Source organism: Mandrillus leucophaeus, unplaced genomic scaffold (assembly GCF_000951045.1).
Source record: "Mandrillus leucophaeus isolate KB7577 unplaced genomic scaffold, Mleu.le_1.0 Scaffold375, whole genome shotgun sequence".
Classification (NCBI taxonomy): Eukaryota; Metazoa; Chordata; class Mammalia; order Primates; family Cercopithecidae; genus Mandrillus; species Mandrillus leucophaeus.
The window spans coordinates 1,744,255-1,810,946 of NW_012103976.1; the positions used below are offsets into that span (position 1 = coordinate 1,744,255).

A 66,692-nucleotide genomic window follows, 5' to 3' on the forward strand; every position below is an offset into this window, starting at 1 on the left:
TTTTTCCTGAGCCAGAGTCTTGCTCTGTCACCAGGCTGGAGTGCAGTGGCGCAATCTCAGCTCACTGCAACCTCTGCCTCCCAGGTTTGAGAGATTCTCCTCAGCCTCCCGAGTAGCTGAGACTACAGGTGTGCACCACCACGCCCAGCTAATTTTTGTATTCTTTGTATTTTTAGTAGAGAGGGGGTTTCACCATGTTGGCCAGGATGGTCTCGATCTCCTGACCTCATGATTTGCCTGTCTTGGGCTCCCAAAATGCTGGGATTACAGGTGTGAGTCACTGCTCCTGGCCAGAATTTTTTTTTTTTTTTGCAACCTAAGAATATTTACTTATTAAAACTATATTAATACTTTAATAAACTATATAAAAAAGGTAATGAGGCAAACATGTGCATTTATGGAACTGCAAGTCAATCAGGCTAGTTCCCTGCAGAGGGAATTCCTAGCAGGACCTAGTTCATCTGTGAGGACACAGAGCAGTCCTTGTTTAGACACAGACATTCATCTACTGCTCCAACATGGCCAGCCTTCCACTTCTTGACGGTTTCCTTCGCTATGAATGCGCATGTCCAGTTGTCTGCTTCTTAGAGTGGACGTTTACCTTCCTCATCCACCAGCCACTGGAGGAGGACTGGGGCCATGCAGATGATTGATTCTACCCATTCTTTGAGGAGGGTTTCCCGGCGGCCCTCTTCCATCATTGTATCTGGAATCAGATGAGTTTCCATAGCTTCTTTTTTTCACATCTTGCTGAAGCAGAGTTTTGAAAAACAAAACCTCAAACTCGGCTATTCCCCAGAAGAAATCTGTTATCAAAGATAATCTCCATGGAGACTGACTCTGGCTGTCCAACACTTGTCCGTTTGAGATGTAAACCATCTTGCCCCACTTCCCTGCTTCGGAGTGGTGTAGAATTGTTAAGAATTCAGGAGCTAGCAAGCAAAGACACACTCAAAGCGTTTCTCTTTGCTTCCTTGCCCTCTGAACTGTTCAATAAATAGTGAAGAACACAAAGCTAACTTCGGTATTTATCTGGGATCTGCTGTTGCTCTCCAATTTAAAAGCAAGACAGGAACATTAAATTTGTCACAGTTTAAATTGGTAAAGGTAGACCTCTATCAGATACAGGTGCTTCCTTACTTACGATGCATTTATTGGGAAGGGAAAACATCCTAAGTCCTTTTAATACACCTAACCTACTGAACATCAGAGCTTAGCCTAGCCTACCTTAAACACACTCAGAACACTTACATCAGCCTGCAGTTGGGCAAAGTCATCTAATACAAATCCTGTTTTATTAGAAAGTGTTGAATAGCTCATGTAATTTATGGGAACAACATTCTGAACAGGAAAAACAGAATAGTTGTATGGAGACTTGAAGTACGGTTTCTACTGAATGTGCATCACCTTTGGAACTATTATAATGTTGAAAACTTTTAAGTCAAAGCATCGTAAGCCCCCGACTGTCTGTATATGAAACGCTCCCTAAGGGGCACTATGTCAGATACCATGCCTAAGTTTTTTCTAACTTTCTGTACTACATTCAAAAGGAGCATCTTCATAAAGATGTTACTGAAATCGTGGAAAATATTAGTCCTTCCTTTCTTTTGCAGCTAACAGGATTTTTGAAAGAAGCTCTAAACCACAAGCATATTCTAGCAACTGTTTGTTCTTCCAAGTATGAGCTACTTCCTTCCTCTGCCACCATCGCTCATATTCTAGTTTGAGGAAATATTAAGAAGCACAGTAAATCAGTCTGTTTTCAGAAACTGCTTAGTCCTTGAATTAATGTATCTTCTAAAGCTCCTTAAGATTTGGTCACTTAGAATAAAGTCCGTTCAATTTGTAGCCAATTTGCATACATGTATAAATGCATGAATTTTAAAAGCACCTTTAGGATTAAGAGAGATTTGTTGTCTGTATTTACATAATTTAAACCTGATTACTTAAGCAAGTTTTACAGCAATTTTAAGAATAGTAATGAGACAAGAATCTTAAGATAATACATTCTTGCCAGGCACTGTGGCTGATGCCTGCAATCTCAGGACTTTGGGAGGCCAAGACGGGCGTTATCACTTGAGGTTAGGAGTTCGAGACCAGCCTGGCCAACATGGTGAAACCCTGTCTGTACGAAAAATATAGAAATTAGCTGGGCGTGGGGGCGGGTGCCTGTAATCCCAGCTACTTGAGAGGCTGAGGCAGAAGAATCGCCGGAACCCAGGAGGCAGAGGTTGCAGTGAGCTGAGATTGCAGACTACACTCCAGCGTGGGCCACAGAGTGAGACTCCTTCTTGCAAAAAAAAAAAAAAGATAATACATTCTTTAGAACCAAGAATCTAAGGCCAATGCATTCTTTAGAACCAAATGTGTAAATGGTCAAACAAAGGATGTTTTTAACAATATGGTCCCAACTGTGGCGGTATCATCATCTTTCAAAGCTATCTGCAAAAAAGGGACAATGTCATCATTGGCTAGTGAAAATTAGAAAAATTTAAGGAATTCTCAGCAAATGTCGTATCTTTTAAAATACCAATGACCATCCCCTAACAGGGTAAATGCACCTGTCTTTTCTAAAAATAAAGCAAAACCAAAACAAAATTCTACAGAAAGATATTATAAAATCAAGGATTAAATTTAGATTGATTAATAAGTGATTGAGGTTACAAGTAATACTACCTCCAGGATTTTAATTTTTATTTATTTCTCTCTCACTCTGTTGCCCAGGTTGGAGTGCAGTGGTGTGATCTCAGCTCACTGCAACCTCCACCTACCGAGTTCAAGTGCTTCTCCTGCCTCACCCTCTCGAGTAGCTGGGACTACAGATGCCTGCCCTCATGCCCAGCTAATTTTCGTATTTTTACTAGAGACAGAGTTTCACTATGTTGGCCAGGCTGATCTCGAACTCCTGGCCTCAAGTGATCTGCCTGCCTTGGCCTCCCAAAGTGCTGGGATTACAGGCATGAGCCACCGCGGCTGGCCTACCTCCAGGATTTTTAATTTCTCAGCAGGGATAATATGACATTAAAAACAAGCTTATATTTTATTAATAAGGAGAAGATAGGCCGGGCGCGGTGGCTCAAGCCTGTAATCCCAGCACTTTGGGAGGCCGAGACGGGCGGATCACGAAGTCAGGAGATCCAGACCATCCTGGCTAACCCGGTGAAACCCCGTCTCTACTAAAAATATACAAAAAACTAGCCGGGCGAGGTGGCGGGCGCCTGTAGTCCCAGCTACTCGGGAGGCTGAGGCAGGAGAATGGTGTAAACCCGGGAGGCGGAGCTTGCAGTGAGCTGAGATCCGGTCACTGCACTCCAGCCTGGGCGACAGGTGAGATTTTTTCTCAAAAAAAAAAAAAAAAAGGAGAAGATTTATTCACAACTAATTTCTGATTCAAAACACTTCCAAGCATACAACAAATGCTATTCTTAAAGGAGGGATTCCCTATTTGATTGTCTCAGTTTATTAGAATATGGATGGTCTTTTCATTCTAGATAACATGCCCTTTGTTTGCTTGTTTTTGTATAGGAGTTATCTTGGAATCTGATAATTCTGAGACTCTACTGATGGCTAAGCACTACATATCTTCATTATGTGCCCATTTCCATTCATTCCTTAAAATATTATGAAACACTGTTACATACAAAATATGTATAATGTATAATATGCATAACATATATTGTAGTATAATTATATTCATCATATAATAACATAACAGCATGATGAAATGACCACCTGCAAAACTGTCATTCAACTTGAGAAACAGAATCATAGTACTATTGAAGCTCCTGTGTGTCCCTCCTCAATCACCGTGTTATATTGATCATTCCTGTGCTTTTCTTTATAGTTTTATCACATTTATAGCTAAGAAAGTGTATTCATAATTTGGCTTTTGAATTTTATAAAATACTATTATATTGCATGCATTCTGCTGCAACTTACTTTTTCACTCAGCATTGTTTCTGAAATTCATGTATGATGATGTGTATAGCTCTATTTCGATCATTTTCACTTCCATATAGTGTTCCATTGCATGGATAAACAACAAACTATTATCAGTTCTCCAGGTCTTGGGCACATTCTCCCTTGATTTGTACTGTTTTGATCATTTCTGTACTTGCTTCCCAGCCATTATCTGCAAGAGGTTTTTTTTGGGGGTATGTTCTCCAGGAACAGGATTGATTGTTCATAAATTATGTAATTACACATATATATATAAATATATAATACATACACATAATTATATATATTCATATACTTGTTTAATATGAATATGAAATAAATGTTATATAATTATATATTATATAGAACATATACTATAAATGTAACTGTGTAATTCCAAAAAGGGGTTGCCAATTTACACTACCACCAACAGTGTAAAAGTGATATCACCTAACTTAATTTTTTGACCATCTAAGGGGTATACAAATGGTTTCAATATGGTTTTAATTTGCATTTCCCTGAGCATTCTTTTATATCTTTATTAGCCACTGATATTTTTTCTTCTATGAAATGTATGAAATGCTATGGAATTTGCCCACTATGTTTTTGGGTTGTTTGTCTTCTACTCTCTTTTTTTGTTTGTTTCTTGAGACTGAGTTTTGTTCTTGTCACCTCAGCCTCCCAAAGTGCTGGGATTACAGGCGTGAGCCACCACGCCCAGCCCTTCTACTTGATTTTTAGGAGTTTGTTTGTTTTGGACCAAAGCTTTTTAATGCACTATTTTTTTCTCCAGGCAAAGGACCTTCAGAAAAGATCCATCCATAGATTTATAAATGGTACTTTTTTTGAGATTCATTCTCCCTCTGTTGCCCAGGCTGGAGTGCAGTGGTGTGATCTTGGCTCACTGCAACCTCCACCTCCCAGGTTCAAGTGATTCTCCTGCCTCAGCCTCCTGAATAACCGGGATTACAGATGCACGACACCATGCCTGGCTAATTTTCTGTATTTTTAGTAGAGACAGGGTTTCACCATGTTGGCTAGGCTGGTCTTGAACTCCTGACCTCAAATGATCCACCCACCTCGGCCTCCCAAAGTGCTGGGATTACAGGTATGAGCCACTGCACCCAGCCTGCTTCAACCATTTTAAATTTTCTCATTTAAATCATAAATCCAAAGAACTGGATTTTTTTGTATGTATGGTATGAAGCAGAGAATCCATTTTCCCCCTCCATGTGGATAACCAATTTTCTTTGCACCATTTATTGAATAGCCACCCTTTTCCCATTGATCTACAATGCCAACTATCTTAGTCCATTTTCCGTTGCTTGTAACAGAATACCTGAAACTGGGTAATTTATAAAGAAAAGGAATTTATTTCTTAGTTATGGAAGCTGAGATGTCAAGGTCAAGGAGCCATGTCTGGTGAGAGCCTTCTTGCTGGTGGGGACTCTACAAAGTTCTGAAGTAGCTGAGCATGCTCACATGCTATGCTAAAGATTCTCCCTCTTATAAAGCCACTGGTGCCCTCCCATGATAGCCCATTAATCCATTAATCCATGAGTGGATTAATCCATTGAGGGCAGAGCCCTCATGATTCTATCAACTCTTAAAGGCCCCACCTCTCAATGCTGCCACATTGGGGATGAAGGGTCAACATGAGTTTTGGAGGGCATATTCAAACCTGATATGGTCTGGCTGTGTCCCCATCTAAATCTCACCTTGAATGGTAGCTCCCATTATCTCCACATGTCATGTGAGGGACCCAGTGGAAGGTAACTGAATCAAGGGGGTGGGATTTTCCCATGCTATTCTTTTTTTTTTTTTTTGAGACGGAGTCTGGCTCTGTCGCCCGGGCTGGAGTGCAGTGGCCGGATCTCAGCTCACTGCAAGCTCCGCCCCCCGGGTTTACGCCATTCTCCTGCCTCAGCCTCCTGAGTAGCTGGGACTACAGGCGCCCGCCGCCTCGCCCGGCTAGTTTTTTGTATTTTTTTAGTAGAGACGGGGTTTCACCGTGCTCGCCAGGATGGTCTCGATCTCCTGACCTCGTGATCCGCCCGTCTCGGCCTCCCAAAGTGCTGGGATTACAGGGTTGAGCCACCGTGCCCAGCCTCCCATGCTATTCTTGTGATAGTGAATAAGACTTACGAGATCTGATGGTTTTATAAAGGGCAGTTCCCTACGCACGCTCTCTTGCCTGCTACCATGTAAGATGTGCCTTTGCTTCTCCTTTGCCTTCCACCATGATTGTGAGGCCTCCCCAGCCATGTGGAACTGTGAGTCCATTAAACCTCTTTTTCTTTATAAATTACCCAGTCTCGGATATTTCTTCATAGCAGTATGAAAAGGGACTAATACAAAACCATAGGACTGATTTTGTCACATGTCAAATTTCCATATACTAATGTTCTATTTCTGTGTTCTCTATTCTGTTCCATCAGTCCATTTAACTATCTGTGTGTATTGTGTCTAATTATTATAGCTTTATAATAAGTCTTGATAGCTTACAAGTTAGGGCAACTCCCTCACCTTGTCTTCTTTTTTCAAGAGTATTTTGGCTCTTCTTGGTTCTTTGCTTCTCCCTATGATGATTTTATAATACATTTATGAAGTTCCATGACAAATCCTATTGGGGCTGGGTATGGTGGCTCACGCCTGTAATCCCAGGACTTTGGGAAGTCAAGGAGGATGGATCACCTGAGATCAGGAGTTCAAGACCAGCCTGACCAACATGGTGAAACCCTGCCTCTACTAAAAGTACAAAATTAGCCAGGCATGGTGGCATGTGTCTCTAATCCCAGCTACTTGGGAGGCTGAGGCAGGAGAATCACTTCAACTCAGGAGGCGTAGGTTGCAGTGAGACGAGCTCGTGCTACTGCACTCCAGCCTGGGCAACAAGAGCAAAACGCCATCTCAAAAAAGAAAAAAACATCCTGTGAAATTTTGTATGGAACTGCATTAAATCTAGAGATTAATATGGAAAGAAGTAATATCTTCATGATATTGAGCCTGTACTCTAGAACTTATCTACCCAATTAAATCTCTTTTGAGATAGAGTCTTCCTGTCACCCAGGCTGCAGCGCAGTGGCATAATCTCAGCTCACTGCAACCTCAACCTCCCAGGTTCATGTGATCCTCCCACCTCAGCCTCTCAAGTAGCTGGGACTACAGGCGTGTGCCACCACACCCAACTAACTTTTGTATTTTTAGTAGAGATGGGATTTTGCCATGTTAACCAGTCTGGCCTTTAACTCCTGACCTCAGGTGATCTGCTGGCCTTGGCTTCCCAAAGTGCTGGGATTACAGGCATGAGTCACCGTGCCCAGCCTAATCTCATTATTTTTATTACTAACCTATGTTTCATTAAAGTTTTAAAACTTCTTCACAATGTTCTTGTGTGTATATATACACACACATATATATACACACACATATATATACATATACATACACACACACACACACACACATCTTTTTTTTTAGACAGAGTCTTGCTCTGTCGCCAGGCTGGAGTGCAGTGGCGCCATCTTGGCTCACTGCAACCTGTGTCTCCTGGGTTCAAGCGATTCCCCTGCCTCAGCCTTCCGTGTAGCTGGGACTACAGGCACATGTCACCATCCCTGTCTAATTTTTTGTATTTTAGTAGAGACAGGGTTTCACCATGTTGGCCAGGATAGTCTCAATCTCTTGCCCTGATGATCCACCCACCTCAGCCTCCCAAAGTGCTGGGATTACAGGTGTGAGCCACTGCACCCAGCCTGTTCTTACATATATTTTATTAAGATTTTATTTATTTATATTTTTGATGCTACTGTAAATGTTAACTTTTTATAAATTGTATTTTTACCTGTTTGTTGCTGGCATATAGAAATGCAACTGTAGAAGTGCCAAATAAATGGTTAATTCTTATGAGTTAGTCATAGATACTCTTTTGTTTTCTATGTAATCTAGTCTCTAATCAGGTTTGTCTCTTCCTTTATTAGCTATCTACTGGTGCATAATGAATTACCTCACACTTAGTGGCTTAAAACATGTACTTACTATCTCATAGTTTCTGTTGGTCTCCTGCTCAGGGTCTCACAAGGCTGTAATCAAGGTGACAGCCAGTCTGTGGTCCTTTTTAAAACTTAGTGTCCTCTTCTAAGTTCAGATGGTTGTTGGCAGGATTCAGCTGAGGCTGTAGGATGGAGTCCCTGTCTTGTTCTGACTGTCAGCTGGGGGTTTCCATCAGCTCCTAGTGGTCCCCAAGGTTTCTTGCCAGGTGGCTCATTCACAGGCCTTCTTACAACATGATAGTGCACTCTGGTCCGCTAACAAGGAATCTTCTGTAACATCACATAATCGCAAGAGTAATTATTCCGTTACTTTTGCCATATAACATGAACCAGTCAAAGCAGTGACTATCCCCATCGCCTTAGCCATATTCTGTCGTTGGAAGCAAGTCTCAGGTCTCATCCACACTCAAAGAGAGGTTGTGATTTACTTGGCATTACTATAGGGTGGATTTCCAATCCTAATCACTTTTTTTCCTGCTACTCTGCATACGCTAGGCCCCCAGCACAATGTTGAAATCATGATAGTGATTATCTCGCTCTTGTTTATAATCTTAAAGGAAATCATTTAGTAATTCAGCATAAAGTAAGATACGTGCTGTAGGCTTTTTGTAAATGTCACTTATTAAGTTAAAAGAGTTCTCTACTCCAAGCTTTCTAAAATTTATTTTAAAAAAAATTACAAATGGCTGCCAAGGTTTACCAAACCTTTTTTCCTGCATCTTTTGAGATGTGATCTTTTTCCTCCATTGTTAAACCACCCTGACATTCTGGAACAAACTCAGCTTGATAATGATTTCTAGTTATTGCTGAATTTGCTTTACTATCTTGCTTTGGATTTTTCAAATTTGTCTTCATGATTGAGATTAATTGGGGAGTGCTTCCTCTTTTCCTATGTTCTGGAATAATTTACATAAAATTAGAATTATTTTTTTCCTGAATGTTCAGTAGAATGTTCCTGAAAACCTCTCTGGGTTTAGTGTTTGTATTCTGGGAAGATTTTAAAATATCAATCAAATTTCTTTAATGATTATTCCATTTTTCCTTTAAAATTATTTTGATAACATAGTTTTGAGTAATTTGTCCATGAAATTTTGAAATTTGTTGCCATGAAATTATTCATAATAGCTTCTTGAAAAATAAATATCTTAATTTTTACAACATGAATAGTTTAAAAATATATATTTCTTCAGCTATGGGGTCTTGCTCTGTCACTCAGGATGGAGTACAGTGGCACGATCATAGCTCACGCAGCCTCCAACTCCTGGGCTTAGTTAGGCGATCCTCCCATTTCCCTCCCAAGTCACAGCGATTACAGATGTGAGGAACTGCACCCAGCTTTTTAAAAAAATAAATCTGGACAGAAATGTATTCTTTTTTAAAAAATGAATCCGTGTTTGACTTTATGGATCCTATTCTACTAATTATACTATTTCTATTAACTTCTGCCTTTACCTTATACATTTCATTCTATTTCCCTTTAAGATTTATTCTTATTAAATCTCCTAATCACCCCATCTCCATTTTCTCTATTTACATTGTGTTAATATTCCAGTTGTAATGTGAAGCTAGTAGGATGTTCCTTTTTGGAGGGTAATGGGGGTTCATCTTGGCATCATAAAAGTGTAAAAATCAAAACCAAATAAGCATATGTTTCATGTAGGCCAGGCATGGTGGCTCACACCTGTAATCCCAACACTTTGTGGGGCTGAGCAGGAGGATAGCTTGAACCCAGGAGTTCAAGGCCAGCCTGGACAACATGGTGAGACCCTGTCTCTACAAATGAAAACATTAGCTACGCATGGTGGTGTGAGCCAGTGGTCCCAGCTACATGGGAGGCTGCAGTGGGAGGATCACTTGAGCCCAGGTCAAGGCGGCAGTGAGCCATGTGCCGCACTCCAGCCTGGGCGAGACTCTGTCTCAAACAACAACAACAACAACAACAACAAAACAGATAGAAAAAAAAAAACCACTTGTTCCTTTTCTCGTATCTTAAGATTATAACCTTACTTCACTGATTTTCATTCTTTTTTTTTTTTGGAGATGGAGTCTCATTCTGTTGCCCGGGCTGGAGTGCAGTGGCACGATCTTGGCTCACTGCAACCTCCACCTCCGAGGTTGAAGTCATTGTCCTGCCTCAGCCTCCCAAGTAGCTGGGACTACAGGCATGCGCCACCACGCCCGGGTAATTTTGTATTTTTTAGTACAGACAAAGTTTCACCATGTTGGCCAGGCTGGTCTTGAACTCCTGACTTCAGGTGATCTGCCTGCCTCAGCCTCCCAAAGTACTGGGATTACAGGCATGAGCCACTGTGCCTGGCCTGAATATTTTTTTCATTAGCCTATGAGTAAGTTAAAAGGGTTTCAAAATTTCTGAACATATGGAGTTTTCCTGGTTAGCATTCAGTTACTGGTCTCTAACTTAATTGCAATGTAGTTAGGAAACATGTTCTACATTCCATTGAAATGTGTTTAGATGTGCTTTATGGCTAAGTTTATGATTGATTTATAAATGTATGTGCTTGAAATAAATGTATTTGCAGCTATTTAGATCACTGTGTAATGATCTAAAAATTTCCATTAGGTCAAGATAATTAGGTATAGCAAAGCTTCTGTTTGCTGAGTTCATCAATTATTACGTTAAAATATTTCGTCATAATAGTAGATTTGTATTTCTATCAGCTTTTGCCTTGTATATTTTGAGTCCATGTTATTAGGTACATACAACTTTGTATTGTTCTGATAAATAGAATTTTTTTAAGTCTCTAATGTCTTTTCAGACTGTTTTTTTTCTGATATTAATATAGCTATACCAGCTTTCTTTAAACATTTGTCTGGTATATTTTTTCCTTTTTCCTTTCAACCTTTCTGTATTCTTGCTTTATATGTACCTCTAGTAAATAGTGTTATCACTTGACATTTACAAAAATCCGGCCAGGCGCAGTGGCTCACGCCTGTAATCCCAGCACTTTGGGAGGCGGAGGTGGGTGGATTACTGGAGGTCAGGAGTTCATGATTAACCTGGCCAACATGGTGAAACCCCATCTCTACTAAAAACAAAAAATTAGCCAGGCGTGGTGGCGTGTGCCTGTAATCCCAGCTACTTGGGAGGCTGAGGCAGATTTGTTTGAACCCAGGAGGCAGAGGTTGTGGCGAGCCAAGATCACACCACTGCACTCTGGCCTGGGCAAAAAGAGCGGAAGCTGTCTCAAAAACTGACTAACTAACTAACTAAATAATCTACTTGGACATATCCTACTGTCATATATTTTAATTAATCCCATACGGTATGACTGTTTTATTAGTGCTTAGAATTAACATATATATTCACTACTTTTTTTTTTTTTCTTAATAGCAGACAGCTTATTCAAGGGCAATAGAGAGCAGAGAGTTTATAGAGAAGACATTACACTCTGAACAATGAGACAGAGGAGGCTGCTGAAAGAGAGCGAGCCAGCAGCGTATTCACTACTTTATTCATCCACCATTTCTTCTTGCATCTCAGGCCTTAAATTTAAAATCACTTCTCTTCTGCCTGAGGTGCAACTTTAGGAGTCTTTTAACGAGAGTCTGCTGGTAGCCAACTGTTTTTGTTTGACAAATGCATTTAGCCCTCATTTCTGAAAGACATTCCAAACATATCAATAACTGTGATAAATATAAACAAACTAAACACCCAAATAAAAATAAAATAAAAAATTTTCAGTGTCCCATATGTACTGGAAAAAAAAAGTATTGGGAGCAGTTTCTATACATGACCAACAGATTGTTGGGTTTTTTTCCTTTTCTTTTTGAGACAGAGTCTCACTCTGTCACCCAGGCTGGAGTGCAGTGGGGCGATCTTGGCTCACTGCAACCTCCGCCTCCTGGGTTCAAGCAATTCTCATGCCTCAGCCTCCCAAGTAGCTGGGATTACAGGCATGTACCGCCACGCTCGGCTAATTTTTATATTTTTAGTAGACATGAGGTTGCAACATGTTGGTCAGGCTGGTCTCAAATTCCTGGCCTCAAGTGATCTGCCCACCTTTGCCTCCCAAAACGCTGGGATTACAGGCATGAGCCACCACACCTGGCCAAGGGATTGTTGATTAACTGTGAATTAATATCTTTCATGAATTGTAAAAAATTCTCACCCATTAACTATTTAGAGGCTGGGTGCAGTGGCTCACGCCTGTAATCCTAGCAGTTTGGGAGGCTGAGGTTGGTGGATCACCTGAGGTCAGTTCAAGACCAGCCTGGCCAACATGGCAAAACCCCATCTCTACTAAAAAATACAAAAATTAGCCAGGTATGGTGGCACATGCCTGTAATCCCAGCTACTAGGGGTGCTGAGGCAAGAGGATCGCTTGAACCTGGGAGGTGGAGGTTGCAGTGAGCTGAGATCGTGCCACTGCACTCCAGCCTGGGCAACAGAGCGAGACTCCGTCTCAATAAAAAAAAAAAAAAGAAAAAACTATTTAGAGTTAGCCTCTGACCTATTTTCTCTTTTCTTTCCTACTGGCAATATGATTGTACAAATGTTACTCTTTTACTTCCCTTTCCTATTTCTTTCCTCTTTGCTTCTCTCTGCTGCATATGGATACTTCTTTACTACTGTTTAACTCCACTAATTTTTTTTTTTTCATCCTCTCAACCCAGCTTTTCTCAACTTTCGGAAGAACTGGGAAGAGAAGGGCAAATATTTTAATGTTTTTCAAATCTGCTTGGTCACTTTCAAAGCATCCTGCTCAGTATTCATTCTATCTTACACATATTTTATATTCTGACTCTGATAAGCCCAATATTCAGAGGCTTTATGAGTCTGAATCTGTTCTCGTTTCTCTTGGTACACATTCATGGTTCTGCTTCCTTGTGTGCTTTGTCATTTGAAGCCTGTGGTTATGGTGGATTCCTTCACATGGTTCCTGTTGACCTGGAACACTATTAGCTTGGGACTGCTGTCAACTAAATCTTGTTTTGAGGTTTTTTAGAATGCTTAAACCTTAAAAAAAATTTAGGCCAGGCACCGTGGCTCACATCTGTAATCCTAGCACTTGAGCAGGCAGATCACTTGAGGTCAGGAGTTCAAAACCAGCCTGGCCAACATGGTGAAACCCCATCTCTACTGAAAATACAAAAAAATTAGCTAGGCGTGGTGGTGGGCACCTGTAATACCAGCTACTTGGGAGGCTGAGGCAGGAAAATTGCTTGAACCCTGGAGGTGAAGGTTGCAGTGAGCCGAGATCACACTGCTACACTCCAGCCTGGGTAACAGAGTATGACTCTGCCTCAAAAAAAAAAAAAAAAAAAAATTTTTAAATTTAAAAAACAGTTTCTTGAGACAGAGTCTTGCTCTATCACTCAGGCTAGACTGCAGTGGTGCAATCAGGCTCACTGAAGCCTTAACACCCTAGGCTCAGGGGATCCTCCCACCTCAGGCCCCTGAACAGCTGTGACTACAGATGCATGCTACCACGCCTGGCTAATTTTTAAATTTTTTGTAGAGACAGGGTCTCCTCTCCCTATGTTGCCCAGGCTGGTCTCAAACTTGTGGGTTTAAGTGATCTTCCTGCCTCAGCCTCTCAAAGTGCTGGGATTATACGCATGAGCCACTGTGCCCGGCCCTCAATCCTTTGAATTGTATGAAAGTTGAGTCACACTGCTCAGCAGCATACTGGAAAAGAAATAATTCTAACTTTGGCATGAAGACCTAAAGTACTGGAATGGATTAGAATAAGCCCTTTATTTCTACAAGATTAATTTCTCTATAGTGACCCAGACTTAGGTGAGGGTAGTTAATATAGTGTAAAATATAAGTATGTACAAATGTAAACAAATAAAAATATGTACATACATATCTGTCTATAAATCATCTCAACTGTTATAACATAGTACTGTGATATCATCCAGTAATTCTACTGTATTTCAAAGAAGTACGGTCACTGAGTGAAAAGAAAAAGGTCAGGAGGAGTTGTCTTAAATGCATTGCTAATTCTCAGATATTCTTTTGAACCTATGAATACTGATGATTTTTCTCCATGCAAGAATATTTTTCGGTTACCAACATATTTTTTAAAACAATGTAACATTTATACCAGCCAAATCAAATGTAATAATCAACATAACATATACAAACTCTAGTAAAATTATTTTATTTAGTTGTAATATCCATCTCTAATTGTTTGAAATAAAAATTTCCATGGTCTTAATTGAACTGTATGTTACTTTCTTGCAGAATGTCCTTTTTTTCATTAAAGTAATTTCTAAACCACTCTATGTGCTCAACCTTCTGTTTAACACTAAGATACGGGTTTTTGGAAAGGCCACAAGTCACCAGCTCCATGAAGTGGCGAATTGGTCCTTGTTTTGGAAAGCTCTCCAGGTGTTTCTCCAGAAATATATGTTCATGAAATTCTGAACCATCATCATCAAAACCTAGGAAATGAGACAAAATACATTACATTATAATTTTAAATATAAAACCTACATCATAAAAATAATATTAATGAGGTAATATAATATTACGGTTTAAGGCATGAACTTTGGAGTTAGAACCTAGATTGTATTTTTTTTTTGAGATGTAGTCTTGCTCTGTTGCCCAGGATGAAGTGGAGTGGCGTGATCTCAGCTCACTGCAACCTCTGCCTTCTGGGTTTCATATGATTCTCCTGCCTCAGCCTCCCGAGTAGCTGGGACTACAAGCATGTACCACCACGCCCAGCTAATTTTTTAATTTTTAGTAGAGATAGTGTTTCACCATGTTGGCCAGGTTGGTCTCAAACTCCTGACCTCAAGTTATCTGCCTGCCTCGGCCTCTCAAAATGCTGGGATTACAGGCGTGAGCCACAGCGCCTGGCCTGGAGTTAGACCTAGCTTTGCCCACCAATTTAACAACAGTGACTTTGGACCAATTAATTAACTTCTCTTAGCAGCAGATTCCTCAGGCACAATACTGAGAACTAAAACAGCACCTTGCTGGCATTTTTGTAAAGATCAAATAGACACAAACTATATATAAAGTTCATTTATAATGCCTAGCATGCCATAAATGTTAAAAATGTGGTGGCAAGACTAGACGTGGTGGCTCACGCCTATAATCCCAGCACTTCAGGAGGCCAAGGCAGGCGGCTCACTCGAGGTCAGGAGTTCAAGACAAGCTTGGCCAACATGGTGAAACCCTGCCTCCACTAAAAACACCAAAAATATTAGCCAGGCGTGATGGCATGTGCCTGTAATCCCAACTACTTGGGAGGCTGAGGTATGAGAATTGTTTGAACCTGAGAGGCAAAGGTTGTAGGGAGCCAAGATTGAGCCACTACATTCCAGCCTGAACAACAGAGTAACACTCTGTCTCAAAAAACAAACAAACAAACAAATAAATAAATAAATAGGATAGGAATTATTTCTAACGATTATTTTTTTCTTTTGAGATGGAGCTTCGCTCTTGTTGCCCAGGCTGAAGTGTAGTGGCACAATCTCGGCTCACTGCAACCTCCACCTCCTGGGTTCAAGTGATCCTCCTGCCTCAGCCTCCCCAGTAGCTGGGATTACAGGCGCCCGCCACAATGTCCAGCTAATTTTTTTTTTTTTTTTAATTTTTAGTAGAGATAGTGTTTCACCATGTTGGCCAGGTTGGTCTCAAACTCCTGACCTCAAGTTATCTGCCTGCCTCGGCCTCTCAAAATGCTGGGATTACAGGCGTGAGCCACAGCGCCTGGCCTGGAGTTAGACCTAGCTTTGCCCACCAATTTAACAACAGTGACTTTGGACCAATTAATTAACTTCTCTTAGCAGCAGATTCCTCAGGCACAATACTGAGAACTAAAACAGCACCTTGCTGGCATTTTTGTAAAGATCAAATAGACACAAACTATATATAAAGTTCATTTATAATGCCTAGCATGCCATAAATGTTAAAAATGTGGTGGCAAGACTAGACGTGGTGGCTCACGCCTATAATCCCAGCACTTCAGGAGGCCAAGGCAGGCGGCTCACTCGAGGTCAGGAGTTCAAGACAAGCTTGGCCAACATGGTGAAACCCTGCCTCCACTAAAAACACCAAAAATATTAGCCAGGCGTGATGGCATGTGCCTGTAATCCCAGCTACTTGGGAGGCTGAGGTGGGAGGATCCCTTGAGCCTGAGAGGTCAAGGCTATAGTGAGCCGTGATTGTGCCACTGCACTCCAGCCTGGACAAGAAAGTGAGACTCTGTCTAAAAAAGAAAAAAGAAAGAAAGAAAAAGACAAGACAGAGGAACGAGAAATAGAGAAAACGAACAGAAAATAATACTTTAAATGTAAATAATCTAAGTATATGAATTAAGACAGAGATTGGCACAGTGGATATAAAAACATAAACCAATTATATGTTGTTCATAAGAAATTCACCTTACACACCACATAGGTAGATTGAAAGTAAAAAGGATGGTTAATGTTATCTTGGTAACATTAATTTTTTTCAAAAGTATGATTGGCTATATGAATAGAAGATAACGTAGATCAACAGTCTTTTTAACTTAGAATGCTCCAGGAGGGCAGAATGAATAGATCCTTCCTGAATGAATCAATGAATGAATGACAGTCAAATGGTACTAGCACATATAATGCAAAGGAAAAAAAAGAGCAATAAAGTGGGTATACTATATACAAAAATAAGTTCTAGATAAATAGAAAAAGGCTCCAGAGCTATATACAAACTAAATCTCTATTCACTAAAGACATTCTAAACATTCTAAATTATCTTACTAAAGATAAGCAGCAAGGTCAGCCACAGTGGCTCATGCCTGTAATTCCAGCACTTTGGGAGACCAAGGCAGGTAGACTGCTTGAGCCCAGGAGCTCGAGACTAGCCTGGGCAACCTGACGAAACTCCACCTCTGCCAAAAATACAAAAAAATTAACCAGGCATGGTGGCATGTGCCTGTCACCCCAGCTGTCATACTTTTTTTTTTTCTGAGACAGAGTTTCACCTCTTCACCCAGGCTGGAGTACAGTGGCAAGATCTCTGCTCACTGCAACCTCCGCCTTCTGATTTCAAGCGATTCTCCTGCCTCAGCCTCCAGAGTAGCTGGGATTACAGGCACCTACCACCAGGTCCAGTTACTTTTCGTATTTTTAGTAGAGACAGGGTTTTACCATGTTGGCCAGGCTGGTCTCAAACTCCTGACCCTCGTGACCCGCCCCCCCTCGGCTGGGATTACAGATATGAGCCACTGTGCCCCACCCCAGCTATCATACTTAAGAGACTGAGGTGGGAGGATCACCTAAGCCCAGAGGTCAAGGCTGCAGTGAGCTGTGATTGCGTGACTGCACTCCACCCTGGGCGACAGTGTTGAGAGACTGTCTCAAAAACAAAAAAACAAAATACACACACACACACACACACACACACACACACACACACACACACACAAAAGATAAGCAGCAAGGACGTAAACTGTGGCAAACTGAACCCATGCTTAAATCTCTGCTCCCTTGTGACACCTACCAAATGGCCATAAAAAGAGTAAAAAGTACAAAAGCACAAAGACGAAAAGAAAAAGAAACAATAATAGACAAGAGATGGCAGTAAAACTGTAGAAGATGCAAAGTGTACACATTAGTAACTGACTTAGCAGAGGAGAAGATACCAAAACTATCTGTAAAAGAGGAAGACAAGAAGCAAAAACACTTCAAAAAGACTTCAAGAACAGAGGAATCGGGTACCACTGAAGTTATGAGTAGGGATAAGGAACAAAAACCAGGAAGATTAATTGAAAATGGGTTTAGGGAACAATTAGATTTCCAGTGTCCCATCTCCCACATGCACCTCTAGCGGCGTATCCTCCTCCACTCCTGAAGAAGATGAGCAGTTTACTTTTTGAGAAATTAAAATGGAAAGAGAATATAAGTTGTTGGACTGATAAGAGCAGAATTAAGTGAAAGTCTGAATCCTGAATGGTGAGACACTCCCCTCATCCCCAATCCTTTTCCCCCACCCAAAGGAAAAAAGAGCAATAAAGAGCATACATTATATACAAAAATAAGTTCAAGATAAATAGAAAAAGGCTACAGAGCTATGTACAAATTAAATCTCTATTCGCTAAAGACATTCTAAACATTCTAAATTATCTCACAGCCAACGCCTATAGCCTCAAGTCAAGTGGTTGGAAGATTTCTCATTGGAGAAACTCAGTGAGAAGAATTATAAATATGGAGTTACAAAAGTCCTTAAATGAAGAGGTTCCTTCCCAATTCCTCTCAAATGAAGCCACCAGTTAACTAGTCCCATCCATTCACACGCATCTAACAAACAGCTTTTCACGGCTTCCTTTCAAGTATAAAAAAACATTCAAAGAACAGTAGACATTTTAAGAAAGTGTCTAACATAAGTGACAGACACCTTGGCAGGAACGGATACCTATCTTTCAAATCCATTCTGGCTTTTTATCTTGGTAAAAGAACTAAACATGTGCATGGGCAGGGGATGGTGACTCATGTCTGTCATCTCAGCACTTTGGGAGGCCGAGGCAGGAGGACACCTTGAAGTCAGGAGTTTAAGACCAGCCTGAGCAACAAAGTGAGACCCCATCTCTACAGAACATTTAAAAATTAGCCAGGCGTGGTGGTGCGCACCTGTAGTCCTAGTACCTGGAACGCTGGGGACAGGAGGATCAATCACTTGAGTCTAGGAGTTTGAGGCTGCAGTAAGCTGTGATCACACTGCTGCACTCCAGAAGAGTGACAGGGTGACACTACACCTCTTAAAAGAAAGAAAAAAACCTGTACATGGCTGTTCGGCAACATTACATTTCCCAGCCCCTTCTGGGTTAGGCACAGGCATATGTTTAAATTATTACCAGCAGAACCTAAACAGAAGTGATGTGTGACATTTACAGCCCAGAGCCTTCAAGAGAATGAAACTGGGTCAGGCACAGTGGCTCATGCCTGTAATCTCAACACTTTTGGGGAAAAAAATCTAATACTAAAAAGAAGAACAACAATGCATTTAGTTTTTTTTTTTTTTTTTTGAGAGGGAGTTTCACTCTTGTTACCCAGGCTGGAGTACAATGGTGCGATCTCAGCTCACTGCAACCTCTGCCTCCTGGGTTCAAGCGGTTCTCCTGCCTCAGCCTCCTGAGTAGCTGGGATTACAGGTACTCACCATCATGCCCAGCTAATTTTTGTATTTTTAGTAGAGATGGGTTTTCGTCATGTTGGCCAGGCTGGTCTCGAACTCCTGACCTCAGGTGATCCGCCTGCTTCGGCCTCCCAAAGTGCTGGGATTACAGGTGTGAGCCACCACATCCAGCCCAATGAAACATTTGGAAGTTAAAAATATGGCATCAGAAACAAAAATCCAATGGAGAGATTGCAAGATAACAGTTAAGGAATGTCCCCAAAGCATAGAACAAAAGGAGAAAAAGAAAAATATTGGGAGGCTGAAATTATCAAATAAAACAAGAAAATTTACCCAGAATTGAAAAACAAAGTTACTGGATTAAAATTATCTAATAATGTCTAGAACAATGATTGTAAACAAATATAATCCCTTTCCAAGGATAACCGTCCTGAAACTTATGACTATTATGAAGAGAAGATGCTAAAAGTTACCCAAAAAATAAATAAAAGAGATCACATACAATGAATCTAGGAGAAGAATGGAAAAAATGGCAAAAGCATTCTCAACAACATAAGACGGTGGAGTGGCCGGGCACGTGGATCATGGCTGTAATCCCAGCACTCTGGGAGGATGAGGCGAGTGGACTGCTTATTAAGTCCAGCAGTTCAAGACCAGCCTGGGCAACATAGTGAAACCCTGTCCCTAATAAAAATATAAAAAACTAGCCAGGCATGGTGGTGAGCGCCTGTACAGGAGGCTGAGGTGGGAAATAACCTGAGCCTGGGAGGTCAAGACTTCAGTGAGCCAAGAACGCACCACTGCACTCCAGCCTGGCAACAGAGAGTGAAACTATCTCTCAGAAAAAAAAAAAAAAAAAAAAGCCAGGAGTAGTGGCTCATGTCTGTAATCCCAGCTACTCGGGAGGCTGAGGCAGGAGAATCACTTGAACCTGAGAGGTGGAGGTTGTAGTAAGCTAAGATCGCGCCACTGCACTCCAGCCTGGGTGACAGAGCAAGAAAGACAATGGAGCAAAGGTTTATTGTGAAATAAAACTATTTCCAATCTTTAATTTCATCCTCAAGTAAACAATTTAAAAAGCACCAAGATAGAGGAAAGGCATTTTATAGATCAAGTGTCTCAAAGCATGCGCTTCAACAAAATGAGACAGAGAAGAAAACATGTGGTCCAAAAAGAAAGGGTATCCAACATAGAAGAGACAGGAGCCCCAGGAGGAGGGCAAAATGATAGGAAGACAGCTGTGCCAGAAGACCTAGGTATAGATGACAGCTACAGACAAAGAGCTCCAGGTACCCATGGACAAAAACCAAAATTAACAGGAAATCCAATATTTTTGTGCATGTGAATTTGAGAGGCTGTATGAAATGTAGAAAAACCTAGCTAGAGACTCAAGGAAAAACAAAGCAAATACAAAGAAAAATAAAGCGATTGTTAACTTTGGGTGGGAACAGGAAAAAAAACATAGTACATTTTTTGTCTTACCATTAAACGGTTTTCCAGGCTGGGAACAGTGGCTCACACCTGTAATCCCAGCACTTTGGGAGGCCAAGGCAGGAGGATCACTTCAGCCCAGGAGTTTGAGGCCAGCCTGGGCAACATAGTGAGACCTCATCTTTAGAAAAAAAAAAATTATCCAGGCATAGTGGTGTGCCTGTGGTCCTCCTTACTAGAAAGGCTGAGATGGGAGGATCACTTGAGCCCAGGAATGCGAGGCTGCAGTGAGCCATGATCCTATCACTGCACTCCAGCCTGGGTGACAGAGTGAGACCCTGTCTCAAAAAACCCCAGATAACAAAACAACACCCCACACAACTGTCCATAGTCATATTAGTGTAAACAATGAATTCAGGTCTTACAAAAAATTGTAATATGTCTACACTGGAAACAAAAGGAGAAGATACATACACTAGATGACATCTAGATAGAAGTAAGCATATAACTTAGAAATATAAAAAATAAAACACAGCTAAAAGATTAAAAACTGTTGGCTCTGAGAACAGGCCTAATAGATGATAAAAAGAACTGTTTTATAAGACTTGTGCTTTATATTATTACCTTTTATATTAAACTAAATGCTTACTATGATTTTTAAAGTCAAATTATTTTAAAAGAAGGCAAAGAGACAAACTGGGAAACATATTTCCAACACATGTAAGAGTTTAAGAATTAAAGTCCGTAATATATTGAGTTCCTACAAATGCTATTAACAAAGAGCCCAACAGAAACAGTCAAAGGATATAAAAACGTAAGTCACAGAGGAAGTACAAATAGCCAATAAACATATGAAAAGATGTGTAATCTGGTTATCAATCAGGGAAATGCAAATAAAAACACCAGTGATATCATTTTGTATCCAGAACATTTGAAAGATTAACAATATCCAGTATTAGGTTGCGGAGAAATAGGATTTTTACATAGTTGGTTGACTGGCTATCATTTCAGAAGAGACTTTGTAAGTATTTATTGCCTTTTAAAATATACCTATTCTGAATTGAAAGTACTCAAACATGTACACAAGAACATGTGTAAAAGGATTTACTATAGCTCCACCATTCAAAAGGAAAATGGCAAAAGAAATTATAGTCTGCATTCATAACAACTGGACATATAGAACTATAAAATGAATAAGGTCTATATGTACTGACAAGGAAATGCTTTCAAGACATACTGCTAATAAAAAAAATACACACACACACACACACACACTATATATGTACGGTATGTTCCCATATAAGTCAAAAAAACCAGCAGATAAATGTGTAACTGCCATTTAATGTTGATTGAGAGGACACATATCAAACTATTGACAATGGTAATTTCAGGAAAAGAAGAAGAGAACCGAGGGGTAAAGTACATATTCTTTCACACGATTTGACTTTTTTGCAAGTAAACTTTCATTATTATTTATGTAATTTAAAATATTTTTAATAAACCAAAGTAGCACAATAAAGACAACATAAGAGACAGTGAAACATTAAACATAAGGAAATCCTATATGATGCACAATCAAGGTGACAGGTTAATTATGTCTAATTCTGCTTTAAATATTGAATACACTTTTAAAATATGATACAACAAATAAAGGGTGAATTCCAGTTAATAGCAATGACCAATTATTTTTGAGAAGGCCATAGTAGAGCACTGAACCAAACTCAGTCATTTTCACTTTGAATTGTTGTTTCCACCTCTATGTATTATCAAAACTATTATTTATTTTCCTGTCAGTACTTTAAGGCTCCTGTTCACAGGCCATAATCTCATCTAAAACAACAAACAGATCCTGCTACCTTTCAGTTAGCACATACCTAATAATCTTTACACTTCCCCTAATTTTCTCCACACTATACTTGCCCAAATAACAGAGCCCTTCTTTAGAGCTTTATGGTAATTAGAACTTTTCTCACTGTTCTTGTTGGATCATATTACAGCACATATTCCAGATACCCTAGAGGACACATAAGAAGTGAAAAAGTTTAAACCAACTAAAGAATAGAAACCAAAGTGTGATTAACTTTCATCCTGACCTTCTTTGCCCACTGAAGTCTCTAAATTGAGAATTACTCTAGGAAAGCATATCAAAAATTAGCCTTAGACTAGCCATATGCAGAAGACTGAAACTGGACCCCTCACCTTTGACCATATACAAAAATCAACTCAAGATGGATTAAAGGCTTAAATGTGAAATCTAAAAGTATAAAAACCCTACAAGAAGACCTAGGAAATACCATTCTAGACAACAGCCCAGGCAAGGACTTCATGACTAAGTCAAAAAGCAACTGTAGACCCGGCACAGTGACTCACTACTGTAATCACAGCACTTTGGGAAGCTGAGGCGGGCAGATCACCTGAGGTCAGGAGTTCAAGACCAGCCTGGCCAACATGGTGAAACCCTGACTCTACTAAAATACAGAAAGAATTAGCTGGGCATGGTGGCAGACGCCTCTAACCCCAGCTAATTGGAAGGCTGAGGCAGGAGAATCACTTGAACCCAGGAAGCAGAGGTTGCAGTGAGCTGAATCGCGCCAATGCACTCCAGCCTGGGCAACAAGAGCGAAAACTCTGTCTCAAAAAAAAAAAAAAAAAGCAACTGTAACACAAACAAAAATTGAGAAGTGGGACCTAATTAAAGAGCTTCTGCACAGCAAAAAAAAATTCAATAAACAGAAAACCTACAGAATGACAGAAAATATCTGCAAACCATGCATCCGACAAAGGTCTAATATCCAGAATCTATAAGGAACTCAAACAATTGAAGAAGCAAAAAACAATCAACCCTATTAAAAAATGGGCAAAGGACATGAACAGACACTTCTCAAAAGAAGACATATACATGGCCAGCAAACATATGAAAAATGCTCATTATCACGGATCATCCAGGCAATGCAAATCAAAACCCAACGAGATACCATCTCACACCAGTCTGAATGGCTATTAAAATGTTGCAAACAACAGATGCTCGTAAGGTTGCAGAGGAAAGGGAACGCTTATACACTGTTGGTGGGAATGTAAATTAGTTTAGCCACTGTGGAAAGCAGTCTGGAGATTTCTCAAAGAACTTAAAACAGAACTACCATTCAACTTAGCAATCCGATTACTGGGAATATGCCCAAAGGAATATACATTATTCTCTCATAAAGACACATGCATATGTATGTTCACTGCAGCACTATTCACAATAGCAAAGACATGGAATCAACCTAGGTGCCCATGAATGGTGGACTGGATAAAGAAAATGGGGTACATACACACCATGGGATACTATGCAGCTATAAAAATAATGAGGTCATGGCCTTTGCTGCAACATGGATGGAGCTGGGGGCCATTGTCCTAAGTGAATTAATGAAGAAACAGAAAACCAAATACTGCATGTCCTCACTTATAAGTGGAAGCTAAATACTGAGTACATATGATACAAAGAAGGGAACAACAGACACTGGGGCCTATTCGAGGGTGGAGAGTGGGAGGAGAATGAAGATTGGGAAACCACCTTTCAGGTATTATGCTGATTACTTGGGTGACAAAATTATCTGTACAACAAACCCCCCTGATACTCCATTTACCCACGTAACAAACTTGCACGTGTACCCCTGAACCTAAAAGCTGGAAATAAAAAAATAGGAAGAAAACACAAATTAGAGACACAAATAAATGAGAGTTTTAAAAACGAGACATAAATTAAAAAGGAGACATAAATCAAATAGCTAAAGATTTAGCTATTTGAAAAAAATAACTTACAATTCCCTAACAACATACGATGTTTCCTTTTCTTTTGAGACGGAGTCTCACTCTGTCGCCCAGGCTGGAGTGCAGGGGCGTGATCTCAGCTCACTGCAAGCTCCGCCTCCCGGGTTCACGCGGTTCTCCTGCCTCAGGACTGCAGGCGCCCCCCACCACGCCTGGCTAATTTTTTGTATTTTTTAGTAGAGACAGGGTTTCACTGTGTTAGCCAGGATGGTCTCGATCTCCTGACCTCGTGATCCGCCCGCCTTGGCCTCCTAAAGTGCTGGGATTACAGGCGTGAGCCACCATGCCTGGCTCATATGATGTTTTCATATGCCATCCTTATATGTTCTTTGGTAAGGTGAACAGATATTTTGCCATTTTATTTTTATTTATTTATTTATTTATTCATTTATTTTTGATAGAGTCGTGCTCTGTCACCCAGGCTGGAGTGCAGTGGTGCGATCTCCGCCTCCCAGGTTCGAGCAATGTATGTTCATTGCAGCACTGTTCACAACAGCAAAGCAATTAGCATGCCTCAGCCTCCCAAGTAGCTGGGATTACAGGCCCCGCCATCACGCCTGGCTAATTATTGCATTTTCAGTAGAGGCCAGGTTTCGCCATTTTGGCCAGGCTGGTCTCAAACTCCTTATCTGAGGTGATCTGCCCACCTCGGCCTCCCAAAGTGCTGGGATTTCAGGCATGAGCCACCGCACCCAGCCCATTTTATTTTTATTTATTTATTTTTGAGATGGAGTCTTGCTCTGTTACCTAGACTGGAGTGCAGTGGCGAGATCGCAGCTCACTGCAACCTCCCTGTCCTGAGTTCAAGAGATTCTCATGCCTCAGCCTCCTGAGTAGTTCGGATTACAGGCGTGCACCACCAAGCCTGGCTAACTTTTGTATTTTTAGAGGAGATTTTTAGAGGACATGGGGTTTCACCATGTTGGCCAGTCTGTTCTCAAACTCCTAACCTCAAGTGATCCACCTACCTCGGCCTCCTAAAGTGCTGGGATTACAGGCATGAGCCACTGCACCCGGCCATATTTTGCATTTTATTTTATTTTATTTTTATCTTATTTTATTTTATTTGAGACGGAGTTTCACTCTTGTTGCCCAGGCTGGAGTACAATGGTGCAATCTCAGCTCACCACAGCCTCCGCCTCCCGGCTTCAAGTGATTCTCCTGCTTCAGCCTCCCGAGTAGCTGGAATTACAGGCATGCGCCACCACACCCGGCTAATTTTGTATTTTTAGTAGAGATAGGGTTTCACCATGTTGGCCAGGCTGGTCTTGAACTCGTGACCTCAGGTGATACACCTGCCTCGGCCTCCCAAAGTTCTGGGATTACAGGTGTGAGCCACCGTACCCAGCCAAGAATTTTTAAAATGTATTTTGTATACCTGTCTTTTATCACAGATACGTGTTTTGCAAATATTTTCTCCTACTGTGTGGCTTGTCTTTTTATATTTTAACAGTGTCTTTCACAGTGCAAACGTCTTATTTTTAATATAGTTCAACTTATCACTTTCTTCTTTCATGGATCATGCTTTTATGTTGTATGAAAGAACAATCCCCTCAACAAATCCCCTCTCCCCCATAAAAACTAGCCTTAGAAACACTCTGTTACTAGGTAAGCATAAATGTGATTAAATTTAGTTAAAATCAAAGTAGAGGCTAAAATAAAAACGGATCATTAACAATCCAACATATAAACTAGTACCAAGTCTAAGTGAGAACAATTCCATCTAATAGCGCTTGTAAATCTCCATGAAGGCAAAGCACAAAGGACTAACAAGCTCTTAAAACAGAAACAGAAAAAAAAGCTATTCTCAATTGGAAAAATAATTTATATGCATTAAGTGGCAAAACAACAAACCTTAATTCTTTATATAATGGAAAAACACCACACTGCGAACTAAACTGTAAACACATGACATGCCACTTTGTCATTTTCAAGATTATGTTCCAACACTACTAAAAACAAAACAAAACATCCTTCCACAAAGGAATCCAAATAAATCTTCATAAAGCTAATTATTAGTAGGGAAAGAAAGGTATTTCATTCATTTCAACATTTAAGTATAAGAAATATAAAAGAAAGTTATTGAATTGTTGAGATGTCAGGTTACAACGCCAGTTTCTCAAAGTACAAGTTTCTAAGTGTGCACCCAGGGCAGTGATCAAAGTGAGAGTTTCCATAGTCCTTTCCTGTTTTTACTTCAGATAACAGTGCCTTAAGGAGCTGAAAATGAGTTACCTACCACCTCCTTTTCCAGCCCTGAAATATCAATAGTATGAAGTGTCATGTGGATAGTTGTCACATTTATCTCCCCAACATGACCAAAAAAAACATGTTTCTCTCCTTTTTTAGAAATTAAATTTTCTCAGAAACCAGGTCAAATTTAAGATAAATTCTGTTGGAGTTTGATCACATTTTGATGCACTTAAGTGTTTCACTGCTGATGACAATATACTATGAGTTCGTGCTTTCCTAACACCCTACTCGGTGGTTCCCAGATAATACATACTATCCTTATTAATATTTTAAGATTTAAAATGTTCCAGTATAAAGTAAAATTTTGAAAAATAAAATGTTACAGTATACAATGGAAAACAGTTACAGAAGCAAACCCCCTCACAATATTGTTGCTGTAGAAACAGGGGTGATGATGATGATGATGCTTTACTTGTTTAACCTCACTTACTCCTCACACCAATCTTGTATAATGAGTCCTATTATTATTCCCATCATTTTAGAGATGAAGGAAGTGAGGCTTGGGGAGATCAAGTCTGTAACTTACTCTGGATCTTGACCTTCTAAAACCACTATGCTTCACTGACTCTCCTGAATAAAGTCACATTATTATACCTCAATACTGTTTTTTTTAATTCTTTCTTTCTTTCTTTCTTTCTTTCTTTTGAGACAGAGTTTCGCTCTGTCACCCAGGCTGGAGTACCGCGGCACAATCTTGGCTCACTGCAACCTCTACCTCCTGGGTTCAAGTGATTCTCCTGCCTCAGCCTCCCAAGTGGCTATGATTACAGGCATGAGCCACTGTGCCCGGCCTAATACTGGGTTTTTAAATCAGGTTTTTAACCATGAGGACTTGGAACACCCAAGTTTCTTCAAATAATGAAATCTAAACATGTTGTAAGAGTAAACCAAATCTTTCATTAAATCAGATAATATTTTACAGAAGAGGATACTGAGGCTCAGGAGCTTAAATAATTTCCTCAAAGGCAAATGGCTAAAATGGACAGAGCTGGTACTCAGGTTTGCACAACTAAAAAGGCGTTGGTGTTTTTACCTTACCCTGATACTTTTCAGAACACAGAAACCATACTTTAAGCAACACACAGGTTATGTAATACATGAAACACAGTATTCTATATTATTGCAGGTATAATATGAATATACAGGCCAGGTGCGGTGGCTCACGCCTGTAATCCCAGCACTTTGGGAGACCAAGGTGGGCAGATCACCTGAGGTCAGGAGTTTGAGACCAGCCTGGCTAACACTGCAAAACCCTGTCTCTACTAAAAAATACAAAAATTAGCTGGGTGTGGTGGTGCATGCCTCTAATCCCAGCTACTCGGGAGGCTGAGGCATGAGAACTGCTTGAACCCGGGAGGTGGAGGTTGCAGTGAGCTGAGATAGCGCCACTGCACTCCAGTCTGGGCGACAAAGAGAGATTCTGTCTCAAAAAGCAAAAACAATATGAATATACAAAATATTAAGAATTTGCTAAAAGAATCTGTAAGTCTCTAAAGTTTTCCTATAAAAAGTAACACTTTGTTAATTATTTACATATAAGACTAAATATCTCTGATACTTAAGCTTCCATTCCACCTATTAATCCAACAAATAAAAGATTATCAAAAATTAAGATATTACAATGATACCATAACATTATGAAAGTTAAAATACGGACTACATTTTCCTAAGACTTATTTAGGCTTTTCCAACTTCTAGCTAATCTTAGCCTAAAAGCAAACGAATCTTTTCTCTTTTTTTTTGCTTTTTGAGATGAAGTTTCACTCTTGTTGCCCAGGCTGGAGTGCAATAGCACAATCTTGGCTCACTGCAACCTCCGCCTCCCAGGTTCAAACAATTCTCCTGCCTCAATCTCCTGAGTAGCTGGGATTACAGGCATGTGCCATTACCCCCAGCTGATTTTGCAGTTTTAGTAGAGATGGGGTTTCACCATGGTGGTCAGGCTGATCTCGATCTCCTGATCTCAGGTGATCCACCGGCCTCAGCCTCCCCAAAGTGCTGGGAATATAGGCGTGAGCTGCGCCCAGCCATGAATCTTTTCCAATTCAAAATACGTCTATAAACTCAATTAAAATGTTTAACTGATGACAACATGGGTATCATGAAAAATAAATAGCATAGTAATACTGTTTTTCTTTTGCTTTAGGAAGAGGTAACATCTCCAAAAAATACCCAGTAAAGTAGATGATATTCTGTTGCCAGTTCAAAGCGTCTGTATTATGTGGGCAAAGACTTCCAAAGCCTACTAAGGTTTTTGCTTTGAGTGGCTCATACAAGTTCCTTGTAGCTCATTAATGCAATGGTTTTATGACTAAAGGACACCAGCGTGAGACTTTAAGAGTTGTAATGTTCTCCAAATTTTAAGTATAATCTCATACGCCTTATGTAATTTCTTGAAGATTCACCAAGTAATATCCTGTGTAGCAATTAGAAAACTGGTATCATTCGTAGTTCTCAGTCCTTTTATGTCATAGAAATTCATGCTGGATTTTTGCCATATAGTTTTACTTCTTCATTTTCCTTATCGAATATCTAAAAATAAGTGAAATTCTAACAACTTTTTTAAAAAACCTTGTCACATTTATTTTAGTACACCATGAAGATATCCACAAAAGGTTTTAAAATTCATGTATCTACACTCCAAAAGTAAGTATCTGGCAGAAATAAACTCAATACATTTTATAACCCCCTGAAATTAACATATACCTGCTTCATTGTTAATTGGGAACTCCCACAGTTTCCCCTCTTTTGTCCACTGGATCAGCTCTTCAAACCCATTCTGAAGGAGTTGTCCATCTACTGTGGCTAACTGCTTAGCAAATTCCACATCCCACAGTGAAGGTGATGCGTCTGTACAACAAAGACATTTTAAATAAGAACAAGTCAATGTAAGTGTCTTTTTTAAAAAGTTACAACCAATCTTGAATTGATCATGTATTTTTCAGACCCTGACACTCATAATTAAATAGTATATAATAAAAAGTTACTGAGAGATAACTGCAAAAATTATATTAAAAATTGTAACTACAATAATGGCAAGCTTAGCTTTTGTTTTACAATGCCAGGTAATCACTGCCCCCTCTACTGGAAAGAAAAAATAAATTTGTGTTTTGTTTAAGGGTATTTTTATGAATGTGAATGTTTTTTGTAGAATATGTGACTTTGATTTTTAAAGTCTAGCCTGTTATCTTTAGTCTATCAAAATTAGTTACAAATGTACTACTGTTAACAACCAAAGAAGTTATATTAACAGAATAACAAAACTGATAATGAATACTGATTACTTCCTCTGTGCTTAAATGCATTTATTTTATGCATTAGTGCATGTAATTCTCACAACCAACCCTATGAGTAACGTATTATCATGTTGGCTAATTACCACTATCAAATTACATGTTTCAATAACTTATTTACTTTTGAAACTTCAGATCATCTTTTGAAAATGAGCCATATTCCCACCAGTTACTGCTGCTAGGAACATAAAATGGTACAACCACCTTAGAAAACAGTTTGATGGCTTCTTAAAAAGTTAAAAATATATCTATTATTCAACATAGTAGTTTCATCCCTGGATATTCACCCAAGAGATAATACATGTCCACACAAAGACTTGTACACAAAAGTTAATGGCAGCTTTCTCTGTAATAGCCAAATGGGGGTTGTAATTTGGGAAACAACCCAAATGTCCACTAACAGGTGAACAGGTACAAAAATGTGAAACATCCACACAACTGTATACTACTCAGTAATAAAAATGCGTTACTAGTACATATAACAGCATATGGATGAATCGCAAATCATTATGCTGAGTCAAAGAAGCCAAATGCAAAGGAGTACATACTACGTGATTTCAGTTATGTACAGTTCTAATAGATACAAACTAATCTATTGTAACAGAAAGCAGATCAAAGGTTGCCTACGTACTGTGTGTGGGTGTGTGTGTCTGCGTTTACTGCAAAAGGACACGAGGAAACTTTGTAGGTTCATGAAAATGTTCAGAATTATAACTGATATTTTCATGGATGTATACATTTGTTAAAATTAGTCAAGTTATATACTTTAAATATATGCAGTTTGTTGCACACAAATTATACCTTAATAAAGTTGTAAAAAGAAAATGAATACCAGTATCTATCCCTTGGCTACCTTTTTTCCTATATTTTTATTCTTTAGTTATTTTTACCAATATCTTCTATCGTTCTTATTTTTTTCTGTGTGATATCACTTTTTAAAATAAATGAGGATTGTATAGTTTGGTAATGTACTTTTTTCACAATTAATCCCCTACTACTGAATATTTTGATCATTTATATATTTTCTCTTTTAAATACTATAGTGACAAATGTCCTTGTATTCTGTGCATATCTGTAATATTCCCTCAGAACAAATTCCTAGGAACACAATTTCCGGTTTAGAGGCATAGACTGCATATGATCTATCCTCCAGCTTACCTCTTTACCCACTTTTGCCAAGCCCACTAAAGCATTTCAACAAATAGCTCAATTACTCTTCTACCTGGGTAAGCCTTATTTTATCTATTTTCCTTCTTCTGAATCTATTTCTATAAGTCTTTATGTGCAGAAACGTGTGTAGATATTAAGTATTTTGGCCTAGATCATCTAATACTGGGAAACAATCAGTTGTCAGCCTCCACTAGCCACATTTACAGAGCAATCACACCAGTAAAATAACTTAATTGTCTCAGTTATCTTTTACTTGGTGGTCACTGACTGACCTACGTCTTTTCCATCATCATTAGGATCATCACTATATTTTTACACTTGCTAATATTTGTAAGCATTTATTAAATATGCACTATGTTCCAGGCACTGTGCCTGACACTTTTCTCAGATTACCTCATTTAATCTTTGAGATGTATGCAGTAACCCTCATTTTATAGGTGGGGAAAGGTTAGTGCGGCAGAATCTGAATTGGAATCCAGTTCTACACAACACCAACACTCTTTCTGTTAAACTATACTGCCTGTGGACTCTAGGATAACCAGTAGGGCCTACGACTATACCCTTTGTAGCAGTGGTAAGAACTTAGTGGGGAACAAGACATGGGAATCATGGAACAGAATAACTCATTCAATCAGTCAATAAAAAAATTACTGAATGCCAACTATATTTCCAGCATTATTTCAGGTGGTGGGAAAACAACAGTGAACAATTGCTAAATTTTACGTTTCCACATTTTGCTATTCTTGTATTTAATTGGGAACAAACACCATTCTTTAGACTCATGCAAGTGTAGCATATTCACACAGTACCTTCATTAAAGTAAATTATTACATAAATTTGTGTGCTATTGTCCTCACTAGAGTATAATCATTTGATACTGTTTTATCAAATACATAAAACTTTGGTGCTACCTTGCCAACTAACTTCAGTTTTAGAAATAAGATTTTTTCATTTTAAAAAGTAAGCTGGTTCCTTCAAGAATCTCAAGAATCTTCAAGCGTCTCTCTTGGCTGGACAATAACAGCTGCCCTGACAACCAATTTCTTCCTTTTTTTTTTTCTTTTTGAGACAGAATTTTGCTCGTCACACAGGCTGGACAGGCAATCTTGGCTCACTGCAACCTCCGCCTCCTGGGTGCAAGTGATTCTCCTGCCTCAACCTCCCAAGTAGCTGGGATTACAGGCACCTGCCACCGTGCCCAGCTAATTTTTGTATTTTTAGAGAGAGGGGGTTTCACCATGTTGGCCAGGCTGGTATCGAACTCCTGACCTCAGGTGATCCACCCACCTTGGCCTTCCAAAGTGCTGGGATTACAGGCGTGAGCCACTGTGCCCTGCCAACAAATTCCTTTCTGATGCACGCTTAACCATTTGAGCAGGGGAGAGGCGATTCCTTGTCCCTATGCATTTTGCACTTCCTTTTCATCATACACAAGAGAATGCAGTTTTTGTAATACAAGAAGGGGTTGTTCTTTTAGCTTCACCTTCAGTTCAAATGAACAAACACTGAATTAACTTCTTTCCTCTATAGATACATATTTTACAGTACAGTTTGTTCAAAAAAGAATTTAAGATTTAAGATAACTAGTTCCTATTATCTGTAAGCCACATGAGTAGGTATACATGAATGAGATCCAGCCCCTAATAGTCTATTAAATAGAGGGAAAATAAAAAGTTCATATAAGTAGCTGTAGAAACATTAAATGAGCCCTTGGAGGCCTGCCTAGGAACTTATCTATCATATACAACATTCTTTTTTTTCCCCCCTTCGAGATGCAGTCTCACTCTGATTCTTAGGAAGGAGTGTTATAGCACAATCATAGCTCACTGCAGCCTCGAATTCTGGGCTCCAGTGATCCTGCCACTTCAACTTCCCAAGTTACTAGGATTATAGGCATGCACCACCACGCTTGGATAATTTTTTTCTATTTTTTAGAGAAACGGGCTCAATATGTTGCCCAGGCTGGTCTTGAACTCCTAGTCGCAAGCCATCCTGTTGTCTCAGCCTCCCAAGTTCATATACAACATTATTTCTACGAAGATCCAAAAAACTAACTTCTTTTCTTTAGAAATGCTCATCACTTATATGCTACAGACCATCTGTATTAAGTTTCTTCATTTATTTTACTAGTAAACTAAATGTAATGTCAAGCAAGAGGACACTCTTATTTCTCTTTTAGACTTAAAATGGCAAATTTCTTACCCAAAGAAAACACTATAGGTCTGTTAAATATATTCCTTGAATGTTCTTCCCATCTCCAGAACAATCACTAAGTCACTTCAGGAAGTTATTTTGTACTATCTCCTCTTCTAAGCTGCCTAAGGGCAGGAACCAGTATATCTTTATGTAATAGCATAGAGATACACTGTAAATGGTAGCTGATTATTAATGTTCTAACCCAAATTAGTAGCTAATCTGGACCTCTGGATTTGGTAATTGGTAGTACTTTACCTCCCACTGTCTCAAAGAATGCAACATTTCAAGGGGGAAACCTGACCAAAACTAGCAGTGTTGGCAACTGTAGTGTGATGTGTCCCCCACCAGGTTACTTAAGAGCGTTATGCATGTTGCTTGGATCCTGAAGCCTGGGCAGGGAGCCAAGGCCATGGTGCCTAGCTGAGAAGCAGGTGTCCCTGAGAACCCAAACATCCCTGGGCATACCTGGGAACATATCAGATAACACTGTCATCGCACACACAGAGTAGGCAAACAGCCAGAACATTAGCTGAAAGGCAGCTTAGAAATGGGAGACAGGGTGACTCTAGAGCTGCTCAGGAATGTCCAGTATGTAAGTTCTAGTAAACTCATCTATTTGCCAAGCTGGACTTGCCCAAATTATACTTTGGTCTCTCAACTCCTTCCCAGCTTGGGGGGACGTTACGGTCCCAAGTTTTCCTTATAACAACTGCCACATTCGTAAGCAGGATCCAGACCAATGACAGAATGGAATATTAAAATACCCAACTATTACACCATTAGAACACTAAGGACATCTTGGAAAGATGGAATGTTTCTCCCCCGGAGAAAGAGTGTTACTCTTTTTTTTTTTTTTTATGAGTGTTATTCTTAACAAACCTGTTTCAGGTGCTTCTTTAGTAACTGCTGTCATGTCAAAAATATGAAGTCTTTTCCCCGAGAATATGTTTTTCCTAAGTCTAAAAAAAGAAAACAACATTTTAATGAATATATTTTAAACTGTCAACAAAAATTATGAGAAAATACCTTAAGTGAAATATTGTATGTAGAAATTAAAAATAATTCCACTGACCCACATCAAAAATCTTAGCTAAATTGCCACATTTTTAGGACCGATAAACTGAAAACAGAAATGTGCACTTGAAGTTTTGCTTCATATACAACAAATCAGTTACAGCAATTTAATTTCCAAAATACCTAATTGAAAAGATTAGCTTAATTTGCCATAATTTTTATTTTTTTGCTTTTATATTAAGGTTTTAAAAACTCCATGTTGTGAAAAACTATAAAACTATGCTAAAATAGAAGCTGTTAAAGTCAACATTTGTCTTTAAAGGCAGAAAACACTGCAATGTTTAATTAAAAATTATAATTGTAAAAGATTGCATTGGTAAATCACAACATTCCCTTTCATAAAGCAATCATTCTGCATTTTAAAATAATTATTAACTTTCTTTACGTGACTATTTGTAATTAACTATTGAAATTAATATCAGAGAGTTAATAGGTAACATTTTCTTACACACTTGATAATCAACTGCTTTATGCATCAATTCACATATTTACTTGAATAAATTTACTGGCAGATTAAAATCCAGTTTATAAACTGGAGGGTTGGCCAGGTGAGGTGGCTCACGCCTGTAATCCCAGCACTTTCGGAGGCCGAGGCAGGTGGATTACCTGAGGTCAGGAGTTTGTGGCCAATATGGTGAAACCCCGTCTCTACTAAAAATACAAAAAAAATTAGCCAGGCGTGATGGCAGGTGCCTGTAATCTCTGCTAGTTGAGAGGCTAAGGCAGGAGAATCCCTTGAACCCAGGAGGCAGAGGTTGCAGTGGGCCGAGATTGTGCCACTGCACTCCAGGCTGGGCGGTAAGAGTGAGACTCCATCTCAAAGAAAAATAAAAAATAATAAAATAAACTGGAAGGTTAGTTTTAAAAATAATTTTGAATTCTCGTTTTTAATAACTAAAACAAGAAGTAATTTAGTTTATTAGTTTTTAATAAACTAAATTACTTCTCTCTACTAAATACAAATAACTGGGAAAAATGCAAATAACATATGAACGTTAAATAATGTGATCTCAAATCATAAAATCTTCCATCTAGTAGTTCCAAGTTATTTGTAAACAAAGGATTTTATGCTCCAGAACTCTCTTCAGTGCCTTGCATTCTTCCCCCTCAACCACACGTCTGGTAAACAGGATGGTGGATTAAAGCAAGTCAGAGCAGGGGGCGAATGCCTTGGTAAAGTATTGAATTTCAAAAGAGGAATGTACTACAAAGAGAGGGAATGGACATTTGCTGAGCACCTACCATGTACCAAATACTTCACACGTGTTTCTTTTCTATTCCTTAAGAAAGTCATTTAAGCCAGGTTTCACTTTCAGCATTTTATAGCTGGGGAAACAGGCTGATAGAGGCTATAAAAGGTGCCCCTGTCACAGAATTAGTCAGTGGCAGTGCCAACATTCTGAGGCAGGCCAGTGTGAACTATCAATCTCCAACAGAAGAAGTCAGTCCAGGCCTGGGTTGTCTGGGGTTGATACCCCAGATCCTGCCCCAGTCACAGCAGGGTGAACAACTCGGCATCTCATCATTGCTTCCCCTTACTCACCTCTAGCTGGCTTGTTAACACATTGAAGGCACAGAAACCCCTTTCCTACTTTAGTTTCTAAGTTTTAAAATATTAAATATCAAATCTAATATTAAAAATCAAATTATAATATACCATCCTAATGTAGTTGCACAGAATCATGTTCAAGATGAATGATTCAGTTAAATATTCTCGAGGATTAACTGATTCAGTCAAATATTCTTAAGTAAAACTCCAAGTACACCTTCTCCTGTATTCAATAACATGTAACAGATACTAAATCACTTTAAATTAGTAATTCAAATAATCTTCCAAAGTCACCATAACCTCTTGAACTTCCTGTGTTAACTGCTGACCACCTTTTCCAACTTTCCTGTATAAATTAGCAATTTAACACCCGGAAGGAGTTAACTCAAGTTCCTGATTTTACTTAAAACAAATCCACAGAATACACAATGCATTGAAAACACTCCAATTGTGAGCATATCCTGCTATAAAGACAAGTTAATTTTTGTCAGACCATGCCAAATATCTGGTTCCTCCTTCCCATCTATCACTTTCAGGGTTTAAAGAAGAAAAAGAACAGAAACGTTATGCAAATACAGAACAACTTTAAATTCTAAAATAACTATGTAAGGCATAGCTCAGCATCTTTAAGAACTTCAAATCAGTAAATTCAAGTGGCCACAAATAATCTACCATTTTAAAGTATTATATAAACTTTTTTCCTCTCGCCTTTCCTTCTTTTTGTTGATGATGGGTTATTTCTCTAAACTATGCCAACAGATAAGCATGTATTGAGATATAAAGGCTATATGAATACACAGTATTAGACACATATTTAAAATGAAAAATAATGTTTCTCACAAAATACTTATTTGCTCAGAATTCAGTCAGCTCCTCTTATTCTAAATCAAAGGACCCCTATTCATTGTGGGTAGATGTGAAGCATGGCCCATTTTGATTTCAGGTATGGAAAACCACAGGACTGGCTAAATCCAGCACATGGTTCTCCCTCTAGGAAGTGGTATACAGAGAGTAAGAACACAGATGTAAATGCATTCATAATGTTCAAATATCCAACAGCAATAATAAACACACATAATAAGATAAATCTACAGTGAAGGTAAAAACAAACTACACAAACGAAACCCAGCAGATTACAAAGCCTGATACCTTTTTCTAAGATCAGTGGTCTTCTGCTGGTCAGGAGAACTGTCATAGCCATCATCAAATTGAATCTGATGCTCCGGTCTTGAACGAACTCTAACTGCAGAACGTCTGGCAACTTTCATATCTGATATTATGTTACTGAAACTGAAATAATAAAAAGGTCAAGTGTATTAGAAATCTTAGCTACAGAACAATAATAAACTTCCTTAAACATGAGACTGAGATCGTTTAATTCTTATTTCATTTTTATGCACTAATTACATAGCATAAAAATGTTTAAATAAAAAATGTCACCTATTAACAGTCACATAACATGGAACATTACAATTTGTTTACTTTCATCTTTTAAAGATGTTCTTCAGAAATCTTCATTTAAAATGTGTCGCATGAAAAATTATTCAGAGAAAATGATAGGAAAGTAAAATCAGTATCTGTTATACCTATCACCTACAGCCAATAACTAAATTAAAACCAAGAGTGAGCCATATTTATTTGTTGCTTTTTATTTGTTCAAACACAAATAAAATGAGTCACTGAACTGACAGTCCAGATATCCATGTCTTCCCTTTTTTTTTTTTTTTTGAGATGGGAGTGCAGTGGTACAATCTTGGCTCACTGCAACCTCTGCCTCCCGGGTTCAAGCAATTCTCCTGCCTCAGTCTTCCGAGTAGCTAGGATTACAGGCACATGCCACGACGCCAGGCTAATTTTTTGTGTTTTTAGTAGAGACAGGGTTTCACTGTGTTAGCCAGGATGGTCTTGATCTCCTGACCTGGTGATCCACCTACCTCAGCCACTCACAGTGCTGTGATTACAGGCGTAAGCCAACACACCTGGCCTTTTTTTTTTTTTTTTTAATTACAGTTTCTTGTCTCACTCTATCGCCCAGGCTGAAGTGCAGTAGTGAGATCATAGCTCAATGCAACTTCAAACCCTGAACTTAAGTGATCCTCCTGAGGCTGGGGGCAGTGGCTCATACGTGTAATCCCAGCACTTTGGGAGGCTGAGGCAGGTGGATCATGAGGTCAGGAGATCAAGACCATCCTGGCTAACACAGTGAAACCCCATCACTACTAAAAAACACAAAAAAATTAGCCGGGCATGGTGGGGGGGGCGCCTATAGTCTCAGTACTCGGGAGGCTGAGGCAGAAGAATAGCATGACCCCGGAAGGCAGAGCTTGTAGTGAGCCGAGATCGCGCCACTGCACTCCAGTCTGGGTGACAGAGCGAGACTATGTCTCAAAAAAAAAAAAAAATGTGCCTCAGCCTCCAAAGTAGCTAGACTACAGGCACACGTCGCCATGCTCACCTAATTTTTTTATGTTTTGTAGAGATGGGGTCTTGCTTTTTTGCCCACGCTGGTCTCAAATTCCTGGCCTCAAGTGATCCTCTTGCCTTAGCCTCCCGAAGTGCTGGGATCATGGGCATGAGTCAGCACACATGGCCATTTCTTTTAATTTCTTGAAATAAATCTGGTATGCACACTGGGAACAACTGATTTAGATCACTCTCCAAAATGAGGCAGTGTTACTGCTTACTATACTTACTACTTACTATAATGTAGGCAGCAAGTAGTATAACATGGTATAAAACAATGATAGATGAAGAGAACGAGTGGAAAGATGTCAGACGAAATATAGAAGAGGAAAAAGAGAAGGAAACAGACCTGAAGATGATCATACCATGCATAAAACCAGCAAGCTACTTAACTGGAAGAAATTACTTTTCTCAGAGAAGCTACCTGTTATTTATTTTTAATAACATTACTGAATTTACCATTTCTTTTTTCATGGACAAGAAACTGTAACTTCCTAAAAGGAAACTGTATTCAATTGTTTTTTTAAAAACTGTAATCACAATTAAGACATAAGTTTTTTTAAAAAGTTGAATTGCTAAAATTATGTGGTATATTTTATATACAAATTCCACTTACGTGGTATATATTATGTGTATTACTCACTAGCCACATGAAAATGGCCCAGTTTGAGATATAAACGTTACTGACTGACTTAAGGGTTTGATTCACTCACCTAATTTTAGGTCGCTCTGCATCTCTCTGTGCCCTTGACTCTTCCTCATGCTGCTGGAGCTGCCTCAGCAGCTCTGACTTTGTTGTTTGCTTGTCAAAAGGGAGAGAATCTGCCACAGCAGATGCAGCTGCCACCAACTCAGGACTCAGGGACTCAGTTCTGAAAAAGAAAATGAAAAGCAAATGAGAAAGAAAAAAAGAGAGATTGGCCAGGTGCGGTGGCTCATGCCTGTAATTCCAGCACTTTGGAAAGCTGAGGCAGACAGATCACTTGAGGTCAGGAGTTCGAGACCAGCCTGGCCAACATGGTGAAATCCCATTTCTACCAAAAATACAAAAATTAGCTGGGTGTGGTAGTACGCGCCTGTAGTGCCAGCTACTCAGGAGGCTGAGGCAAGAGAATTGCTTGAACTGGGAGGTGGAGGTTGCAGTGAACCAAGATCACACCACTGCATTCTAGCCTGGGAGACAGAGTGAGACTCCATTTCAAAAACAAAACAAAACAAAACAAACAAAAAAGAGAAATTGCTTATTATGCCATTAGTTTAGTGAAAAGTAAAATGATTTTTGGAGAAAACTTTGGTGTTCAAAAAAGCATTCAATTCAATTTCTGACAAAGGCAAGAATTCTCAACCATTAGGTACCGGTTTTATATAAACTTTGAAATGTTAAATGTTAAAATTAATGGATATTTGCTGAGGCACAACACTAACTCAGAACAATATATTAAGGTGGAGGGGCGAGGAACAGACCAGCCTCAAAAATTATAAATTACTGGAATTTTTAATTAGATGCTATTGTATTTTGGAAACAATATACATTGTAAGCAAATATTAAGGCAGGTTAACCAGTTCACAGAAACTTTACTGGAACCAACCTAAAGGTCTATCATCAGAATAGAAAAACAAATTGTGATACATCCATACAATGGAAGAGTACTCAGCTCATGACAACATGAATGACTTCCATAGACATTAGATCAAGTGAAAGAAGTTGGACACAAAGAATATAAAATACAAAAATTAGCCAGGCATGGTGGCGCGTGCTTGTAAAATCCCAGCTACTCTGGAGGCTGAGACATGAGAATCACTTGAACCTGGGAGGTGGAGGTCGCAGTGAGCCAAGATTGCACCACTGCACTCCAGCCTGGCTGTCAGAGCTAGACTCTCAACAAACAAACAAAAAAAATCTGTATGATTCCATTTATATCAAGTTCCAGAACAGGGAACACTAATCTGAGGTGAAAAAAAAAAAAAATCAAAACAGCAATTGCCTCAGGACTGATGGCTACTGACTGGGAAGGTGAAAATGAAACACAGTGTCTTGGTAAGTGTGTGGGTCACAGGGGCTTATCTGTTTGTCAAAATCCTACAGCTAACATTTGTACACTTTAATATATGTAAATTTTACCTGAAAATAAAGAGCCATAAATCATCATCAAGTAGGAGATGGAAAGTGGGTGAAGGCATAGATGACACAAGAATGGCAAAATGTTGATCACTGTTGAAGCTGGGCAATGGTAGAAAGGGGTTATACCATTTTATGTTCTTTTCATATGTTTTAAATTTTTCATAAGAAAAAGCTTTTAAAAGCTTCCTAAATTAGAGCAAGTTAATAGAAAAACATTCTATTATAAAAAGAAAATAAATTATTTACAACATTTTTTCTTTCTTTTTTTTTTAAGAGACAGGGGTCTCAATATGTCATCAAGTCTGGCCTCGAAGTCCTGGGTTCAAGCAATCCTCCCATTTCATCCTCCTGAGTAGCTGTGACTACAGCCATCTGCCACCATGCCTGGCTATTTGCAACATTTTTTAACTCACTGAGAACTGACATCTCAATGAGTGGGATCCAAATTAACGTTTTTTTATACCTGGCTTTCTATATTATGATCTGTTACCTAATACGAAAGTTAAACTTCCCAAATTCCTGAAGTTCCTGGAGAAAGATTTTAAGGACTTAACTAAGGTATGAAAGATCTAAAATCTGATAGGAATAGAAGAAAAACAGAAGACTGAAACAAGGGGTCAGGCACGGTGGCTCATGCCTGTAATTCCAGCACTTTGGGAGGCTGAGGCGGGAGGATCGCTTGAGCCCAGGAGTTTGAGACCAGCCGGGGATAGAGAAAAAAAGAAAAGAAAAGGAAAAAAAAAAAAATTAGCCAGGAGGTTGAGGCTGCAGTGAGCCATGATTTTTCCACTGCACTCCAGCCTGAGCCACAGAGTGAGAGTCTGCCTCAAAAAAAAAGGGAAATATAACAGTTAAAATAAAATGTGCTTTCAAAACTGTTACCTGTGAATAAAGTTTTAATCTTATTCCAAAGTCATTGTATTTCTTTCATAAACTACTTGTGAACTTCACTTTCAAATTTTTATGTATTTGATCACAGTATACACAGAACATAGATGAATATTCATTTTCTAGAATCATACATTTCATAACAAAGGTTTCATATATAGTTATACTCTCTGGCTTTATAATTGGGAATGTTCTAATTAATAAAAATTATGGGGGAGCCTCTGTCATTGAATAATTTTTACATACACGGATCTTTCTTCATATATTTTAACAATGTAAGGAGAACTTTTTAAAGTATCTTTGAACAATCTATTCTATCCTGTAATTAAAACTATTTCATGAATACATACTTTACCCCTTGATAACATTCTGTACTTTTAAAATTTCTTTAAAATAAACTGTATAACATAAGATTTCAGAAAAGAATTCTGATGAGGGAAAGAAACTACTGAGTGGATACTTAAATTGGCACCGCTTTTGGCAGGCAACTTGGTGACATATACCAAAGGCAAAAAAAAAAACGCACATCTTTTGACATAGTAATTCCACTTCTAAGAATATGTGTTTAAAGAAAATAAATAGGAAAAAAGAAAAAGAAAGAAAATAAATGGCTGGGCGTGGTGGCTCACTTCTGTAATCCCACACTTTGGAAGGCCAAGGTAGGCAGATTACTTGAGTTCAGGAGTTCATGACCAGCCTGGACAACACAGTGAAACATTGTCTCTACAAAAAGAAAAAAAAAATTAGCCGGGTGTGATGGTGCATGTCTGTAGTCCTAGCTACTCGGGAGGCTGAGGTGGGAGTACTGCTTGAGCCCAGACGTGGAGGTTGTAGTGAGCTGAGATTGTGCCAGTGAACTCCAGCCTGGGGAACAGAGCAAGACTCTGTATCAAAAAAAAGAAAAGAAAAGAAAAGAAACAGATTTGCGAAATTTGAAGGATACTGCATACTCCAGCCTCAAGGCCTAAGCAGTTCTATCCTCTATGCCTGAAAAGGAATTCATCTTTCAGATATCTGCATGGCTTTATCCCTAATTTGATTCTAATCTTTGCTCAAATGTTACCTTATCAGAGTTCTTCCCTGATTATTCTTAAAAAATAGCACCTCTCCAGCACCCCTATTCTTTTTTTTTTTTTTCCACCCAGGCTGGAGTACAGTGACACAATCACAGCTCACTGCAGCCTCAACGTCCTCAGCTCAAGCAATCCTCCTGCCTCAGCTTCCCGAGGAGCTGGGACTACAGGTGCACGCAATCACACCCAGCTTTTTTTTTTTCATTTTTTGTAAAGACTAGGTCTCACTATGTTGGCCGGGCTGGTCTTGAACTCCTAAACTCAAGCAATCCTCCTGCCTCACCCTCCCAAAGTGCTAGGATTATAGGCTGTGCCTGGCCCAACTCCATCACTCTTATTTTTCTTCATGTTTCACCACCTGACATAGTATAGACACTGTGCGTGTGTGTGTGTGTGTGTGTGTGTTATACATTTATCTCCTCTCCTACATCCCTCCCCCCATTTTAATGTAGGAAGCAGAGACTTTGTTTTGTTCAATGTCCAATCTCTAGCACTTCGGATGGTGTGTGAAATATAATGAATTCCCAGCAGGGATCAATTAAGGGAGTAATAGTTAGCTGATGCCTCCCAAATAAATCAGGTTAAGAGGAAGTTAAAGCAGATCTAGAAACTTTGGTTATTGCTGCACCACCAGGGATATTCTTAGGTTTCACTAAACATTCAGACCCAAAGGACTGCTACAGGGGACACCTGGGGTCCATTCAGGAAGATGAAAGGCAGAACTACAGCAGGCCAGCAGGGCAGCCTTGGGTGTCCTTCTCAGTAGGAGTTTTTGCAGTGTTCATGCAGGTGACACTTCACATAGTCATTCATCTTAGAGTAAGGACATGAGATCTGCAAGCTGCCTGGCTTACTGCCCCACAGGAGCCAGTATCTCTTGTAACAAGGCCACATGCAGTTTCCAGGGTCCCTGCAAAGGACATGCAGTAAGAAGAATCACTGCACTTATGTCCTAAATATGGTATCCCCATCAGGCACCCATAGTTCTCCCAGGCCAGATGCAATCTATGAGTTAGGGGTCAATTTTGTCATGACAATGTTGCCTATAATATAGCTGAAATTCTACAGTTATCAGGTACCAGATGTATAATCAAAGCAGATTATACTTTGAGAAAATAGTGACAGCATCACTTCTGGTTCCACATGCTCTTCCAAAACATTGCCACATATCCATCAAGAGAACCTATCTTCCCTCCCTGAAAACCAGGGGAAACTTTGTGACTGTCCTGATGAACAGAACAAGACAGAAGTAACATGCTGTGACTTCTGAGGCTAGATCAAATAATGTGATACAGCTTTCACTTCCATCTCTCACGACATTTGTCTGTGGAACTCAGTTACCAGGCAAGAAACCCAGGCCACATGGAAAGGCCATGGGTAAGTGTACTGGCCAAGAGCCCTAGCTAAAGCCTCAGCCAACAGCCAGTATCAACTACTGGAAAAGGGCCCTCAGACGATTCCAGATCCCAGCCTGGAATCTACCTCAGCTAAAGATGAATGGCGAAGACACAAGCTCTCCACTTGGGACCCTGGCTCCCAAACTGTGCCCTAAGGCACTCTGGGGCACCACAGGAAAACACAACCACGTCAATAATGATGTAAACCAGGCAGTTCACAGTAACATTACAGCAGTCCCTTCATATCTGCAGGGGTTGGGGGAGGTGGGGCCGTGGGATACGGGCATTGTTCCAGGAACAGCTCTGGCCCCCACCAGGATGGATGCACAAGCCCCTTATATAAAATGGCAGAGTACCTGCGTATAAGTAATGCACATCCTCCAAATACTTTAAAATCATCTCTAGCTTACTTATAATACCTAATTATGTAAGTACTTGTTTTACTGGTTTTTTAAAATATATTTTTCAATCAGAAGTTGGTTGAATCTGTGGATGCAGAACCTGCACATACAGAGGGCCACCTGTATATTGCTCCGTTCCTATCAATGACATTCTATCTTTGTTAAGATTGTTTCTCAGGAGTGGTTGTACTAAAAACAAATATCCCAGGAAAATCAATGTGGAACAAGGGTGAACATGGTAGTGTCCAATCTTATTATAAGGCTAGGTCATTAAAAAGAAAATACAACTTTCTCTTGGCTCACTTTCTCTTAAGACACCCGCCCTGGAACTCAGCCACCACGCAGTGATAAAGCCCAGGCCACAAAGAAAGCCATAGGTAGGTGTTTCTGCTAACACCCTCAGCTAAGGTCTCAGCTGACAGCGGCATCAACTGCCAGACCTATGAGTGAGCAAACTTCAGATGATTCCAGCCTCAGACTTCCAAGTCTTCCAATTGAGGCCCCAGACATCACAGAGCACAGACTGGCCTTCCCCACTGTGTTCTAGTCAAATTGCTAACCCACAGAATCTGTGAGCATAATGAATGAATGTTTTACGCCACTAAGTTTGGGAGGTAGTGTAGCCATGGTAACCATATCAATGAAGGTTCAATATATAATACAAAGAAAGAAAAGCAGGCTATGTGTGAAGCAATGATGACAGTGCCACATGAAGCAAAGATCATGATTAACCTAATCCCGTGCACCTTGGAGTCCTTGAAAAAGGGGGAGGGGAGGAAAAAAATAATTAAAAGACACCTTTTAAAAACTCAAAACAAATGTACCTCATTCACCAGTCTTTCGATGTGGGACCAAAGCCTCTTCTTTGAACACAGGACCATGATAGAGGCTCTAAGGCACATCTTTTATATACATCACACCCATCCTCCAAGATTCTCAATTTTAGTTTAAGTGGAAAAGTGGAGCAAGAATGTAGGAAAGCTTACAAAGCAATCTAAGTGTATGATCTTCCCACATATGTATGTTTGCCTCACTCATACCTAATTGGAAAGAAAATTTTTAAATGACCTGTACTGACTCTTTCCAAAGCATTCAACTCACTTTACCATTTCTGTAATAGTTAATTCAATTATAATTATAATAAACAGCATAATGGGTCATAAATAGGTCTAGGAGCTTTAAAAATGCCACTCTTGATAAGTATTTATATATGTTTGTATTATTTTTTCCATATATTTATATATAACCATTTTGTTTCTAAAAGCAGGAGGAGGAGGAGAAGTACCTATTATGGGTACTGATCATCTGAATTAGCTTACTCTACCACCCAGTCATACTTTCTAGAGGTATTTTTGATATAATGTAGAAAACAAGAAGTTCCATTAAAATGTTAAATCAGTCTGGGAAACAGAAGACTCTATTAAAATCTGTTTGTTCTGGTAACAGAAGTCAGTGATGAGTATCCTAAAGCCACATACCTTACTACTTGAGTTAATGACATCATTGAAATACATCATTACACAGCATTAAAAAAATACTACCATTTAACCTACTGCACAATGCCAAGATATCACTTATTGCACTTAGAATTAAATATAATACTCTTTTGACAAACACAAGTAATTATAATACTCTGAGGAAACTACCAAGAAAGCTGAAAGCACTGATAGGTATTGATTAAGGGAAGTCATATAAAGCAGTTGTAATCAACATGCTCAAACTTTATTTCAGAAATCTTTAAAATGGAAAATTTTAAATAAGCAAGTCCTTTACAGACAATAAGCTACCTTCAAATCAAGATGTAAATGATATTGTTAATGAATAACTTAAAGAGGCAATTACATGGTAGTTAATAACACTGATAAATATGTAAGAGAGTGAAATTCTCAATGAGATCACTTCTCTTTTCCTTTCTCTGGATTGTGTACAGATATCCTCTTGTTATTTAAATATAATACAATAACAGCATTTCTCAAGTAATTATTATTTTGTTGGTGTTGTTGATTAAGACAGAGTCTCACTCTGTCCTCCAGGCTGGAGTGCAGTGGCACAATTCTCGGCTCACTGAAACCTCTGCCTCCTGGGTTCAAGCGGTCCTCCTGCCTCAGCCTCCCAAGTTGCTAGGATTACAAGCATGCGCCACCACGCCCAGCTGATTTTTGTATTTTTAGTAGAGACGGGGTTTCACAATGTTAGCCAGGCTGGTCTCAAACTGCTGACCTCAAGTGATCCACCCGCCTCAGCCTCCCAAAGTGCCGGGATTACAGGTGTGAGCCACCACGCTCAGCCTCGAGTAATTATTAGAGTCCCTGTGTTTACAAGCTGATATTTATTCTTCATTAATTCAACATTTCCCAAGTACTTGTATTAAAAATATTTTTTACCAAAAGAAAAACTTACTGGAGTTTCAAACAACATTTGAATTACAATTAAATTTACCTCTTCTTTGGAGCATATTCTGTAGCTCTTTGAAGCCTGCCAAGTGTAGCTTCCAAACTTTTAAGTGGTCTTCTGTTGGGGGGCTTTGTTGTTTGTACATTTGCTGTGCTTAATTCAACTTTCATGCCCTTAATAATGTCTAACAAGTCTTTCTTCGTATTTTCCTTTGCACTGTCTTGGCTCTCTGAAGTCTCCTTGGAAGTCTCATCAGTTCGAACAGACTGCTCATCTTTCTTGCTACAGATCACGCTGTTAGTGCCAAAATATCTTTGGATATTTTTCATCCTGGAAAGATGTATTAAAGAAAAAAATGAAAAATACAACGCAGTCTAATAAAGTAAAACACTATGTATCTAAAATTTTTTTCAATTCAAGCCCTTTCCATTTGCTTTTTTTTTTTTTTTCTTTTTTGAGATGGATTTTCACTCTTGTTGCCCAGGCTGGAGTGCAATGGTGCGATCTCGGCTCACTGCAACCTCTGCTTCCCAGGTTCAAGCGATTCTCCTGCCTCAACCTCCCGAGTAGCTGGGATTACAGGCATGTGCCACCACGCCTGGCTAATTTTGTATTTTTAGTAAAGATGGGGTTTCTCCATGTTGGTCAGGCTGGTCTCCTTTTATAATTATTGTTAACAACCATAACAGCAGCAACTTAACATTTATTGGCATATACTACATGCCTCATCTTGTGTAATATACTTTATGTAGATTTCTCATACCCACATTAACTCCCTAAGGTCTCTATTTTGCAGATAAGGAAACTGAAAATCAGAGAAGTCCCAAAGTCATGTAGCTCACAGCTCACTAAGAACTAAGACACACTGTGTGCCACAAATACGTAGAGGTGTGCTGAGCTATTGATCACTTGGTCCTTCGGGTGGCCAGGGGAGGTCTGGGGGTGCTGGTGCTCCCAAGTCTGTTCCCTCCCTCTATTTACCCCAGGGTTCGGTAGTAAAACACTGACATGGTTAATAAATGACAACTTATTATTCTCAAACCCAAATGTGACTAACTGCAAGTCTTTGCTCTTAACATAATACCTCTTTAAAAAGTTATAATTAAACAATACAAAAATAAATTTCTATCAATAAAAAAGATTATTTCAAAAAAACTTTCTGAGTGGGTGTTATCTAATCTGATCAACATATTCATCGAGCTATATGCCACTTAACCCATAACCATTTGTAAGGTAAGCTAGAATGGAACAGAAAAGAGAATAATCAACGGCTAGAAATGTCACTTTTGCTTTCTTCACCGGATACATTTATGAAAAAGAACAACACAAATGATTACCTCTATATTAGACTCAAGTAAAACATTTCCTAATTCTAAGTAACCCAAATATCCAATTTTATTCTGTGGAGTTAAAAACTTGTTTTGGTATTTGATTACTGAAGAACTTTCAAAACTCTGAATATGTTAGTTTCAGTAAGAGGGTATATTAAAAAGTCATTCATTAAATATAGTGAATATCTACTCTGTGGTGGGCACTATCCTAGGTACTGACAATATATTAGTAAATAGGAATTTCATGGTCCCTGCCTTTATGAAGCTGACGTGCTACAGCACTGCTTCTCAAACATTAATATGCATAGAATTTTTTTTTTTTTTTTTTTGAGACAGGGCCTCACTTTGTCAGATAGGCTAGAGTGCAGTGGCGTGATCTCAGCTCACAGCAGCCTCGACCTCCCTGAGCTCAGGTGATCCTCCCACCTCAGCCTCCTGGTACCTGGTACTAATTTTTTGTAGAGACAAGGTTTCGCCATGTTGCCCAGGCTCGAATTCCTAGGCTCAACAGATCTGCTCGCCTCCCAAAGTGCTGGGATTTCAGGCGTGAGCCACCACACCTGGCCCATAGAAATTATCTATGCTCCTTGCTAAAACACACTTTGGTCCCACCAAAGAATTCTGATTCAACAGCTTTGTCCAGGAGACACTTGAGAATTCACATTTCTAACAAACTCTCAGGTGATGCTAACGCTGCTGGTCAGAGGACCACATTACAGTAGCTATGTACGTTACTTAATCCTTACAATTTTACAGAACAGGTTTTATTATTCTCACTTTACAGAACAAACTGTTGCCCACAGAAGTTAAAGCAGTAGTTATGAATCTTTAGAGGTTATACAAATCACACAGAGAACTGACTTAAAACGCAGTTCTTAGTTTGAAATTTAACATTTTTAACTAAGACCCCAGGTGATTCTCATGCAGGTGAGCTCAAGAGCCTGTATCAGACACTGGGTTAAATATTTTACCAAGTTCAGCTGGTGCGGTGGCTCATGCCTGTAATTCCAGCAGTTTGGGAGGCGGAGGTGGGAGGATCATGAGGTCAGGAGTTCGAGATCAGCCTGGCCAATATGGTGAAATCCCGTCTCTACTAAAAATACAAAAATTAGCCAGGTGTGGTGGTGGGTGCCTGTAGTTCCAGCTACTTGGGAGGCTGGGGCAGAAGAATCGCTTGAACCCGGGAGGCGGAGGTTGCAGTGAGCCGAGATCGCACACTGCACTCCAGCCTCAGCAACAGAGTGAGACTCTGTCCCAAAATAAATAAATAAATTTATATATACACACACATATATAGTATCAAGTTCTCAAAGGCAGAAAATGGCAGCTGCAGGTTAAGGATACTTACATGAAAGAGAAATGGCAATTTCCAAAAATGCTGAAACAAACTATTTGATCTGCTAATGAAAACGTCAGAGGCTATCAAATCAGGCACTTTAAAATTAGAAAAAAACCAACTGCATAACTAGTATCCTCATAATCAGTACACAGGACTCTCATTATAACATTCAATATATGGTACAATCTATTTAAGAAAATGGTCTATCATTTTACATTTAAAATTAATAGTCAAGGTATTTTAATAGAAAGGTGGTAATCAGGGGAATGAATCTCACATATAATCTTTACTACAATGTTTTCTTTCAAGAGCTATCGTACCACAGAAAGGAACCCATATGATAGGAAAATCACATCTAAGTAACCCCCTAGCACTAAAAATAGTAAAACTCTAGATTTAACCTCCCACCTGAGTTTGTTTCCACTGACAGCATCTCATCAGTACTTCAAATGCAACACCTTCAAAACCACATTCAAGACTCCTCTTTCAGACTGACTTTCCATTTTTCACACTTTCTATATTAAAAGGCCCCCTAATGTAAACAGGTATTTTTTGTTTTCTAAAAATTATAACATATGTACAAATCTTTCTCAAGCCTGGCTCCGCATTCTTCCGTTAACATTAAGGATACCCTAATACTCCAACCAGTTGAAATCTTAGCTACCTCTGACCACCCTACCATTATCCCATGATATCACATCCCTTTAATTCTACCTGTGCAATTTTTCTCCTCCATTCAGCTGGTCCTTCCCATCTTCACTGCTACTAACCTGCTTCAGCACTGTACTTAACCAAACTGCCTTCTGAGTGTTACGCATGGAATTTATGCAGTGGAATTAGGTTTTCATAATAAAGTTCTCAGAGGATAAATACCAAAACCAAGTATGCCGCAATTCCCTTTTTTTCCTGGCTAACTTCAACCAGTGGTCCTCCAGATTGCATCAGACTTTTTCCAGAAACGATATCCTGAGTCTCCCCTACAATGTTTAGGTGTCCCTATTTACTATCCCAGCAAATATTCACTCATGTTGGCTGAACAGTGTACTCTGTGCTTACCTACACTATCTCAGCTATTACTTCACTACATAGCACTGGAATTGTCTACCTGCTGGAACTACACGCTCCGTGATGGCAGGACTGTCTCACTTGGGGTTTACAACCAGTACTGGCACGCTGTTTTTCAAGTTTTTCAGTAATGAACTAAAGAATAAATGAAGGAAAACAAATGAGACTATCAAATAAATCTTGGGAGGCAAAAGGTAAAAACAACTTTGCTTTTGGAACCTGAATAAACTGACAGATGATAAGAGGAATGAGGCGCGGCGTGTAGTATTAAGAGCACAGCGACCAGGCTTGTAATCGTAGCTCTATTTTCCACGCACACTATGACCTTCGGCAAGTCATCTTTTCTTTCTTGGATTTCTCTTTCCTCAGATTTAAAGCAATAGCTTCTAAGATCCAGCAGGTAATAATATCGACTCCAGGAAGTCGGAGGATAACTGAAATGTACAGGACCAGGCACTGGGTTGCCTGAGGACCTGCGGAGCCAAAAGCGCTGAACTGTGGTACCTGACCGTTCCGTGCCGCGCAGCGAGTAGCATAATCGCAGCCGCTGATGTCTCCGGGCTTCCAGAGGACAAAGGGTGGCGGGAAAGGGGGCGAAGAGGTAGGAACGTCGAGACTCTAGAAAACATCGCCGAGACACAAAACGAACCAAGAACGCAACCGAAATGGTGTGTCCCGCTGCCAAACACGTCCCCGCCCTCTCTTCCGTTTCCAGCCTGGCGCCTTCCTCTCTCTTTGCGTTCCGGTGGGCAACAGGAGCGGGTAACTGTGTTCCGGACTCGCCCGCGGCCGGGCGGAGCCAGCTGCCTCCAAGCGACCCCACCCACCCCGCGAGTCTTAGAGGCGGACTCCTCGTCAGAGTTCAGGAACGGTTCGCCGGCCGAGGCGGGTTCCAGACCCGCGAACCGGATAGTGGAGGACGTAATCAGTTGTGCGAAAACTACAGATGGGGCCAGTGAGATCAGTCTCTTATTTAACGGACAATATTTTGCGATGTTTGGAGGGAAAGGGTCTACAGGGTTCACCACTTTCTCAAAATGCTCAATGGCCACCAAAGAGGTTTAAAAAAATTACTAAAAGACCTGCTGCCCTATGAATTAGCGTTTCCTTTCAGTTTTTATTCTTGATGTAGAGGCAGAATGAGACATGGGTTTCATTTTTCAAAAATGGCTTTAATGGCCGAGCACGGTGGCTCACGCCTGTGATCCCAGCACTTCGGGAGGCCGAGGCGGGTGGATCACTTGAGGTTCGAGACCAGCCTGGCCAACATGGTGAAACCCCATCTCTACTAACAAAAAAAAAAAAAAAAAAAAAAACGAAAAAAACACACAAAAAAATTAGCCGGGCGTGGTGGCGGGCGCCTGTAATCCCAGCTACTGGGGAGGCTGAGGCAGGAGAATCGCTTGAACTCGGGAGATGGGGGCTGCAGTGAGCCGAGATCGCGCCATTGCACTCCAGCCTGGGCTACAGAGCGAGACTCTTGTCTCAAAAAAAAAAAAAAAAAAGGATTTACGCTGGGTGCCAGGGGCGCAGTGGCTCATACCTGTAATCCCAGCACTTTGGGAAGCCGAGGCGGGTGGATCACTTGAGGCCAGGGGTTCAAGACCAGCCTGGCCAACATGGTGAAACCCCGACTCTACTAAAAATGCAAAAATTAGCCTGGCGTGATGGCGAGTGCCTATAATCCCTGCTACTCGGGAGGCTGACACAGGAGAATAGCTTGAACCCGGAAGGCGGAGGCTGCAGTGAGCCAAGATTGTGCCACTGCACTCCAGCCTGGGCAACAGAGACTCTGTCTCAAAAAAAATAATAATAATAAAAAAAGAAAAAAAAGATTAAAAAATGCAAGAGAGAGACTTGGCTTTTACCTGTCCGTCATGAAACAGGGAACTGTACCCCAGAAATGATGTGGGGTTCCCAAACTTGGAAGGGCATGAGAATAAATCTAGTGGGAAATGTTGGCTAATAGGACACATAGGAACCACTAGCCTAAAATCCATAAAGGCATTCCAAAGTTTACATCAACATTTTCCCCGTCCTCTCAAAAAATAATCAAGGTGGGGAGGAGAGTTTTTGTGATGCTCAAACAGAGCTTACATTGAGCAGATCTTCCTGAGATCCACTAACACTAACAGAACCTTTGTCACTGAATGCTCTACACAGTACACTTGGGGATGCTTACTTTGTCTGATTTGTAAAAAACCAAACTTAAAAAAAATTGAAGCATAACTTTGTCAAAAAACAAAATTATGGCAAATTTAGTGTAATTGGCTTTTATTTGTGATTCTAGAACAGGGTGACATCTCATTCTATAAAATAGTGTGAGTGTTCCAGTGAGTTGAGCAGAGGAGTTTGGCTTTATAAGCACAAAAGGGTAGAAGAAAATAGAAACAGGGAATAAAAATCAGATTGGACATTTCAAAGCTGCCTTCCTTATTAAAGGGTTAAAACAGAGGGATTTCCTTATCAAGCTGGCTCAGGTAAATTAGGCCCCCTCTGATTGGTGCTGTGAATCTCCTGCTTTTGGAAAACTGGCCCTGATTTCAAAGTTCAGTTTGATTACTTGGCACTTAGCACAAGTGACTATTCTGGTTTGGTCTGGTGTGCTGGGGGCTAGTAGAGGAAGCTTGTCCAAAACTACAGCCTCCTATAAACTTTAGCAACTTCAATTCAGAAAAGTATATGAATTATAAATATGTTGATGACAATGTATTTTTGTTATTGTTGAGATGGAGTCTTGCTCTGTCACCCAGGCTGGAGTGCAGTGGTGTTATCTCAGCTCACTGCAACCTCACCTCCCAGGTTCAAGCAATTCTCCTGCCCTAGCCTCCTGAGTAGCTGGGAGTACAGCCGTGCGCCACCACCCCCGGCGAATTTTGGCATTTTTAGTAGAGACAGGGTTTCACTATGTTGGCCAGGCTAGTCTCAAACTCTTGATTTCAGGTGATCTTCCCATCTCGGCCTCCCAAAGTGCTGAGATTACAAGCATGAGCCACCGCGCCTAACCAAAAATGTGTTTAAGGAATGATCACAGAGTTAATACACCCACATAAACCTCCACCTAGATCAAGAAATAGAATATTAGCAGTATGGCATACTTTTCTTGATATCACTTGATACCCAGTGGAAAATCCATTCTCGAGTGTAATAAGCAGTCCATGTGGATCACATTTAATAGTTACTTCATCTTTTTTCTCTCCTTCCTTCCTTCCTTCCTTCCTTCCTTCTTTCTTTCTTTCCTTCCTTCTTTCTTTGTTTCTTTTCATTTTTTTTTTTTTTTTGAGACGGAGTCTCGCTCTGCCGCCCAGGCTGGAGTGCAGTGGCCGGATCTCAGCTCACTGCAAGCTCCGCCTCCCAGGTTCAGGCCATTTTCCTGCCTCAGCCTCCTGAGTAGCTGGGACTACAGGCGCCCACCACCACACCCGGCTAATTTTTTTGTATTTTTTTAGTAGAGACGGGGTTTCACCGTGTCAGCCAGGATGGTCTCGATCTCCGGACCTCGTGATCTGCCCACCTAAGCCTCCCAAAGTGCTAGGATTACAGGCGTGAGCCGCTGTGCCTGGCCTCGATTTCTTATAATATCCTTCAAATGGGTTTTTAAAAACCCTAAAAACTCTTGACAAAGGAGATGAAAACTTCCATCTCAATTTCACAGCTTCTCTGGGGGAAGATCTTGTCCCATTTACCCTGTTCTTAATCTACTCTAAGGTAGTGCAGACACAGTAAATGACCTCCCTGCCGCATACGGGCAGATAGGCTGTGACTATGTGAAAGTGCCTGGCTGAGGGTCACAAGCCAGAATTGAAATTTAGTATTCTCTACCATTTGGTTCCTTCCACTATCACTTTCTTACAAAAGAGGCTTTCTTTGACCACCGTGGTTAATGTAGTCTCCTGCCCCATCCAGTCGCACTCTGGCAGGGATTGCTGTTGTCCACCTATAGCTATTCTCTTCTTCTGGAATTTAAGCTGAACTCATGACCCTGTCTCTACAAAAAAATAAAAAAATTAGCTGGGCATGGTGCACCTGTGGCCCCAGCTACTTGGGAGGCTGAAGTGGGAGGACCGCTTGAGCTCAGAAGTTGGAGGCTGCGGTGAGCAGTGACTGAGCCACTGCACTCCAGCCTAGATGACAGAGAGAAACCCTATCTCTAAATAAATAAATAAAATTCACTTTAATAAAAAAGAGAATTAATAGGATAGTTCTACTTGGCCATAAATTAAACCATAAAGAGAATTTCAATAAATTCCCCCCAAATTTCAAGTCTGTCCTTTGAAAAACTAATATAACTTGTGTAATTTTTTTTCCAGAGCAATCATTTATGAGAGTGACAAAAATAAAGCCGAAAGTAGAAAATGTTTTTCCTCCCCTAACTTTCTATTATGGTATTTGATTCACCAGTCATTTTCTTCCCAGGGCCCCTTGGAAATGTACTTGTTAGAAACAAGGCAAGAAATAGAAAATCAACTGAAATTGCTCCTGATACAGAGCGGTGACTTTGTCCTAGCTATCTCATAAAATTCTATACGAATTAACTCAACAAGCCTTACAAGAAAATGAAGAAACAAAATCACCCTATATTCCAGTTATCCATTGCTGCACAACAAACCATCCTAACACTTAGTATCTTAAAACAACAATTTATTATCTATCCTGGTTCTGTGGTGGACGGGGCTCAGCTGGGTGGTCCCCACTTTGATTCCTCATGTGGTTGCCATCAGATAAGACTGAATGTCCAGGATGGTTTCTTCACCCACACATCTGATGCCTCAGCTGGAATAGCTGGAAGAAACAGGGGCTGGCTGGGCCTCTCTCCACACCGTGCCAGGCCTAAAGCAAGCTAACTCTTATAAAGTTACAAAACCACAGTGAAGATATTAAAGTAGCAGCTTAATTAATGGTACAAGCAATTTCACTTCATTGCAATGAACTTCTTTCCCATAATATTTAATGTATCCCAGATTCATTTCTACCATTACTTAATTACTATACTAATTCTAGAAACACTTTAAATCTAGTAAATAATATATCTCGGAAAGATCTAAGTGAATTAATAATACAGCTAGAAAGATTCAGAACAATTTAGAATGTTCTGCCAATATGCATGAACTAGCCACTAGTTCATGCTAGTGGATCACAAAAGGGTAAAAACAATGAAGCTCCTTCTCCCAAGTGGCAGGATGGCAGAACACGAATGTCACAGCACAAGTGAGGTTTACAAGCTCTGTGGCTACTTTGCCTGTGCATTAAAATGTATCATATTCTGCTGTTTGTTTTATGCCATTTTTCCATCATACTTACTTTGTCTATGCACTTCATAGGCAATCAAATGTAATTGATTCTATTAATTGCTTTTTAGTCACTAGAATTGTCCATATATATAACTTCATTTCCCAATGAATATGTCTATAAAGCTGTATATTTTATGTCCAAAGTAATCTTTTTCCCTAAAATCAACTCTGAATTAACTTTCAATGCCTCTGTGTAAAAGAGCATGTAAGACTTTTTCCAATAAAATCAGGAGGCAGCATAAACATGCACAATATGGTAATGAGAATAATAACACCACTAACTGCCATTGTTGCATACTAAACCATTTACATTCTTATCTCATTTAATTTTCTCATTGGCATCAGAATTATCCAACAAGACCAGTCCTGTGTCACAGCAGATGTATGACACCCTGTAGCAAGGAGTCCAGGAATGGTCAATATTTGAAAATCCAACTATCCAGGTCAGCAATGTCCCCGGTCTTCTGCGGTTTGCTCTTTGTGAAATAAGCCTGCAGAATAAACCCAGTTGTCCAGCAGTTTCAGCCACCTACTTCAATTTACTTGTGGCTCCACTAGCAAAAGTATTAAAGGATTATGAACATCTTTCCAAAGGCGGTGTACTAGCTGAGGGCACAGAAAGAAGGAGAAAAGGAGGCTGGATGGGCTCACTGGGGACATAACTTGTCATGAGGTTTCCTGATTTGGGTGATGGATGATGTGTGTGGTACTACACTGGCTGTGGTATTTCCCTTCTTTTTTCCTAGGTGGATTAAGAGCGTTTTTGTCTCTGCATCTTCCAAGTTGAGAAATTCTTTTCTTTCTTTCTGGAATATATATATATATGTATCTCCAGCTGGTCTATCTTATAAACCAGATCAAACTACAGTATCAAACACAGCCTAAAACAGCACTTTAGGAGGCCGAGGCAAGTGGATTGCTTGAGCCCAGGAGTTAGAGACCAGCTGGGCGACATGGGGAAATCCCTTCTCCACAAAACATACCAAAAAAAATTAGCCGGGTGTCGTGGCGTGCACTTGCAGTCCTAACTACTTGGGAGGCTGAGGTGGGAGGATTGCTTGTACCCAGGAGGTGGAGGCTGCAGTGAGCTGTGATCATACCACTGCACTCGGGCCTGGGTGACAGAGCAAGATCCTGTGTCAAAAAAAAAAAGCAATAGATGAACATACATGCATGTTTATATAATATATACATAGATGATATTAGTGTAAATGTATAACATTGTGTGAAAAATGTAGCTTTAGTCTCCTTGGAACACAGGGGTGAGTATGACTTGCTCCCTGCTTCAAGGGGCTGGTGATCCAGCAGGGATCACAGATGTGGAACAAGATGTGTAATGCAACAGGTGCCAGGCCTGTGGGGGCCCAGAGAGGTTGCACCTAGATGGATGAGTCTCCTAGAGCCCATTACCTTCTTCACAAGGTCTTTAGTGCCCAAAGTCAAAAGACAAAGTAAGGGGGAGGGGCACAGAGAGGCCCACAGCAGCAGAACTTATGGGAGATGGGACGGAAGAGGAAGTGGTTTCGTGCCCTTCAAATTAGATTGCCTAGATACTTGTCTTTCCCCTCCACGTAAGATGACTCATTCTTAGTATATTCATGTTTAAAATTGCTTTGGATTTTAAGTTCATGGAAGACCAAGATCATGTCACGCTAATGTGTATTGCACAGCTTATGACATAGAACTATGCTGAAATCGTGCTTAGCACATAATTTTTGGAGATGACAGAAATATGACCAGGCAGAACTGTCCTCAGGTCAATTTCTAAAGTACAACAAAGTACTCTGGTTCCCCCTGCCCATCCTCTTGACTTCTTGTACTCATTTTCTCCTGTCCCTTGGCCCGTCTCTATGTTGCCTTCTAGCTTCTCAGAACCTCCTTGCTTTGGGTCTCACCCAGGCCTGACACCCTGGCCAAGATCTCTCTAAATTAGCTTTTCGTCTCCTCTCCTACATGTCAAACTCCTCTGTCATCTCTCCACCAGGGGGAGGGCTATATTATTCAACTAATACTACTGTACGAACACCCACATTGCTAGTTTATTGTACTATCTCAAGAAAATTTAATTTTTAAAAGAAATGCTTTCAAATTTCAATAAGCAAAGGCCTCAGCTGAGATTATTTTCTTTTTGCATTCCTGGCCCCTCAAGTTATGCCTTCGGGAAACTGCTTCTCTAAGTGCTGACCCAAGCTGGCCCTTAGATAACATTTGTTATGTTCAAGTGCCCTCTGGAGGCAGAAACAGTCTCCTGTTAGATAAAAGACAGGCCTGCCAATGACCCACAAATGATTGGTCCCTGTGCTGTGAGGTCCCTTCATTCCTTTCCATCTTTCTTTGTGCAGGTCTAGCACAGCCCTGCCTCGGGACCTTCAGCTTAGGCACAGAATCTTCTTTGGCCTGGAATAGCCATTCCAAATACTGTCCCACGATTGTTTCCTTCACATCATCCACTTTAGCTCAGCAGGGCTTTCTCAGGAGTGCACCATGTCTAGCCAAGCCGACCTTCCCACTCTGTCATGTCGTGCTGTTTCCTTGTCTTCCTACATGCAGCACTATCTGAAATAATCTCCTTCCATTCATTCAACACGTTCATTGAGTGCCTGATCATATGCCCTGTCTTATGCACTTGAGACAGATCAAGGTACAAATGCAACACATTCTCTCTCCTAGTGGAATTTACAGGCCTTATGAATTACATGGTTTCCTTTTTCATCATCAGCCTCCCGGCTAGAATGTAAGCTCTAGGAGAGCAGGGACCTCTGTCAGCCTTGTTCACTACTTTATCCCAAGAGCCTAGAACTGTGCCTGGTACATCCTTCATGGTCAATCAGTATTTGTGGAAAGAAAAAACAAATGTTTATATTAGCCAGGCACAATTGCTGTTACAAGAGGATACTTTGATGCCAGGAGTTCAATACCAGCGTGAGCAACATAGCAAGACCCCAGTCTCTAAAAAAAAATTTTTTAAGTCTATATTTTGTATCAGGATACACAACTAACATTTTAAACTTCTTTTGCTGTGAAAAAGTTAATTCAGAGACTTTTCTGACTCATCCAGCTGGAAGCAGAGAGGCTAGGATTTTCCTTTCAGGTGTCTGACCCAGAGCTTGCATGCTAAGTGCTAAGGTGATGGCGTCTCAACTGTGCTGGGCCTTTATTTGTGTGTCCTTTCAATGGTTGTATCTGCCTATGTTTGACCAGAATAATTAATTTAATGAAAGTACTTTAAAAACATTTATAAACAGCTAAGTATCTAGTGATGGGTGCCATATAAATATTTAGATATAAAGGGTCTAAATTCAGATTTTTTTACTGGGGGAACCATTATAAATGTAATTATAAATAGTACATTGCAGATATGTGCACACGAGAGAGAGAGAGAGAGAAGCTGTGTACACTTGCTACTTCACAACAATGATGCAATTCAACAGATTTATGATAATGATCCCTTTAGACAGATACTAAAACTCACCAGGGGCAGAGCCCTGGGCCAGGCAAGGAGTAGTCACAGCTCCTAGGCCTCAGCAGGGCCTAAGATACAAGTACTTGCCCTTCCTGGGTGGAGTAGCTCACACCTGTAATCCTAGTGCGGCCAAGGCAGGAGGATCACTTGAAACCAGGAGTTCAAGACCAGCCTGGGCAATATGGCAAAACCCCATCTTTACAGAAAAATACAAAAATTATGTGGGGGTGGCAGCGCACACCTGTAGTCCTCAGGAGACTGAGGTGGGAGGATTGCCTGAGCCCAGGAGTTCGAGGCTGTGGTGAGCTGTGATCATGCCACTGCACTCCAGCCTCAGTGACAGAAAAAAATTTCTGTTCGCTCCCCCTACAAAAAAAAAAAAAAAATAGGTACTTGCCCTTGTGGTTGGAGCCACAGGGGCCATGAGTTCGGCAGGGACTCTTGCCGGCTGCTCCAAGTCACTCTCCCGGCACTCCCTGCTCTACTCTTCTGCAGAACCAAACTGCTTACCGTTCCCCAAACGTGCTCTGCTGGTTCACACCTCCGTGCCTTTGCATGTTTTCTTGGACTGGAATGCTCGGTCCGTGTAGAGTGGACACGTGTCATGTTTTCTGGCTGCTTAGCAGGGTTTGAAAACCCTGCCTATGTTCTGGGAATTTCCTGACACAAGAATGAGTCCTGCCTCCCCAAGGCAGATGCCAGAGATCACATGCGGCCAGGCTTCTTTGCAGAGCAGGGTACAGGCACATGACCCAGCCTCCCTCCGTCAGCTTCGTCTACACAAGATACCAACTTAGAGATGAGCAATCCAAGGCAGTGGGCGTGGTGTAGAAGTGATGTATCAGGCGATGCTGGTAACGCAGGTGCCAGGCTTTGGAGAAGCAATAGTTACCAGCGTGTGGCCCTGGCACAAGAAGGGGCAGCATCACAAACCATCAAATCCAGAGCCCTAGAGGGGCAGCGGCAGTGGCTTCCGCCGAAGGCCAGATCTGCAGTGGATGTAGCGCCTTGTTTCAGGAAGCTCTTCATGGCACTTTATGTCCCCATCCATCAAGCAGAAGAGTCACTCTATATCCTTGTAATCCTTTTAATCAATCCTTTTTGTGCTTTTGTTGATTACACCTAAGAGCCTGGCCTAGTTGCAAGTCTTCCAGCCCCTGTGGTAGGTCATACACCAGCCTACATTAATCCTCTTAACGAAAGGCGACTTGCTTTGCAAAATCCATGTTGGCATGGAGGTCTCCTGTGGCCCTCCCCTGAAACCTTCTATCCCATTCCTCGTTCATGCCCTCCTGGGATGCCCTCACTACCCACAAGCCTCTCGCCGCATGCCCCCCGGATTATAATTGCTTGTTTCTTCCTCCTCTGCTTGGACCATGATTTCTTTGAGGCTAGCCGTTGGCTCTTTCACTTCTGCATTTCCAGCAGTTAGTTTGGGTTGACAGCATCCAACACAGGATGGGTACTAAAGGGAAGTTTGTTACTGATAGGAAGGAATGCTCCGATTTGCTTTCTGAGAACCAGAAACAGGTGCTATGAGGTGGCTGCGTCTAACATAGATCTCGGTGAATGGCAGGGATTTCAACAGGTGGAATTGGTGGGGATCATCCTGCACATGACATGTAATCTGCTTTTTAAAAATTATTATATCCCTCAGCATTTTCCCGTATCCTTAATATGCCGTATGGGACATTCTCAGTTGCCCAACAACCCTTCCCTTGCCCTTCTTTTTTTCAGGTTTGGATGGTGATGTCTCCAGGAAGGTGGACCCTCCCACAGCCCCAAGGGGATGAGTCCTCATTGCTCCAAACCAGGGGTTGACCAACCGCAGCCTGCTAGCCAAATCTGGCCTGCCACCTGTTTTTGTATGGCTTCACACCATACAAAATGCTTTTTATAGTTTCAAATGGTTGGAAAAAAAAAGAAAAAAGAAAAAAATTCTTTGTGCCAGATAAAAAATACATAAAATTCAACTTTCAGTGTCCACAGGGACACTGGAACATAGGCATAAGGATTTGTTTCCGGTGTCTCTAGCTGCTTTGGCTCTACAATGGCAGAGTTGAATATATGTGACAAGGACCACATGCCCTGCAAAGCCTGACATATTTACTGGCTGGTTCTCTTCAGAAGAAGCTTGCTGACCCTGTTCTCAAGCAATCATGCTAATGCCAATCTCCTCCAAGTGTTGATTTTTGGGAGGAGCATGAGACCTATTTCTCGGCCAATGAAACACACAAGGAAGCCTGACAGAGGGCTGCTGGGAAAGATTGTTTTCTCTGATGAGAGGGAGATATGTGAGCGTGCTTCCTTTTTGCCTTTGGATGTTGCATGTGAGGATGTGATAGGCAGAGCTGTGGCAGCCATCTTGTAGTCATGAGGGAAAAGCTAAGAGAACCACAGAGAAGCTGCCCCAGATATTGTTGAGCTGGTAAATTAACCAGCTCTGGAACCTGCTACCTCTAGAATTTTTTAATATTCAAAGTAAATATACTAGGCAGGGCACAGTGGCTCATCCTGTAATCCCAGGACTTTGGGAAGATGAGGTGGGAGGATCACTTGAGCCCAGCAGTTTGAGACCAGCCTGGGCAATATAGTGAGACCCCTGTCTCTACAAAAAAAAAAAAAAAAAAATTAGCTGGGCATAGTGGCACACACCTATAGTCCCAGTTACTGGGGAGGCTGAGGTGGGAGGATGACTTGAACCCAGGAGTTCAAGGCTTCAGTGAGCTATGCTCACACCACTGCATTCTAGCCTGGGCAACAGAGCCAGATCCTGTCTCTAAACAAACATAAACTGACAGTTAGGCATTCTGTTCATTGTGGCCAAATTCATCCTAAAGCATATGATGTGAGAAGAGTATTTCCTCTTATTGATGAACCATAAAATGTTAACCATTTATGAGCATTTTCCCTTAATTATCTGTTATTATAAGTTTTATATTTTTAAAAATATATACCTTACAAATTCAAATTTAAGGATTATTAACTATCAGAGGGAACACAGAGAAATAAAATAAAATAAAAACAAATTTAAGTCTCATAAAATATGTGCCTCAGCTAGTGCCTTCTCCCTCTCCCTCTTCGGCTTCCTTCTCCTCCCACTTCTGTTCCCCATTTCTTTCCCTGTACCATTAAAACGTTGCCAAGGAAAAGACAAATGAAAAAAATTGCCCATCCCCAAAACACTGTTCTAACAAGTCTTTTACTGGATGCAGATCGCCCTCTTATTCTATGTAGATTGACAGAAATCCAAATCCATGTTTATCTATTTAAAATACAAATTCCATTATGGTTATTAGAGCCTGGGAAAGGCAGAGGGAGGAAAAGATAGGGAGAGACCGGTCAACAGAGATGAAATTTAAGCTAGATAAGAGGAACAAATTCAAGTGCTCTATAGCACTGTAGGGTGAATATAGTTAACAATAATTTATTGTGTATGTTCAAAGAGCTGGAAAAGAGGGTTTTGAATGTTCCCAACACAAAGAATGAGAAATGTTTGAGGTGAGGCTTATGTTAATTGTCCTGATTTGACCATTACACATTGTATACATGTATTAATATATCACTCTGTACCCAAAAAATATGTGCGATTAGTATATGTCAACTAGAAATAAAAGGAACAAATAAAATAACATACAAATTCTACCTGACTCCAAAAAAGACTTATGGGAGTTTTCAATAAAAGTTACATCAGCAGCCAGGAGTATTTAATGGGTACTAAAATTGCATAATCAAAAGCAAGTTTTCTTCTTCTTCTTCTTTTTTTTGAGACAGTCTTGCTCTGTCACCCAGGCTGGAGTGCAATGACGCGATCTCAGCTCACTGCACTGCAACCTCCGTCTCCTGGGTTCAAGCAATTTGCCGGCCTCAGCCTCCTGAGTAGCTGGGATTACAGGCACCTGCCACCACAGCCAGGTAATTTTTGTATTTTTAGTAGATACGGGGTTTCTCCATGTTGGCCAGGCTGGTCTCAAACTCCTGACCTCAGGTGATCTGCCCGCCTCGGCCTCCCATCTTCTTTCTTATTAACTATAAATACATTTGAGTCAGAGATGTTTTATGCTGTTGATCTGTTTGCAACTCCAATGAACTCACTTTGTTAAAACATGTCCCGTGTGGTATAAGAACCAGGGATATGGCCGGGCGCGGTGGCTCAAGCCTGTAATCCCAGCACTTTGGGAGGCCGAGACGGGCGGATCACGAGGTCAGGAGATCGAGACCATCCTGGCGAACACGGTGAACCCCCGTCCCTACTAAAAAATACAAAGAACTAGCCGGGCGAGGCGGCGGGCGCCTGTAGTCCCAGCTACTCGGGAGGCTGAGGCAGGAGAATGGCGTAAACCCGGGGGGCGGAGCTTGCAGTGAGCTGAGATCTGGCCACTGCACTCCGACCTGGGCGACAGAGAGAGACTCCGTCTCAAAAAACAAAACAAAACAAAACAAAAACATCAGCCAGGCATGATGGCGGGCGCCTGTAACCCCAGCTACTCAGGAGGCTGAGACAGGATAATTGCTTGAACCCGGGAGGCAGAGGTTGCAGTGAGCCGAGACTGCGCCATTGCACTCCAGCCTGGGCGACAGAGCAAGACTCCGTCTCAAAAAAAAAAAAAAAAAAGCCTCTGGAAGAGAGCACTGCACAGTGCGGCAGCTGAGCACCTACCTTTGGAGTTGGACAGAACTTTGCTGAGTCCCTGCTTTTCTCTTAGCACCTGTGTAACGTGGCCTCTCAACGCCTTGGTTTCTTCTCCAACCTCATTCTTACCAGCCATTGGGCTAGGCAAGGGGACACAGCAACTAAGTTGGACAGAAGACAAATGGATGAGAGTTTGTGCAAAAAAAACCAAAAAAGATAACTTTGTAGATTATGGATTAAAAATCTGAGCAAAATTCCGATCATTTCTCATAGAACAAATTGGGAGGCGTGGAGAGGAGAAATGTGGAAGGCTTGGGAGTGATGAGAGTTTGGAACAGTCTTTGTCAGGACAGGACAGGAAGGGGCTCAAGGAAGACATGACAAAGCACTAGGGGCCAATGGCTAGAGGAGAACACCATGCACCCTGCATGGTGGACTGTTCCAACAGGCTGATGGACAGGGGGCTCAAAGGAACCGGTGATGCAGTCATGCTGTGGCTGGGGTTTACAAAAGGCTAAGTGACTCAGTAAAGGTCACACAGGGACATTTACACAAACATCCTGGCCCCGAGTCCAGTACTCTTTCTAATCTAGAACAGGGTCCTTCCTTTTTTTTTTTTTTTTTGAGACAAGGTCTTGGTCACAGTTGCCCAGGCTGGACTGCAGTGGCGTGAACACGGCTCACTGCAGCTTCAACCTCCCAGGCTCAAGAGATCCTGCCACAGTTTCCCCAGTAGCTGGGACTACAGGCATGCGCCACCACACCAGGTTTAAACAAATTTTTTGTTGTTGTTCTGATTTTTAGTACGGACAGGGGCTCACTGAAACTGCCTTTGCAAAAATCATAACAGAAAATTATGATGGTGAAAGAGATCTGACCTAACTGACTCCATCTTGCTTCTAACCTCCAAACTGTCCTTGTTCTGGGCGTAGGCCCAACTAACTTTGGGAGGAGCTTAGTTTACAGTTTAGTGTTGAAACAAAGACAATAACAGCCCTTTCCCAAAACAAATACCCTTCCTGCCTGGGGACGAGGCTGCCTTGGTAGGACTAACAAATTAGCCACAAGTTTACAGATTATGGTTTAGGAGTCACGCAGCTGGAGGCTGCAAGATTCTAAACCTCCCCAAATTGCTCCTCAGGATGACATCACTATTGTAAAACCTAAGATCAGAGATAAGATTGAGATATTTTGCAGACCCTGTACTAGACGGATTGATCAGCTGGCACTACCCAGATTGATAAACTGACTCATCTGGTTTTGTGGCCCCCACTCAGGAACCGACGCAGCTCAAGAGGACAGTTTAGACTCCCTATGATTTCACCTCCAACCTGACCAATCAGTACTCCCACTCACTGGCCCCCGACCCACCAAATTATCCCTAAAAACTCCAAACCCCGCATTCTTGGGGAGATTGATTTGAGTAATAAAAAAACTCTGGTCTCCTGTACAGCTGGCTCTGCATGAATTAAACTGTTTCTCTATTGCAATTCCCCCATCTTGATAAATTGGCTTAGTTGAGGCAGCGGGTGAGAAGAACCCATTGGGCAGTTACATCACTATGTTGCCCAGGTTCGACTCGAATTCCTGGGCTCGAGCAATCCTCCTGCCTCAGCCTCCCAACATGTTGGGATTACAGGCATGAGTCACTGCACCCGGCCAAGTCTGTCCTTAATCAGGGTTCTTTTGGGTCTCATTTTCCTAAGCAGCAAAAGCCATTGGACCAGGTGATGTTGCCAACCCCATCTTACAGTTAAGATGCTGTAACCGTAGTTTCGGCTCCTGGGTCTGCTTTCAATTAGTTATGTTCCCCATCACCTTGGACAAGTCATCCCAACTCCCTGGCTTGTTTCTGTAACTCGATTATGGTCCAGAAGACTGAGTTCTAAAGTGCTGACTCTGATGAGGGCCCACTTACCAGGCACTCTGATCCCATCATAGCATCTACTACAGCCCGGGAGGTGTATTCAAGGGTGCATTCATGTTAAGCAGAAACACCAATCAAATCACTTAAATAACATAGGTAATAATCCAATAGCACAGCCAGACATGGTGGCTCACACATGTAATCCCAGCACTTTGGGAGGCCGAGGTAGGCGGATCACCTGGGGTCAGGAGTTCGAGACCAGCCTGGCCAAGGTGGTGAAACCCTGACTCTAAAAAAATACAAAATTGCCGGGCGCGGTGGCTCAAGCCTGTAATCCCAGCACTCTGGGAGGCCGAGACGGGCGGATCACGACGTCAGGAGATCGAGACCATCCTGGATAACATGGTGAAACCCTGTCTCTACTAAAAAATACAAAAAACTAGCCAGGCGAGGTGGCGGGCACCTGTAGTCCCAGCTATTCAGGAGGCTGAGGCAGGACAACGGCATAAACCCGGGAGGCGGAGCTTGCAGTGAGCTGAGATCTGGCCACTGCACTCCAGCCTGGGCAACAGAGCGAGACTCCGTCTCAAAAAAACAAAAACAAAAACAAAAACAAAATTAGCTGGGCGTGGTGGCGCATGCCTGTAATGCCCGCTACTTGGGAGGCTAAGGCAGGAGAATCACTTGAACCCGGGAGGGGGAGGTTGCAGTGAGCTGAGATTGCGCCATTGCACTCCAGCTTGGATGAGAGAGTCTAAAAAAAAAAAGAAAAAGAAAATAATAATAATCCAACAGCACATCCAAACAAGGTTGAAAGTTGTAAAATAAAATTACACTGTGTGGAGGGTGTGCGTGTATTAGAGACGAGGTCTCTGTCATCCAGCCTGGAGTGCAACAGTGCCATCATAGCTCACTGTGGCCTCCAATTCCTGGCCTCAAGCAATAATCCCGCCTTGGCCTCCCAAATAGCTGAGACTAGAGGCACGTGTCACCACACCTTGTTTTTTGTTGTTGTTGTGTGTTTTTATGAGACGGAGTCTCGCTCTGCGCCCAGGATGGAGTGCAGTGGTGCGATCTAGGCTCACTGTAACCTTCACCTC

The 66,692-nt window shown here is 40.8% G+C and overlaps 1 protein-coding gene across 1 annotated transcript; it reads right to left on the reverse strand.

The window, feature by feature from the left end:
• Positions 1-14,103: 14,103 nt before the first annotated feature.
• MRPS31 (mitochondrial ribosomal protein S31) lies at positions 14,104-51,045 on the reverse strand. Its single transcript, XM_011990251.1, is given in 8 exon segments — positions 14,104-14,345; positions 14,347-14,402; positions 29,290-29,433; positions 34,122-34,201; positions 37,015-37,155; positions 39,042-39,200; positions 46,649-46,933; positions 50,843-51,045. Coding segments are annotated over 8 exon segments (1,038 nt in total). The 5' UTR covers positions 50,968-51,045; the 3' UTR covers positions 14,104-14,297.
• Positions 51,046-66,692: the final 15,647 nt, after the last annotated feature.